Source organism: Loxodonta africana, chromosome 22 (genome assembly GCF_030014295.1).
Source record: "Loxodonta africana isolate mLoxAfr1 chromosome 22, mLoxAfr1.hap2, whole genome shotgun sequence".
In the NCBI taxonomy this organism is placed as follows: Eukaryota; Metazoa; Chordata; class Mammalia; order Proboscidea; family Elephantidae; genus Loxodonta; species Loxodonta africana.
The window spans coordinates 3576816-3648904 of NC_087363.1; the positions used below are offsets into that span (position 1 = coordinate 3576816).

At 36.7% G+C, this 72089-nt stretch overlaps 2 protein-coding genes and 3 pseudogenes across 2 annotated transcripts; all 5 read left to right on the forward strand.

Moving 5' to 3' along the window:
- Positions 1–3546: 3546 nt before the first annotated feature.
- LOC135227222 (olfactory receptor 5D13-like) lies at positions 3547–8294 on the forward strand (annotated as a pseudogene).
- A 7778-nt stretch (positions 8295–16072) lies between these two features.
- Positions 16073–17021, forward strand: LOC135228440 (olfactory receptor 1165-like; annotated as a pseudogene).
- Positions 17022–36672: 19651 nt separating this feature from the next.
- Positions 36673–37620, forward strand: LOC100663585 (olfactory receptor 5D13-like). The gene has a single exon (XM_003423652.3). It carries the CDS (start codon positions 36673–36675, stop codon positions 37618–37620), a length of 948 nt encoding a protein of 315 aa, XP_003423700.2.
- A 2758-nt stretch (positions 37621–40378) lies between these two features.
- On the forward strand, positions 40379–41001 carry LOC135228534 (olfactory receptor 5D13-like; annotated as a pseudogene).
- Positions 41002–41836: 835 nt separating this feature from the next.
- On the forward strand, positions 41837–46029 carry LOC135228535 (olfactory receptor 5D14-like). The gene is made up of 3 exons (XM_064275173.1): positions 41837–41990; positions 43480–43482; positions 45044–46029. Exons 1-3 carry the CDS (start codon positions 41837–41839, stop codon positions 46027–46029), a joined length of 1143 nt encoding a protein of 380 aa, XP_064131243.1.
- The last annotated feature ends 26060 nt before the right edge of the window (positions 46030–72089 follow it).

The window sequence follows — 72089 nt, forward strand, 5'->3', positions numbered from 1 at the left end:
ACTCATTTTTGTCAAAAAATTTTCAATAGCTAACTGGTCAAACTACTGGAAGAGATCTCTATTTGTGTCCATTCCAAACAAAGGCAACGTAACATAAATAAAAAATTATCAAATGATATTATTCTTATCACATGTTGGCAAAATTTTGCTGAAGATAATTCAAAAGCAACTGCAGCCATACAGTGAAAGGGAACTACCAGAAGTTGAAGCTAGATTTAGAAGAGGATGATCAGGAAAAAGGCCATCATTGCTGTTGTCAGATGGATCTTGGCTGAAAGCAGAGAATACAAAAAAGATTTTATCAATTGTGTAAAGGCACTTGTCTGTGTGGATTGCAACAAATAGTGGATAACACTGAAAGAAAGTGGTATTTTAGAATACTTAATTTTGCTTCTGTGGAACCTGTACATGGATCAAGATGCAGTTGTTCAAATATAACAAGATAGTTTGTGGTTTAAATTTGGAAAAAAAATATGTTGCATGGTTGTATACTTTTACCTCATTTATTCAATCTTATGCTGAACAAATGATAAGAGACATTGGACTGTATATAAAAGAATGAGTCATCAGGTTTGAAGGCAGACTCCATAACCTGCAGTATACTGATGACACAACCTTACTTGCAAGAAATGAGGATGACTTGAAGCCCTTACTGAAGAAGGTCAAAGACTTCCGTCTTAAGTATGGATTGCACCTGAACCTGAGGAAACTAAAATCCTCATAATTGGACCAATAAGCAACATCATGAAAGATGGAGAAGAAGTTGTCAACAACTTTATTCTACTTGGACCAACAATCAGTGTCTGTGGAGGCAAAAATCAAGAAAGCAAATGGCTTATTGTATTAAGCAAATCTATTACAAAAGACCTCTTTAAAGCTTTAAAAAGCAAAGATGTCACTTTAGTGACTAAGGTGCCTCTGACACACGTGATGTTTTTTCAATTGTTTTGTATGCATGTGGAATTTGAATAATGGAAAAAGAAGACAGAAAAATGGATACATATGAGCTGTGGTGTTGGCAAAGACTGCCAAAAGAATGGAATGTCTTAGAAGAAACGCAACCAGAGCGCTCCTTGGAAGGGAGAATGATGAGACCAGCTTTCTTACTTAGACATGTCATCAGGAAAGAGCAATTGTGAGAAAAAGTCACCATGTTTGGTAAAGTAGAGAGTCCATGGAAGCTAGAGAAATCCTCAGTGAGCTTTATTGATACAGTGGTTGCCACAATGGACTCAAACATACCAAGAATCATGAAGATGGGGAAGAATTGGGTAGTATTTTCTTCTAGTGTACATAAGGTTGCCATGAGTTGGAGATGACTTAATAACAACAAATTAATAACTAATTTGAATACCATTTCATATGATCTTTTGAAGGCTGTTTATTTTCTTTGGTAAAGCGTCTGTTTATACCCTTTAATCAATTTTGGTAGCATTTATTTTATTGTTATTGGATTTTGGGGGGTTATTTTTATATTTTTAGATCATATATATATACATATACATACATATATACAAAATGTGTTATTTCCACATTTTTCTACTATCCTGTGGCTTGTCTTTTATTTTTCTACAATGCCTTTCACTGAGCAGAAATTCCCAATACAGATGAACTCCTGTTTCAATTATTTAGAAAATTTTTGAATTGTGTCTTTGGCACAGGGATATAAAAATCCTTTGCAATCCTCAAGGTGACAAAGATTTTATTCTTTTTTCCTAGACATTTTATAATTTTTGGATATACATCTTTATGGCCCATTTTTAGTTAATTTTTTATGGTGTAAGTTCTTGATTCAAGTTCTTTGTTTTTGTTTGTTTGCATCTGGATATGCGATTGTTTCAGTACCATTTTTTTTTAATTACCACTCTTTCTCCGTTGAATTGTATTTGTACTGTTGTCAAACATCATTTTGCTATATACTTTCAGAATCATTTTTAGATTATAGCCCAGGAATTTTAGAATTAGACTGACAATGGATACAAAAAGCCTGTTGGAATTATTGTGATTACATGAAATTTATATATTGATTAGGAGAGAACTGACATCTTAACAATATTGAGTTTTCCACATCATGGATGTAATGTATCTCTTCATTGATTTTGACCTTCTTTAATGTTTTGTTGCTTTGTCTGAACAGATCCTGTACATTTTTGTCAGATTCATTTGTAAATGTTGAATTTTTATGAGGTTTTATTGAAACTATATTTTAATATATAAAAACAAAATTGAATTTTGTTTGTCTAGGTTCATTCTAAAGTTGAGTTCTAATAATTTTTGTATGTAGATTACATTGGATTTTATTTGTAAATGATTATGTTTATTTGCATTGTTGCATTGTTTAGAACCTCAAGTACAATGCTAAGTGGAACTAGTGACAGTTGACACATTTTCCTGATATTAGGAAGAAAACATACAGTCTTCTATAATAAATATGATATTACCTATAATATTTTTGATAGATTCCTCAGATTGATGAGGTTTCCTTTTATTCCTAATTTGTAGATTCTTTTCATAAAAAATGGATGCTATATTTTGTGACATGTTTTTTCTGCACCTATTGAGAAGATTGTATCCTTTTTCCTCTTTAGTGCATAATATTGTGCTAAAACTAGTAATCGAGTCTTCTTAAAACTGAAAAAGAGTTTCTATAAAAATGCCTATGTCTGACATAGCACTGTAAGGTGAGATATTGAATTCTTTTCCCTTAAAATTGAGAGTAAGGCAAAGAGGCCCACTCCCATAATTTCTATTCCACATATTTATTGGCAGTCTCAGCAACCGCAATTTAAACAAGGAAAATATAGCCCAGATGCTTGGAAGAAAAACATGAAAATTGTTTCTATTCACAGACATCATGATAACTTGCATAAAATCTGAAGTTGTCTATAAAAATACTATAATTTATAACTTTAAAGTCAATTACATTTATGCACATACTTGTAATACAGTGAATTATGGAATTAAAAATATAAATTTTATAATAGCAAATAAAAAAAAGATTACCAATAAAGCAAATAAACAAATAACTTCATGGTTGTTTTATAGCAGAATTTTGCCGTGCACATTTCCATAATTTACATGTGTATAAAATCAAGATGTATTCAGTCTGGTTCATTTTTTTTTTCAAGGTGAATGGTATAAAGCTAGTGGTACAACTGTCCCTAGAGCATTAAAAAAATAATCCACAATAAGATATCACGTGGGACAGTGTTTCATCTAATTGTTCAAACTGTGGTCTCCAAGGCTTTGCTTCCCTGATAGGCTCTTTGGCCCACATCCCAGTGGCCAGGATAACATATATTTGACACATTTGATGCCAGAAATTAGCTGTTTGACCTGCCTTTCTCTATGCTTACACTGGATTTACTTAAATGGTTGGAGAAAAGTTGTTTATATGAAATACTGTATATTATTTATATTAAATATTAAAAGGTATGTTTATGTAGAATGGACTCCTGCTACTATTTTAGGTTGATTTGTATTCTGATAGAATAAATAAGGAGAATCCTTGGAGTTCATCAACCTTAGCAAAGGAATCTCCAGTCAATGAATCACTCAAGTGCTTCCGTGCTCAGGTAAGTTTATTTGATACTTATTTTATTTAACTTTAGAAATAAAACATAATTTCATTATAAAATAGAAATTGTATAAAATATTGAGTTAGGATAATCTTTGCAGGAAACGAACACATGTGCCACTTGAATGGACAAAACACATGTGTCCATTAAAATCGAGTCAGTTGGCTTGGAAAGGCCTCCAGGTGTTATGCCATTACACATTCTTACTTTCAAATGATTTTGTTGGCTTTCTCATCAGGTATCTACCACTGTAATAGGTATTTGGTTAATAGATAATAATCAAATGTGAGCATTTTTCTCAAAATTTCTATAATGGCTAAGAAGGTAACAGTAACTAACATATTTATAAAATATAGAATAAAGCATATGGTAATCGTGAGCTATAAACCTTAAAGTCTGTGTGTATACAGAGGATAAGAAAAAATACATAATATCTGTAATAGTAGAGGGAAAACTAAAGCATTACCAGAGAGAGGATAAAACTGGAAAATACACTTTATGCAAATGAGCATGTGCTGCTTAACACAGAGTTGGATAAATTCACCATAGTTAGAAAAGTAGGTGTCAGTGGTAACGAAGCTAAGGCTGAATACACAAACCTTGGACAGTTTTGGAAAAGGCAGCCTGATAACATGCATTCACTAAATAAAAACATTTAGATCTTAAAAGACATTGACTGTTAGGATAAAGTGATCATGCAAAATTATTTTGACATGTTGCATGGAATTATTGAGAATAACCCTTAAAATAAAATTGAGAAGTTTCGTTGAAAATATGTGGCCATAATCTAGGTAACTAGTGCTTTACAAAGAATGGCAGTCACCTTATATAGAATAAGAATGGTTGAGAAATTAGCCTTTGAGAGATATTTTTACTACATGCCCAAACCTGATAAAACTAGGGAGATATAAAGTGATGGTAATTCATAAAGGAGAATGAAGAAAATGTAATTACACATCTTAGACTTAAAAAACAAACAAACAAAAAAACCGTTGCCATTGAGTCAATTCCAACTCATAGAGACCCTGTAGGACAGAGTAGAATTGTCCCATACAGTTTCCAAGGAGCAAATAGTGGGTTAGAACTCCCGACCTTTTGGTTAGCAGCCATAGTTCTTAACCACTAAGCCGCGAGGGTTTCCACATCTTAGACTGGGAGAGATTAAATAAAGTCCAGCCGTATTTCTGTCAGTCATGTTCAGATAGTACAGAAGCCAGTGCCTAAGGGAAAATAATGAAATTGCCAGCGACTGTTTCCTTATCCAAATCAACACTTTCAACGCCATTACGAGAATGATTATGAGGAGCAAAAAATGATGGTAGTCATCAATATCATGCATTTATTTAGCTCCTGCTTCATTTTTTTTTTTCATGGACAACATTAGACCTGTTGATACCTTTACAAATAATCAATCTTCAACCTGTGAAAGATATAAATAAGGAAGCATTTCTATTATCCTCCTTACTTTGTAGTTGTTCTTGTTAAATGCCATCCGTTCAGTTCCTTTTCATAAAAACCCTGTGTACAACAGAATGAAACACTGCCCAGTCCCGTGGTATGCTCCCAATTGTTGTTATGCTTGAGCCCATTGCTGCAGCCACTTTGTCAGTCTATCTTGTTGAGAGTCTTCCTGTATTGCACTGATCCTCTGTTTTACCAAGTACGATGTCCTTCTCCAGGGACTGATCCCTCCTGATATCATGTCCAAAGTATGTGAGGTGTATTCTCGCCATTCTTGCTTCTGAGGAACATTCTGGTTGTGCTTCATCTAAGATAGATTTGTGCGTTCCTTTGGCAGTCCATGGTATATTCAATATTCTTCACCAACACCGCAATTCAGAGGCGTTCATTCTCCTTTGGTCTTCCTCATTCAGTGTCACTGCTTTTGCATGCATATGAGGCGATTGAGAACACCATGGATTGGGTCAGGTGCACCTTAGTCTTCAAGGTGACATCTTTGCTTTTCAACACTTTAAAGAGGTCTTTTGTAACAGATTTGCCTAGTAAAATGTCTTTTGATGTCTTGATTGATGCTTCCATGGGTGTTAATTTTGGATTCAAGTAAAAGAAAATCCTCGGCAAATTCAATCTTTTCTCCATTTATCATGATGTTGCTTACTGGTCCAGTTGTGAGAATTTTTGTTTTTTTTTTATGTTGAGGTGTAATCCATACTGAAGGTTGTGGTCTTTGATCTTCATCAGTAAGTGCTTCAAGTCCTTACTTGATAACTGGTATATCTTTTCTTTCCAGAGAGCATGATGGAATGATATCAGTGGATGGGAAGTGATGGGCAAGGTGTCAGAAAGCATGAGGAGCAGATTCATATGAAGATTAGAAAGAGAGATGAGCGATGTCCTCTGTACATCTGGGCATCAGTAAATAGCTATCAGATAGATATTAAGGGTATAATAGGATTAATTATTATTTTTCCAATGCTATAGGGAAGAGGCTGGTAGTACTGAGGGGAGGAAAATTTTGAGGATTATGCTGCTAGGTTCAAAAAGAGTTCAAGTTTTCCTCGTGTTACTGTCGTGGAGCCCGGGAGTGCAGGACTTCTCTGAGAATACAGGGACTCACTTGACTTCTGCTTTAGAGTGGCCTGCAGGAATTTCTCATACTCAAAGTCTATTTAGGTATGGCCCAACTCCATATGTGTAGATATTTGACATCCATGTAAAAAGAAAACTACTGAGTGGCATCATGAACAACAAGGGAAATAAAAATGAACTTAATCACCTGTACTTGATACTGAATACCAATTTTTCATGTCTGAAGTTTGGTACCAGTAATATCAACCATACCCTTGTATGCTGTTTCAGGTGGGTTTCTAGCCTGACATTTGTCCATTCCATAGCTGAAAACTTGATGTAGCAAACTTATTTTTGCTGCAGGATAACATTTAATACCACTGTCTGTTGCTTTCACAGTTTTTAATATTTATCATTTACCCATCTTCCCCAAATCTGCCATGTTGGAAAGGAAGAAATTTATATGAATTATTGCTTCAACTATTTTTATCAAAGATTACACAGTGCATATTTTATGGTGAGCACCTGCTGAAGAATATGATATGAATTGAAAAATAACATTAAAAAACAGCATTATTTTGGGATAAGGAAAAAAAAATCCAGTAGTGTTCCACTGTAGAACTATAGAATATGTTGAGAGTACTGGGTTAGGAGAGTAATGAAGATTTTGAAAAGGAAAAGAGCCCAACCAAAAAAATTTTATCTTGTCCATTTTCCTGTGTTGTTAACGTTAAAAAAAAATTCAAAATTTCTAGTTAATTGCTCATGGATGAAGAAGAGAGACTGGAAGAGAATATAGAAATTCTTTATATGTATTTGCTATAAAATAAGTATTTTCAAGAAATTTAGATTCATGTTAAGAGACAAAGTGGCCTTTCTCATGAAGTCAGCTGCCTCTGAGGATACCAATTTTGATTTTTTGAAATATATCAGGGTCTGTTCTCTTTTTATTACTCTTCCAATTTTGTTCCTAAATATTTCACTTGCACAAAGTTAATAGTCACTGTGTAAATGTGATATCAGTATAATTATTCAAATTAGTTGGAATCCACTCTATGGCAAGGGGTTTGGGTTTTACTAATATTTTTTAATTATTCAAATACAGCAACAGGGACAAACAAGTATTTCTCCACAAAATCTTTATAGATACTCAATAAGCCTGACATATTTTTTTTTTTTTAATTTTCTACTGCTTAATTCAAGTTTTGTTTCTCAGGATAATTAGATTTCTTATTTTCTCAACAGGAACCAAGAAAATTGGAGTGCTAGAGCCACATTCATCCTCTTGGGCTTCTCAGAATACCCAGACCTCCAGGTGCCCCTCTTCATGGTCTTCCTGACCATCTACATGGTCACTGTTGTTGGGAATCTGGGCATGACTTTAATCATCAGGATCAACCCCAAACTCCACACCCCCATGTACTTTTTCCTCAGCCACTTGTTATTTGTTGATTTCTGTTACTCTTCAGTAGTTACACCCAAACTGTTAGAAAACCTGGTTGTGGAAGACAGAACCATCTCCTTCACAGGGTGCATCATGCAATTCTTCTTGGCTTGTATATTTGTGGTGTCAGAAACATTCATGTTGGCAGTGATGGCTTATGATCGATTTGTGGCAGTTGTAACCCCTTGCTCTATACAGTTGCAATGTCCCCGAAGCTTTGTTACTTTTTGGTGGCTGTCTCCTACTCTTGGAGTATAGTATGTTTCTTGACTGTCACCTACTTTCTGTTGACACTGTCTTTCTGTGGGACCAATTTCATAAACAACTTTGTCTGTGAGCTTGCTGCCATTATTGCTGTGTCCTGTTCTGACCCCTACATTAGTCAGGAGATCATTTTAGTATCAGCCACATTCAATGAAATAAGCAGCCTCGTGATCATTCTTACTTCCTATGCTTTCCTATTCTTCACTGTCATGAAGATACTTTCCACTGGAGGACACCACAAAGCCTTCTCCATCTGTGCCTCCCACCTAACCGCTATTACCATTTTCCACGGAACCATCCTTTTTCTCTACTGTGTACTTAATTCCAAAGCTTCATGGCTCATGGTCAAGGTGGCCTCTGTGTTTTACACTGTGGTCATCCCCATGCTGAACCCCCTGATTTACAGCCTTAGGAATAAAGATGTGAAGGAGACAGTTAGGAAGTTAATCAATACCAAATTCTTCTGTTTTAAAATCTAAATCTCTAAATATTTAGGTTTTTCTTAACGAGAGTACTGGTGAGAATTAACCAATAGCAAATCAGAACCTGAATCTATGATAACCTTTCAGGTCACATTTCAATATCTTTTCAAATTTAATGGTTTGTAATATAACGTTAACATTACAAATATCATTAGAAAGTAAAATTCAGACCAATTAAACTGTCTTTTACTCAGAAATTGCCATACAATGTTTCTTTGTTATTCTACATGACTGTGTGCTTGACCAAGCAAACCTTCAACTCACTTTAAGTTACTTGACATATGGAATATTTTTAGATGATCAGAAAAGTATAGCTTACAATGAGGAACTTTTGTATGGTAAGAGCTCTTTTGCGTAAGACTCTAAATATATATTAAAAATATTAATTTAATTCCAAATGGACTATCTTGTCATTGAAAGACTCCCAGGGTAATGAAAATAAATAATAATAATAAGTCTCTCTTTCCCTCAATGACTACAATCTGGTGCATTTAAATTATATTTGGTAATATAAATTTTATTTTCCCTCAATGTAATAATAACATCACCAGAAAACAATACACATTTTAGAAATATATACCCATGACGCTACCTTTGTAATTTATGTTAACATGGTTGTGATTTATTTATTCATTTTTTTACTTGAAAATATTACTATACTTATGTTAATTTTCTGTTGTAAGAAATAATATAAAGGTATACCATATGTCTTTTATCTCTTTTACTCCATAATAGAAAAATATAACATCTAGGATATTGGCAAGGATACAATCCAGAGATGTACTTGGCATCAGTTCTTTATTAATGTAGAACAAACAATCATAAACTCTCAGTGGTATGCAACAATATGCATAATTCACTCTGTATCACTGGCTTGATTGAAGTAGCTTTGCTGACGCTTACGTGTCAAAAGGGGGCTTCTTGATTAGCTAAACTGCACTTTACAAATCTGTATATATGTCACTTCCTTGGTCCAGTTGGCTAATGGTCTGTGTTGAATACAGTGCCACAACAGAGTATGCTCACCAACAAAAACATATTTCAAGTCCTTGTTTGGGTCTCAACAGTTAACATTCTGTCACTGAAAGAAAATCACATGACTAAAACCAAAGTAGGGGCCTTGGGTGCTGCAAACTGTTTGCACTTGACTACTAACCTAAAGGTTGGCAGATTGAACTCCAAGAGCCCTAAGGAAGGAAGGTCTGGTGATTTGCTTCTATAAAGATTACAGCCATGAAAACCCAATGGAGCAGTTCTACTCTGTAACAAAAGGGGTCACTGTGAGTTGCATTCAACTCAATGAAAAAGAGTTAAATTCAAAGTTAAAGGTGAGGAATTCTTATAGATTATTTGATTCAGAGTGTTTAGCATCTACTTTTTAAATATAGTTTTAACATTTGAACTTGTAATACCTGTTGAAATGCTTTGGTACTTTAATCGAAGATGATGTCATGTCACCCTTAATGACTATCCCCATTTCTTTTATATCTTTGCTTACATATGTATATGCCTATCTACTGAAACCTTGTACCCTTCTGTTGGAGAACCCTCAATCTGGGTTTCTGATCTAAATCCATGTTTAGAGCTTATGAAATCAACAATTTGAAATTATAAGGAAACCACAAATTGGAGGATGAAAACAAGTTAGCCCCTTTCCTTGACCAAAACCTATACAGAACCCCAAACAAATTGGACTACTAGAATTTAAAATTGCAACATAGTAATGTCTTTAAGGAATAATTAAAAAAAAATAGAACTTGTTATACAAAGCTATTGGACTCATATGAACCTGAGCTATATATATCCTTTAAATTTTGGCTTATGAACCAAACTAAGAAACCTGAAAAAAGGGAGCAAAAAAGGTTTTGCCTCTCAGTGGTCTGTTTTAAGGTAGTCCTTTGCTTAGATTTTAAATGTCTGTTTTCAGTGATTTAATTCCTGGCTTGACTTCAACAGATACTCTAGGGTAGCTGAGCTAATGTGGGTCATTCGTCAAAATTGATATAACTTACACACTTAAGACCAGTGGGAAATTTTTTGCTGGTCATTCTTTATTAAAAATAACTTACAAATGCACACTCACTATCTGTTTTTCAGTTGTGGCTTATGTGTTACTCTGATGTTGACCAAGTTTCAGTTGAGCTCCCAGATTAAAATGATCTATGAAGAAAGACTTGGAAATATGCTTCTCATATTCAGCTAGTGAAAACCCTGTGGATCACAACAGAACATTGTCTGCTCTGCAGCTGATCATGCAGAAGGTCCCAAACCAAGAAGCATTTTGTTCAATTGTACCTGGGTCACCATGAATTGGGGCCTACTGGGTGGCAGCCAACAACACTTGTAAACATGAGCCTGAATTAGCTATTTATATTTAGACCACTAATTTGGCTACATCCACCAATATTAGCTGCACTAGAATCTCCAATGCCTTTGAATAATTTTGATATATGTTTTCAAATGCCACTGCATATGCCCATATCTTAAGATTTTCTGATCAAGGAATATAGTGACATTTTATTGGGTCAATATTTAATACCGCTTTCTTTATTCCCTGCTTTTTTTTTCCCCTTTGAGGGGTAAATAAGAAATCACTTAGAAGGATTTAAACTATCATCACTGTGAAATTTATGACTGTACTGAAAAATGCAGCTAGATCTATATCCACAATCAAGATACGTAACAGATCTCTGCTGTCCTAGACCCTATGAAAGCATATTCAGGATATAATACGGCCGGGTAGAATGTAAAACTATTTATCTTGTAATGTGAAGTGTGTCTCTGCATAAATACTGTACAAAAATATAAACTCAGTGTATAAAGAACGAAAAATTAAGTATAAAACTATAATTATATTGGGGTTATTGAGGTTGACATTACTGTGGTTTTCTTTTGGGAATTTTCAGAAGTATAGCCTCTGTACCCAGATCAACTACTATTTTTTAAGACATGAAAATCAGTATTGACTATTTAGAAGAAATTATAACTTCATTTATGGAAGAGAAAATTTCTTCTAATTATTTGGTTTCTCATGAAAATAAGCCCTGTCATGACCCTCTTGGGTCTGTGTCCCTGAGGTTGAGAAGTTCAGTGTAAAACAAACAACATGATCCTGGCATTTAGTTTCCAGATCTCTTTCGTGCTCCAAAAACGTCTCTATATTCCCTTCAAATTGTCTTTACAATTGGAAAAAAAAAAAAAAAGTCATTAATTGGATGTTTTAAGGAGGCATTCACTGCCTGTAAAGGAATGAAAATATATAGGAAAATTTCAGTTTTGAGAAAGAATGAGCGTGCAGCTTGTTAATAATTGCAAGGAAGCCTTCAATAAAAGATACATCAGGAAAATCTATCTTTTGGTGAGCTGATTCAACATTGGGTTATCTCTCCTGTGTCATGTGAAGAATACTGAAATATAACAAATATCTGGCAGGGAAAACCTATTTGAGTTAAGTTAGAGTCATTTCAACTTAGTTCAGTTGATGGGGTGTATTCAAGGTGCAGAATTCTACTTTCACCATCCCTAGGACCATTGTACTGAATTTGAAACAATGTCCCTAATTTCCACCTTAAATACACTAGGGATTATAGAAGAAATGTTAAGTGTAACTCTTGTCCTTAAGAAATGTAAAGACTTCAGGGAAAAAATAAGTAAAACACACACACACACACACACAAATAACAAAATATGCCAAGTATCACATATAGTTTAAAGGTATTGGTGGAAAGAAAACACAGCAAGAGAAAAAAAAAAGAGAGAGAGAGAGATCTGGTTTAATCAGTAAATTGTTGTTGCAAGAGTAATGTAGGGAGCTCATCATTGAAAGATGACGAGGTATAAATATTAAAGAAGGAAAAGAGCCATTTCAAAGGAAAAGACAGTGGAAGCTTAGAAGGTATTAATAACTTGTTTTTGAACAATAAAGTTCTAAAATATTTGTATGAATACAGTAACAAAAGCATTTGGTTAAGTGGTTTGTGGAGGCGTTACAGAAATTTAGTCCAAATAGTTTTAATTTTGATGCATTTTCATAATAAAGCATATACCTAAAACACTCTATTTAATCCCAGGCTGAGAGTTCTTGAACTGCACTTAGATAGGCTAGCCTGGGGAATCTTGTATCTAGATGAGTAGACGTCGATAGTGGGAATAAAGAAGGAGGGACATGTTGAAGCTTTCTCTTTGTTCATTTTTTCCCTGTCTGCCTTTTCAACATCCACAATCCTGAGACAACAAAAGGATAATCAAGGACCAGACAGTGACTGGAAAGCAATGCAAAAAATGAAGATTATATATTGATGGGTTGAAGAGTGGATGGACGTTTGAATATAAGACTGAGTGAAAAATCTAAAATCCTTTTGTTAAAGGGAGTCCAGTAGACAAAACTTCTTTTAAAAAGTTTTTCCAAATTTGCACTGCTATGCCATTTTTACATCAGAGAACTGTTGATATATTCTTGGAGGCAAATAGCATTAGAAATTTAAGATGGAAGGGAGATAATATTGGCAGGGGAAGAAGTAGGATTTGTTAGATATTTTAAAGTCATCACCTTATTTAAGAATCTTATGCTGAGTATTAAAGGAACTTGTGTAATATTGTTATCCATGTTTCATATATGATGAAATTGAGGCTCATATAAGTGAAAGGATTTGATAAAGTTTGAATTTGAACTAGTTAAATATGCTTCCTAAGCCCATGTTTTCTACAAATGGCTGCCTGTTCTCCATCCAACCAAATCAACCCTTTTCCTGAATAAGAAGATTAAACTGTTGAGAGTAGAGTTTCTAATAAGATACTTTCCTGGACTGTAATTTCTTACTCTTATTTTTAATGCCATAAGCAAAGATGTAGTTGATCCAATCGACCCCATTAATCCTCCCAGATACTTAAACTAATTTAAGGTAACACAATGATTACTTTCACAAAATTATCCGTATAATATTATTGTAACTATTGTTGTATTTTTTATGCATTCTTCTGTAACTTGTAAACTAGTAAATATACAATGTGGACCTCGCCCTCAAGATGATTGTGAAATGAGTGAGGAAGCATCACATTTATTTTAAATCCTTCTGAACTCTTCTAGGTTGCTATGACTCCCTGCATTTATTTAATTTAAAGCATATGTTGACTAAGACGTGTATTCCCCAGGAGTCGAGATGAGAGAATATTTCTCAAAGGTTTAACAAATTGCCCCAATCATATAAAAATGGAATGGGCACTGACGATTGCTAATATTAATGGAAACTGAAGTTACAGTGAAGGCATTCCAAGCAAGACTAAGTGGCCTGAATAAAGGCAGGGCTCAGCATGGTCAGGGGTTGACACGATTACAATGAAGAGTCATGGTTACAATGAAGAGTCGTGGAGACAGCAATGGATAACGAGGATAAGAGTCAAGCAGTACGTGAGATGTAATGATGAACTCACCATCCTCAACGTTGTCCAAAAATTCCAAATACTTAGTAAGTACAGGATTTGTGGCTTAGCAATAAACCATGGACAAAGATTTGCAGCCAAATATTTGACTACAAGTGCTCAGTTAGGTGTTATAATTAGATGTATAGCTAATAAAAGCAGGTTACCGAGTGTATTCTGTCCTGACCTGGCAAAATTTCCCAGGAAGTTTACGCTTAGTTCTTAGTGCCGATACCAAATCAGGAGGATTAACGCTATATCAAGAATATTGAACAGATCCTCTGAAACATTTAATAACCAGTATGAGGGAGTAAATGGAAAAACAAACAACCCTAAGGATGTTTACCTAGAAAAGTGAAGAGCATAAAGGGCCTACAGAAGTTGTCTTCAAATATTTGAAGATATATGATGTGAAAGAGGAATTAGTCTTAATTTCTGTGAGCCCAGAGATAGAGTTAGATCCATTAGGATTTAGAACATACCAGAAATTACAAAAAAAAAAAAAAGACTACTTAAGAGAAATATTTAAATATGTATTTGACCATTATGGTTAATTCTTGGTAAGTGTCACTGACAGAGTCTGAAAAGGGATCATTAATTGTGAGGACAGGTGCTTTAATGTACGGAAGGGCAGTAGAAGTATTGATGAAGACAGGAAACAATGTATGTAAAAATATCCAGGACTTTTCCATTTTTAATCTTCCTTGACTTTAATCTTGGCATAAAATCTTTAATAAATGTCACTTTATTCCTGTTCAGCAAAGTATGTTCTAACTTTGGTTTCTTACTCCAGTCCAAGCTCTATTACTGGTTTAGTGCTTTGATATACGTGCCATGAAGTCATAGCAGATTGCACCTCCAAATTCTTAACCTGTGTGGATGTGACCCAATAAAGCAATCAAAGATCCTGAATTTAAAGAGTGACTTTTGTTTTTGTGAACATATGAGACGAAATACATAGAGTTCAAAAAAAAGTCATACCAGTCTTCTATGTAATAGAAAGTACAATTCTATAGCTGATGCTGTTCCTGGGATTCAAAAAGCCAAACCAAACTCAGTGCCATCAAGTCAATTCCTACTCATAGTGACCCTATAGGACAGAGTAGAACTGCCTCATACAGTTTCCAAGGAGCACCTGGCGTATTCAAACTGCCGACCCTTTGGTTTGCAGCCGTAGCACTTAACCACTACACCACCGGGTTTTCCATGTCTGTAGAATTGATGGCAGTTGTTGATTTACAGGCAAGGCTAAAACTGTTGCCAGCTCCCTGATGGGTTCAAAGTGGCAACATCTTACCTTCTGTGTCTCCAAGTCCATTTCTAGATTAAGTCTTTAGTTTTAGCTTTAATCATATAAAATTTCCAATGTTTAACCTTCTTTTCCTTCTGAAATGAAGAAGTTCACATTTCTTAATCTTACATACTCTTTCACTTCTTTTGCCACATCAGGAAAGGATTTTTTTTAGTTTTCATTGATAACTGACAAATGGATTTTTTTTTTAATTGTACATATTTGTGCTTTATGATTGATGATAAAAAAGTGTTTTTTTATTCAAATTTTTTTTTATTCTTAAATATGATATACACTGTAAACAGACTACATAACTAGAGGAAGATAATCAAAGTGAATCGTTTAAGAATATCTCCAAAACACTTCCTCAGGAAATAGTTAGCTTTAAATCATTGACCATTTTGAGCCCATATAATGAGGATAAAACTGAGTGAACACAGTTAACAGTAGATGGTTTTGACCAGACCACTTAAAGAAAGATTCTTTGAAGTAGATGTTTTATGACTCCTTAATAATTGTATATACCTATCGAAGTCAAAAGTTCAGTATATCAATACAGAATTGTGGATGGCCAAAATGATATTTTCACTGAAAAAAATTTACTACTTACTTATGTGATTTTCTTCTCATATTGAAACAGTTTAATCTTCCCGTGGCCACCTTTGATACGATCATATGACTCATGTACCTTCTAAGAGATTTCCCTGATTTTGTTATGTCTTTACTTTTTCCTCATATAATTGTATTTTACCACAGGTATAAAACGTTCTAAACATCATATACATGTATAGATAATTACATCAAATAATTATGTTAAGTACTATTTTGCTTGTTTTACAAATGAAGACACTAAAGTATTGAAAGATAAAGCTAATTTCCCAAAATAATAATAATAAAAATCAACAGGTAGGTAAGTAAAAATCCAAAGTGGACCAGAAAAGTTTAACTTTGTCTGCAGTAGTTCATATCTGTCCTCTCCAGAGTTGTTCCTATGCCTGACTTCTCAAGTTCGCCACTCAGAGTCAAATTTCTGTCTTTTGTTGGTTTGTTTGTTACCACAAGAACCATGGTACTGGATGGGGAAAACAAGAGCTACGTGACCACATTCATCCTTCTGGGTTTCTCAGAATACCCACAACTCCAGGTACCACTCTTTCTGGCATACTTGACCACCTACACAGTCACTCTGGTGGGAAACCTGGGCATAATAGTGGTCATAAGGATCAATCCTAAAGTCCACACACCTATCTACTTTTTCCTCAGCCATCTATCCTTTTTGGATATTTGTTATTTCAGTGTATTTACACCCAAACTGCTAGAAATCTTGGTTGTTGAAGCCAGAAGTATCACTTTCAGAGGCTGCATGGTACTATTTTTCTTTGGCTGCACATTTGTGATTACAGAAATGTTCATGTTAGCGGTGATGGCCTATGACCGATTTGTGGCTGTTCGTAACCCCTTGCTCTACACAGTTGCTAGGTCTCCTAAGCTGTGCCCTCCTGGTAGCTGGGTCCTACACATGGGGTGGGATCTGTCCCCTGACACTCACATATTCTCTTGTGGAACTATCCTTCTGTGGCTCAAACATGATAAATCACTTTGGCTGTGAGTATTCTGCTATCCTATCTCTCTCCTGCTCTGACACTCACTTCAGCCAGATGGCCTGTTTAATCATTTCTACGTTCAATGAGACTAGTAACCTCGTGATTATCCTCACTTCCTACATTTTCATTGTTGTCACTATCATTAGGATGCCTTCTCCTGGTGGACTCCATAAAGCCTTCTCCACCTGTGCCTCCCACCTGACTGCCATCACCATCTTCCATGGGACCATCCTTCTGCTCTACTGTGTGCCCAACTCCAGAAGCTCCTGGCTCCTGGTCAAAGTGGACACTGTGTTTTTCACAGTCATGATCCCCATGCTGAACCCCTTAATCTACAGTCTTAGAAACAAAGACATGAAGGAGACAGTCAGGAAGTTAATCATCACCAAACAACTTTCTCATTCAATATAGTTCATATATATACTTCTTAACTTAAAAAAAAAAAAAATTTGTATATATAAATATGATGCTAATTCAATTGTGTCTTAAATAAATATATAATTATGTTCTCAATTGATTTAATATTACATAATCCACAGTTTACAATCCTCAGCAGGCCTCACAAGTTTCTCTGAGTTAATATTGAAATAATACATTTTGATTCAGTTGTTGTCAAGTGGTGTCAAAAGACCATTGGACCCTACAGTGTGTGGGGGAAGAGGTCTATATATATATAGACTCACTACTCATACTGTTTGAAGTCGTGCTTAAAAAAAGATCAGACTTATTAAAAAGAGCTGAAAACCTAGATCACAACAACTTTTTGGACCCGTACTCTGATTCTCAAAACCAACTCTTTTGACTCACATAATCATATAAACATAATTTTCTGATTCCTCTTAATAACTTTATTTTATTTTAGAAAATGAGAATGAAGATAGTATTGAGTTTTAATTATGTTCCTAGGAGCTACGTACATTGGAAGTCGGTCATTAAATACCCTTATTTAGGCTGAGTGAGACCTCAAGTTGTTTTTCATAATTCTTCCTTTCTTTCCAAGTACATCTCTGAAGAACAAGCTGACAAAAACAAGCACATTTGAAAATCGTTGGATACAGCATGATAACTATATTTTTAAACATTAATATTTGTATGTAGACAAAGGAAGAATTCTAGCCTTTATAATAGGTGGAAAAATAAAGCATTACAAGATAGAGACAAATGGAAAAATAAACCATGTCAAAAGACCATGTGCTATTCAGTGGAGTTGGATAAATTGACCGTGACTGGAAAGTGGTTAAGCCTTTGGCTGCTAACCAAAAGTTGGCAGTTTGAATCCAATAGCCACTCCTTGGAAACTCTATGGAGCAGCTCTACACTGTTCTATAGGGTTGCTATGAGTCAGAATCGACTAGATGACTACGGGCTTGGTTTTGGTTGGACAACATAATGCAGCTGAATATATAGACCTGGGACAGTTTAGGAGGATCTGCAGAAAAATGTAGGTTTCATGTATTCAATAATAAAAGCCTCAGCTTAAGAGTTATTAACTGTATAAAGAGATGATAAGAATTTGTTCTGCCAGTGTTGCATAGAATACTTTAAAGGTGAGGTGTTTGGCTTGAACATGTGGCCATAATCTAGCTGAGTAATACTAAGGACTTATATAGTATAGTAGTAGAGGAATTGCTGAGAAATTCATCTCTGGAAAATATTTTTCCTACAGGCACAAACTTGTAATAATAATCAGGGCCAGGGTCAGTTGTGGGAAAGCATAAAGGAGAATGGAGAAAATTATCTATGTACCTGAGACTAAAAGTACCTCTGAGAAACCCATTGGTATTTTTATTGCGCAGGTTTAGAGAGCAGATGTTTTCTACACTGAATTTCCACTATATGCCCAATGTCAGTGGCTGTAAAGGTTGAGTCTGATTTTCAAAATCCATATAAGATTTTAGATATCACATAATTTACGCGTAGTTCTAAAAACTAAAGAAGATGAACATCTATTAGGTGTCAGACCGTGTCATATTTTTTGTACTCATTACAAAAAAGTTACTTCCATTCTGCCAATTTTAGTTTTATATTATTAGCCATCTCATTTTACTGATGAGGAGATCAAGGCACAGAATAATTAAAAATTCTCCAGGATTATCTGAGTTAATAAATAGCAACAACAAGAAAAATCGAAACCTATTACATTCCAGTCAATTCTGACTTATGACAAAGCTATGTTTTACAGAGTAGAACATCTCCAGAGGGTTTTCTTGGCTGTAACCTTTATAGAAGCAGATCACTTGGCTTTTCCTCATCAGCCCCTTTGTGTGGGTACGAACTACCAACCTTATGTTTAGTCGTTGAGTGCAAACTTTTTGTTCCACCCAGGGATCTAATAAATAAAAATGATGTGACTTTTTAAAAATAAATGTACTATCATTATCCTATCCTATCATGCTAGCTTATTTAGGTGATTGGCTATGCCCTTTCTCAAAAACAGTGAATACAACTTAAAAAAAAAAACAAACTATTTCTTGCTATAAATTGTAGATTGTAAGGCAATTATTTCCTTTTCTGAGGGAATAACTTAGAAGCTAGTGATTAGAGAAAGAATAGAATTACCAATAAATTCTTCTGTGTCTAATTCACTACTTTTAACCGCATTACAAAAATTATTACCAAAAACAACAAAATAAGTATTGTCATCAACATCATGTTTTTTTAAATTTTATTTTAGTTCTTTTTTATGTACATTAAATAGATGATAACTTTATATATATATATATATATACTCTCTTCAAACTATTAAAAGTATAAATAGGGAAGGAAAGCATTTATATTATAATAAAATGGTCTTTACTGGGTCACTGATATTTTCAATCCCAGAGAGCATGGTGGGATTATATCAGTGGACGGAAAGAGGTAAGAGATATGTCAGAAACCATGAGCAACAGAATTATACAGAGATTAGCAAATGGGTGATAAGGGATGTCCCAAGCATTTCTCAGCTTCAGTGAACAACCAGCCTCATAGATATAAAGGGTATAATGAGGTTAACTTTTAAGAACCCAATATTATTGAGAACAATCTGTGAATACTGAGGGGAGGATGAGTTTCAGGGCTGTCTTGTCAGATTTAGAAAGATACTGGCGTTCCCCTGTCTGTTCCTATCCTGGAGTTTAGGGTTAGGGGTCTTCTCTGAGTAGTAGACACTCACTTGAATTCAGCCTGGTTGTAACCTGCAGGAGTTCCTAATAATCCAAGTACACTTAGATGTTGTCCAACTTTACGTGAGTAAAAATTTGACCCCATCTAAAGAGAAAACTATTCAGTAAGGTTTGCAAAAAACAGGAACTACAAAATAATTCCAGGCACTGAAATAGCTCTGAATACTGAAAATTGGACCCTGTGTCTGATGTTCTTGTATTGGCATAAAGGAATGTTATAGTGTCCTGTTTGAGACATGTCTCAAACTCATGTTCTTGGCAAAGCTTGAAATTTGATTAAGGATAGGAAATTGTATTTACTAAAATGGCTTACTTATTAAAATTGTCATTTTTGTTTGCTACTTATACAAAGACATGAGTGATTTTTTATATTTACTTTGGTAATTTTGCAAAACTGTCAATTTAGTCTCCCCCAGTGTCTGTCAGTTTGTCGTACTCTGGGGGCTGTGTGTTGCTGTGATTCTGGAAGCTTTACCAGCAGGGTCACCCATGGAGGACAGGTTTCAGCTGAGCTTCCAGACTAAGACAGACTAAGAAGAAGCACCTGGCAGTCAACTTCTGAAAAGCATTACCCAGTGAAAACCTTACGAATAGCAGCAAAACATTGTCTGATATAGCACAAGAAGATGAGCCCCCCGGTTAGAAGGCACTCAAAAGACGACTGGAGAAGAGCTACCTTCTCAAAGTAGAGTCGACCTTAATGATCTGGATGGAGTAAAGCTTTTGGGACCTTCATTCGCTGATGTGGCACGACTCAAAAGGAGAAGAAACAGCTGCAAACATCCATTAATAATCAGAACCTGAAATGTAGGAAGTATGAATCTAGGAAAATTGGAAATCATCAAAAATGAAATGGAATGCATAAACATCAATATCCTAGGCATTAGTGAGCTGAAATGAACTGGTATTGGTCATTCTGAATTGGACAATCATATAGTCTACTATGCTGGGAATGACTACGGTGGGAACTTGAAGAGGAATGGTGTTGCATCATTGTCAAAAAGAACATTTGAAGATCTCTCCTGAAGCACAACCCTGTCAGTGATAGGATAATATCCATACACCTACAAGGAAGACCAGTTAATACGACTATTATTCAAATTAACACAGCAACAACTAAGGCCAAAGATGAAGAAATAGAAGATTTTTATCAGCTGCTCCGGTCAGAAACTGATCGAACATGGAATCAGGATGCATTGATAATTACTGGTGATTGGGATGCAAAAGTTGGAAACAAAGAAGGATCAGTAGTTAGAAAATATGACCATAGTGATAGAAACAATGCTGGAGGTCGAATGGTAGAATTTTGCAAGACCAGTAACTTCTTTACTGCAAATAACTTCTTTTCTAGGTTTTCAAATTTGTTAGAGTACAATTTTTCATAATAATCTGAAATGATTCTTTTAATTTCATTTGGTTCTGTTGTGATGTGGTCCTTCTCATTTCTTATTCGGGTTATTTGTTTCCTTTCCTGTATTTCTTTAGTCAGTCTAGCCAATGGTTTATCAATTTTGTTAATTTTTTCAAAGAACCAGCTTTTGGCTTTGTTAAGTCTTTCGATTGTTTTTCTGTTCTCTAATTCATTTAGTTCAGCTCTAATTTTTATTATTTGTTTTCTTCTGGTGCCTGATGGATTCTTTTGTTGCTCACTTTCTATTTGTTCAAGTTGTAGGGACAGTTCTCTGATTTTGGCTCTTTCTTCTTTTTGTATGTGTGCATTTATTGATATAAATTGGCCTCTGAGCACTGCTTTTGCTGTGTCCCAGAGGTTTTGATCGGAAGTATTTTCATTCTCGTTGCTTTCTATGAATTTCCTTATTCCCTCCTTGATGTCTTCTATAACCCAGTCTTTTTTCAGGAGGGTATTGTTCATTTTCCAAGTATTTGATTTCTTTTCCCTAGTTTTTCTGTTATTGATCTCTAGTTTTATTGCCTTGTGGTCTGAGAAGATGCTTTGTAATATTTCGATGTTTTGGACTCTGCAAAGGTTTGTTTTATGACCTAATATGTGGTCTATTCTAGAGAATGTTCCATGTGCGCTAGAAAAAAAAGTATACTTTGCAGCAGTTGGGTGGAGAGTTCTGTATAAGTCAATGAGGTCAAGTTCGTTGATTGTTGTAATTAGATCTTCCGTGTCTCTGTTGAGCTTCTTACTGGATGTCCTGTCCTTCTCCGAAAGTGGTGTGTTGAAGTTTCCTACTATAATTGTGGAGGTATCTATCTCGCTTTTCAATTCTGTTAAAATTTGATTTATGTATCTTGCAGCCCTGTCATTGGGTGCATAAATATTTAATATGGTTATGTCTTCCTGATCAATTGTCCCTTTTATCATTATATAGTGTCCTTCTTTATCCTTTGTGGTGGATTTAAGTCTAAAGTCTATTTTGTCAGAAATTAATATTGCTACTCCTCTTCTTTTTTGCTTATTGTTTGCTTGATATACTTTTTTCCATCCTTTGAGTTTTAGTTTGTTTGTGTCTCTAAGTCTAAGGTGTGTCTCTTGTAGGCAGCATATAGATGGATCGTGTTTCTTTATCCAGTCTGTGACTCTCTGTCTCTTTATTGGTGCATTTAGTCCATTTACATTCAGGGTAATTATAGATAAATAAGTTTTTAGTGCTGTCATTTTGATGCCTTTTTATGTGTGTTGTTGACAATTTCATTTTTCCACATACTTTTTTGTGCTGAGGCGTTTTTCTTAGTAAATTGTGAGATCCTCATTTTCATAGTGCTTGACTTTATGTTAGTTGAGTCGTTACGTTTTTCTTGGTTTTTATCTTGAGTTATAGAGTTGTTATACCTTTTTGTGGTTACCTTATTATTTACCCCTATTTTTCTAAGTAAAAACCTAACTTGTATTGTTCTATATCGCCTTGTATCACTCTCCATATGGCAGTTCAGTGTCTCCTGTATTTAGTCCCTCTTTTTGATTATTGTGATCTTTTACCTTTTGACTTCCATGATTCCCTGTTATGTGTATTTTTTTTTTAATTAATCTTAATTTGTTTTTGTGATTTCCCTATTTGAGTTGATATCAGGACGTTCTGTTTTGTGACCTTGTGTTGTGCTGGTATCTGATATTATTGGTTCTCTGACCAAACAATATCCTTTAGTATTTCTTGTAGCTTTGGTTTGGTTTTTGCAAATTCTCTAAACTTGTGTTTGTCTGTAAATATCTTAATTTCGCCTTCATATTTCAGAGAGAGTTTTGCTGGATATATGATCCTTGGCTGGCAGTTTTTCTCCTTCAGTGTTCTGTATATGTCGTCCCATTCCCTTCTTGCCTGCGTGGTTTCTGCTGAGTAGTCAGAACATATTCTTATTGATTCTCCCTTGAAGGAAACCTTTCTTTTCTCCCTGGCTGCTTTTAAAATTTTCTCTTTATCTTTGGTTTTGGTGAGTTTGATGATAATATGTCTTGGTGTTTTTCTTTTTGGATCAATCTTAAATGGGGTTCGATGAGCATCTTGGATAGCTATCCTTTCGTCTTTCATGATGTCAGGGAAGTTTTCTGTCAGGAGTTCTTCAACTATTTTCTCTGTGTTTTCTGTCCCCCCTCCCTGTTCTGGGACTCCAATCACCCGATAGAGGCCCACATAATTCTTAGGGTTTCTTCATTTTTTTTAATTCTTTTATCTGATTTTTTTTCAGCTATGTTGGTGTTGATTCCCTGGTCCTCCAGATGTCCCAGTCTGCATTCTAATTGCTCGAGTCTGCTCCTCTGACTTCCTAGTGCGTTGTCTAATTCTCTAATTTTATTGTTAATCTTTTGGATTTCTACATGTTGTCTCCCTATGGATTCTTGCAACTTATTAATTTTTCCAGTATGTTGTTGAATAATCTTTTTGAGTTCTTCAACAGTTTTATCAGTGTGTTCCTTGGCTTTTTCTGCAGTTATCCTAATTTCATTTGTGATATCATTAAGCATTCTGTAAATTAGTTTTTTATATTCTGTATCTGATAATTCCAAGATTGTATCTTCATTTGGGAAAGGTTTTGATTCTTTTGTTTGGGGGGTTGGAGAAGCTGTCACGGTCTGCTTCTTTAAGTGGTTTGATATGGATTGTTGTCTCCGAGCCATCCCTGGGAAACTAGTTTTTCCAGAAAATCCGCTAAAAAAAAAATGCAGTCAGATCCCTATCAGAGTTCTCCCTCTGGCTCAGGCTATTCAGATGTTAATGAAGCCGCCCGCGTCCAGTCCAAATCCCTGCGGGATGGTTCCCCGGCTCGGATGCTGCTCTTTCTGCTCCAAGACCAGTCACTGCCTCCTGGGGACTTCTCCTACCGGCTGCGTCCCACGCCGCCCGTGGAACCGGCTGGTCCCCCTCCCGGGGTTAGTTCAGGAGGGTGGAGGAGGTCTCTGTGCTTGTGCCGTACCTGACTGGTACGCTGGCTCCAGGCTCTGGAAACAATCACTGCTTCCCCGTATTAGTTCATTTTCCGTCTCTAAATCTGTGTTTGTTGTTCAGGGTTCGTAGATTGTTATGTATGTGATCAATTCACTTGTTTTTCCATGTCTTTGTTGTAAGAGGGATCCGAGGTAGCGTCTGCCTAGTCCGCCATCTTGGCTCCGCCCTCCAAATAACTTCTTTTACCAACATAAACAGCAACTATACACATGGACCTTGCCAAATAGAACACACAGGAATCAAACTGACTATATCTGTGGAAAGAGATGATGGAAAAGCTCAATATCATCAGTCAGAACAGGGCCAGGGGCCAACTGTGGAACAGACCATCAATTGCTCATATGCAAGTTCAAGCTAAAACTGAAGAAAATCAGAGCAAGTCCACGAGAGCCAAAATATGACCTTGAGTATATCCCACATGAATTTAGAGACCATCTCAAGAACAGATTTGCCCCATTGAACACTAGTGATCGAAGACCAGATGAGCTGTGAAGTAACATCAAGGACATCATCCACGAAGAAAGCAAGAGGTCACTGAAAAGACAGGAAAGAAAGAAAAGACCAAGATGGATGTCAGAAGAGACTCTGAAACTTGCTCATGAAAGTCAAGCAGCTAAAGCAAAAGAAATAAATGATGAAGTAAAAGAACTGAACAGAAGATTTCAACGGGCATCTCAAGAAGACAAAGTAAAGTATTTCAATGACATGTGTGAAGAGATGGAGATAGAAAACCAAAAGGGAAGAACATGCTCAGCTTTTCTCAAGCTGAAAGAACTGAAGAAAAAATTCAAGCCTTGAGTTGCAATAGTGAAGAATTCTCTGAGGAAAATATTAAATTATTCAGGAAGCATCCAAAGAAGGTGGAAGGAATATACAGAGTTGTTAAACCAAAAAGAATTAGTTGATGTTCAACCATTCCAAGAGGCACCATATGATCAGGAACTGATAGTACTGAAGGAAGGAAGAAGTCCAAGCTGCTCTGAAGGCATTGGCGAAAAACAAGGCTCCAGGATTTGATGGAATATCAATTGAGATGTTTCAGCAAACAGATGCAGCACTGGAAGTGCTCACTCATCTATGCCAAGAAATATGGAAGACAGCTTCCTGGCCAACTGACTGGAAGAGATCCATATTTATGCCTTTTCCCAAGAAAGGTGATCCAACTGAATGTGGAAATTATAGAACAATATCATTAATATCACATGCAAGCAAAATTTTGCTGAAGAGCATTCAAAAATGGCTGTAGCAATATATTGACAGGGAACTGCCAGAAATTCAGGCTGGTTTCAGAAGAGGACGTGGAACCAGGGATATCATTGCTGATGTCAGATGGATCCTGGCTGAAAGCAGAGGATGCCAGAAGGATGTTTACCTGTGTTTTATTGACTATGCAAAGACATTTGACTGTGTGGATCATAACAAATTATGGATAACATTTTGAAGAATTGGAAATCCAGAACACTTAATTGTGCTCCTGAGGAACCTGTACATAGATCAAGAGGCAGTTGTTCCAACAGAACAAGGGGATACTAATTGGTTTAAAATCAGGAAAGGTGTGTACCAGGGTTGTATCCTATCACCATACCTACTTGATATACTTAGTGAATAATCCGAGAAATTGGACTATATGAAGAAAAACAGGGCATCAGGTTTGGAGGAAGTCTCATTAACAACCTGCATTATGCAGATGACACAACCTTGCTTGCTGAAAGTGAAGGGGACTTGAAGCACTTACTAATAAAAATCGAAGACCACAGCCTTCAGTATGGATTAGAGCTCAACGTAAAGAAAACAAAAACCCTCACAACTGGACCAATGCGCAACATCATGATAAATGGAGAAAAGATTGCAGTTGTCAAGGATTTCATTTTACTTGGATCCACAATCCAAACCCATGGAAGCAGCAGTCAAGAAATCAAAGGCGCATTGCGTAGGGTAAATCTGCTGTAAAGGACCTCTTTGAAGTGCTGAAAAGCAGGGATGTCATCTTGAAGACTAACATGCGCCTGATCCAAGCCATGGTGTTTTCAGTCGCATCATTTGCATGTGAAAGCTGGACAGTGACTAAGGAAAACTGAAGAAGAATTGACACCTTTGAATTGTGGTTTTGGTAAAGAATATTGAATATACCAAAAAAAAAAAAAAAACCCAAAACCAAACCCAGTGCCGTCGAGTCGATTCCGACTCATAGAGACGGTATAGGGTAGAGTAGAACTGCCCCATAGAATTTCCAAGGAGCGCTTGGCAGATTTGAACTGCCGACTCTTTGGTTAGCGGCTGTAGCACTTAACCACTACGTCACCAGGGGTGTTCCTTCTTTTGGAAGCCCATGATGAAGTAATATATCATGGGCTTCCAAAAGAAGGAACAAATCTGTGTTGGAAGAAGTACAGCAAGAATGCTCCTTAGAAGCAAGGATGGCTAGGCTGTGTCTTACATACTTTGGACATGTTGTCAGGAGGGATCAGTCCCTGGAGAAAGACATCATGCTTGACAAAGTCTAGGGTCAGCGGAAAAGAGGGAGACCCTCAAAGAGGTGGATAGACATAGTGGCGGCAGCAATGAGCTCAAGCATAACAACAATTGTATTGAGTAGGGCATGGCAGTGTTTTGTTCTGTTGTGCATGGGATCCCTATGAGTCAGAACTGACTCGACGGCACCTAACAACAACTTCAATTTAGTCTATATATTTTTTTTGTATTTGTTTCAAGGCATGTGTTATTAAAAGAGACATTTGTTTTTATTTACCATTATTATTTGTTCGTGTATTTATGCATTAGTTTATACTTTCATATAGTTACTTACTACACAACTTTGGTAGCTAAAATTTACAGTGCAGTGATTGACAAAAATAAGGACAGCCTGCAATATTACGTTTTTTGCGATTTCTAGTATGTAAATATATACGTGTACATGTTTTTTGGTATTAAAATCACATATCTTTATCAAACTGTAATTGTACCAATTACAGTTATTGGGTAGATTCTTTTTTAAAAGTTTTATTGGGTTTTAGGTGAAAATTTACAGCACAAATTAATTTTTCATTCAAAAAATTTTACACAAATTGATTTGTGACATTGGTTGCAATACCCACAATGTGTCATCACTTTCCCCATTTCCCTTTCTACCCTGGGTTCTCTGTGTCCATTCATCCAGTTTTCATGTCCCTTCCTGCCTTCTAGTCTTTGCTTTGGGCAGGTATTGCCCATTTGGTCTTGTGTACTTTATTGAACTATGAAGCACATTCCTGACAAGTGATATTGTGTGCACAGTGATTAAGATTGGTAATCAAATATTGGCACTTCAAGTCCACCAGCTGTTCCTTGGAAATTTAATTTTTTTTTATTAGGTAGGTGATTTTTTTTTTATAAGCCCTCTTCAAACTATTAAAAGTATAAATAAGAAAGGAAAGCATTTATAATGTTCTTTACAGGGTAACTGATATTTTGAATCCCAGAGAGCATGGTGGAATGTTATCAGTGCATAGAAAGAGGTAGGAGATACATCAGAAACCATGAGCAACAAAATTATATGAAGATTAGCAAATGGGTGAAGAGGGATGTCCCAAGCATTTCTGGGCTTCAGTGAACAACTAGCCTCATAGATATAAAGGGTATAATGAGATTAATTTTTAAAAGCCCAATATTATTGAGAAGTGTCTGTAAATATTGAGGGGGGTGGTGAGTTTCAGGGCTGTGTTGTCAGATTCAGAAAGATTCTGGAGTTCCCCTGTCTGTTCTACTCTGTCCTACAGGTTTGCTTTGAGTCGTAATCCACTTGATGACTATGAGTTTTAATCTTTGGCTGCAATGATAGACTCAAGCATAACAATGATTGTAAGGATAGCATAGGACCCTGCAATGTTTTCTTCTGTTGTACACAGGGTCACTATGAGTTGGAACTGACTAGACAGCACCTAACAACAACAACTATCTTTGACTGAAAGGTAGATTTCGGGAGTGGTTTCAGTTCTGAGTTAGCAGGGTGTCTGCAGGCTACAGTCTTGGAGGTTCCCCCACTCTGTCAGACCAGTAAGTCTGGTCTTTGTGTGTGTGTGTGTGGGTGGGTGGGTGGATGGGTTTGAATTGTGTTCTGCATTTTTCTCCTGCTCTCAGAGACCCTCTATTGTGATCCCTGTGAGAGCAGTAAGTTGTGGTAGCCAGGCATCATCTAGTTTTTCAGGGCTAGACTGGTGGAGGCTGTGGTTCATGCTTGGTTCATTAGTCCTTTCATCTAATATTGTCCTTGTGTCTTTGGCTTTCTTCATACTGTTTAGGCCAATAGATATATCTTAGATGACAAGTGGCCAGCTTTTAAGATCTCAGATGCTACTTCACCAAAGTAGGATGTAGAACATTTTATGAACTATGTTATGCCAATTGAGTTAGATGTCCCCTGTGATCATGGTCCCCAGCCCTCAGCCCCAGTAGCTTGGTGTTTAGATGTGTCTAGGAAGTTTCTATGACTTTGCTTAGGTCAAGTTGTGCAGACTTTCCTTGTATAGTGTGTTGCCTTTCTCTTCCCCAGAGTTAACCGGCCTACTATTTAGTTAGTGATTTCCCATCCCCACCCCTTCCCCATTCATAACCATCAAAGATTTTTTTTGTCCTGTGTGTAAACCTGTTTTACGTTTTTATAACATGGTCTCGTAGAATATTTGTCCTTTCATGATTGACTCATTTCACTCCACATAATGCCTCCAAATTCATCCATAATGTGAGATGTTTCATTTATCATTTCATAGTATTTCGTTTGTGTGTACATACCATAATTTGTATATCCATTCATCTGTCGTGGACATTTAGGTCGTTTCCATCTTTTTGATATCGTGAATAACGCTGCAATAACATGGGTCTATTTGCATGTGTCTATTTGTGTGATGGCTCTTACTTCTCTAGGTTATATTCCTAAGAATGAGATTGCTGGATGGTATGGTATTTCTGTTTCTCACTTTTCAAGGAGGTGCCATATTGTGTGTGTGTTTTTTTTTTTTCTTCCATAGTGGTTGTACCATTTTATATTCCCACCAACAATGCATAAGAGTTCCAATCTCTTTGAGAGCTCTCCAACATTTTTTTTTTTTATCTTTGATTAGTGCCAGTAATGCTAGGGGTAGTTTTGATTTGCATTTCTCTAATGGCTAATAATTACGAGCATATCCTTATGTGTCTGTTAGCTGCCTGAAGTTTTTTCTTTGCTGAAGTGTCTGTTTATATCCTTTGTCCATTTTTTTAACTGGACTATTTGCCTGTTTGGTGTTGAGGTGTTGAAGTATTTTATACTTTTTTTTCCCCCCAGTCTGTAGGTTCTCTTTTTACTGTTTTGGTAAAGTATTTTAGAGAGCATAATTGTTTAATTTTTAGGAGCTCCCAGTTATCTAGTTTATCTTCTGGTGCATTGTACAATGTTGGTTATGGTTTGTATTGTATTTATGCCGTGTATAAGGGCCCCTAGCTTTGTCTCTGTTTTTTCTTCCATGATCTTTATTGTTTTAGGTCTTATATTTAGGTCTTTGATCCATTTTGAGTTAGTTTTTGTGTATGATGTGAGGTATGTGTCCTGTTTTATTTTTTTTACACATGGACATCCAGTTTTGCCTGCACCATTTGATAAAAAGACTATTTTCCCAATTTAATGGACTTTGGTCATTTGTCAAAGATCGGCAGACTGTAGGTGGATAAATTTATATCTGGGTGCTCAATTCTGTTCCACTGACCTGAGCAAACACAAGGATTTACATGTTCAGTCAACAGTCCAATTCCACAGAACCAATTAAAAGAAGAATTTGTGCCGAAAGAAGTGAGATATAAACTTGAACAGATGAGACGATTCAAATAGGACTTTGAATGTAATAGGAATAAACATAAAATGAAAACCTTTGTCAAAAAACCTAAATGTATAAACACTGGGGTTGTAGCTTACCAGCAACACAGCAAAAAGACTTAGAGGTGTCAGGTAACTAAACTCTATCTGCTTCTAATATTTGCTTACAAGTTGTAATTTTACAGGGAAGAGTATGTTTTGTTCTCAGTGCTACATTCATGCTCCGACAGGCCAGTGTAAACATAAATATTAAGAGTATACAGAAAAGGCAAGGCTAAAATTGTGCCAATTTTTCCAATATGCTCAAGGTGGCAGGGTCATTTCTATTGTGACTCCAGGCTGATTTCCAATGTTCAGTACTTTGAGATTATGTTTATGTCATTTTATTTTGTATTTATCCTCTGAGGAAAGGTAGCTTTTTGTTGTTGTATTCTTTATTTCTGTTTTCTTAATATTGCGTATTTTACAGTTCATAATTTCTGATAAGTATAATATTGTTTTTCCTTCTTAAATATAGAAAAGTAGATAAAATAAGCAGATGATATTTATTTTTATCATAGATACAGATGTAGATATAGATAGATGGTAGATAGAAATAGATAGGTAGATAGACTAATACCAGACTAATACACACACAGGAAAAAAAAAAAAAATTAAGAAAATCCCAACCATACTTCCTCAGGAGGCTGTTAGTTGAACTTTTGGAATCTTTAAAGATTGTCATAGGGGGACATTGAGGGGACACAGACTAGACAATTTGAACATTGATCTGTCCAAGTCAAGCATTTCATGAATTTTTGACTACAGGTATTCTCAGAAAAGTTAACACTTTAAAAATAGTCATACAGAATTAGGAATGACTTCGCAGAATCTCTTTTCTCTGAGGAAATTTACTGCTGCTATTTTCTCTTCATTATTTTAAAAATAAGAAACTCCAGGATGGAAACACGCTGTTAATAGTCACCATGGCAAGCTTTGTTGAGTGATTTCTGTTAAAAGCTGCTCTATTGCCTTGAACTAAGGTATATTTTCCTCTTACTCTTCTTTTCAATGTAATTGACTTTAAAAATGTAATTTACGGAAGTATAGTCATATCTTATAATTATTGATCATTAATAAGTGGGAGAAAATATAAGCATTTTGTATGCATATGTATGTGTGTATGCATATATATGTACAAATATTTAATTTTCAAGACATAAGATAAGAACTACATGCTTTGTTTAATAAATGAGGGAACTAAGATGTAAGGGTAAAGGGAATTATCCATGTTTAACCTATTTAAGGTCTAATTATTTTCTCCTTTAAATTTTTTGTTGATATTATGTGTTTTCACTAACGAAGGGATGTTGGTTAAAGGACCAATTCAGAATATTTTTTATGAGTTACAGATTTTGATATCCATTATCTTGAATCTCATATGTCCCACTGGCTTCTGGATGACATAAATCTTGCTGATATGAGTCAATGATAAAATCATTTTTTAAATTTTATTTCTTGAAAATTTGAAAAACAAGAGGTAAAACATGAAGATACCTGGCAGTGACTGCATATACATTTTATTCTAGTCTCCTTCTCAGCCTTTTTATTATTTTTCATGAAAATTTTCAAAACATGGTACAATGCATTTCTTACTGCAAAGGCAATACTTAACAGCCCAAATACATAAAACCAAGGGTTTTTTTTTTCTTTTTTTATCTCAGGAAAACTACCACTACAATGCATTCTTCATTAATACAAAAGTAGTACTTAGAGGCAAAATAAATAATGCTGTAGGAATTTGAATTTCAGGAAAATTACCACTACTATGTATTCTTCCCCATAGCAAAAGCATTACTAACAGATAAGCAGCAGAAACAACTGTCCTGGAATACTAAAATCTACTCCATCTGTTACATGTGGAAGCAATGATTGGGCCTTAGGATTGAATGTAGGGTAAGAATAACTTATAGGCATTCCAATCTCTTGAAAAGTACCACTGCAACGCATTATTATTTCTTGGAAAGTCATTATTTACTGTTCATAATGTAGAAAAGAAAGGAGCCAGTAGTACCTGGAAACAATGAATGGCATAAAGGAGAACATGACCACTATGACTGAAGTTTGTCAATAGCTTATTCTTGTGATAAGTACATTCTCACAAGAACATAGTAAATGGGAAACATGGTGAAGAGGCTTATTTCAAGGAAATAAATGCATACCTGTCAAAAGTTTAGAAAATTCACACATCCAGGAGGCATCACCGAAAACAATGCTCAATCTACACAAAAATAAAGCTCACACTCATATTGAGCTTTTCCTTCATCTCTTTCCATAGATGTAGTCAACTTGATTCCTGCGTACACCATCTAGCAAGGTGCATGTGTACAGTAGCTGTTTATGTTGGTGAAAAAAGGTATTTGCAACAAAAAAGTCATTTGTCTTGCAAAATTCTACCATGCGATCTCCAGGATCATTTCTCTCACCAAGGTCATATTTTCCAACCACCGATCCTTCTTTGTTTCCAACTTTTCGTTCCAATTACCAGTAAATTATCAACGCATCCTGATTCCATACGCGATCAATTTCAGACTGCAGAAGCTGGTAAAATTTTTCAGTTTCCTCATCTTTGGCCTTAGTGGTTGGTGCATAAATTTGAATAACAGTGGTATAAACTGGCCTTCATTGTAGGTTTATGGGTATTATCCTATCACTGACAACACTTCAGGATAGATCTTGAAATGTTCTTTTTGATGATGAACGCAAAGCCATTCCTCTTCAAGTTGTCCTTCCTGGCATAGTAGACCATATGATTGTTTGCTTCAAAATGTCCCATATCTGTCCATTTCAGCTCACTCATGCTTAGGATATTGATGTTTATGTTTTCCATTTCATTTTTGACAATTTCCAATTTTCCTAGATTCATACTTCATGCATCCCATACTCCAATTATTAATGGATGTTTGCACCTGTTTTTCTCATTTTGAGTCAGGCCACATCAGTAAATGAAGGTCCCAAAGGTTTGACTCCATCTACATCATTATGGTTGACTCTACTTTGAGTGAGCAGTTGTTTCCCAGTCGTATTTTGAGTACCTTCCAACCTGGGGGGCTCATCTACGGGCACTATATCAGAAAATGTTTCACTGCTATTCATAAGGTTTTCACTGGCTAAATCTTTTCAGAAGTAGACTGCTTTGTCCTTGTTCCTAGTCTGTCTTAGTCTGGAAGCTCAGCTGAAACCTGTCAGCCATGAGTGACCCTGCTGGTATTCGAATACCGGTGGCATAGCTTCCAGCAACAGAGCAACAGGCAACCCCCACAGTATGACAAACGACAGACACATGGAATATATGCATATGAATAGATTGAAAATAGAATGGCTTGATTCAATTGTACCTTAGTCATCAAAGTGATGTGTTTGCTTTTTAAACTTTAAAGAGATAGTTTGCCACAGATTTTCCCAATACAACGTCATTTCATTTCTTGAGTGCTGCTTCCATGGGTATTGATTGTTGGTGTGTTAGTATTACTAAACTCCAGACTGTTTAAATCTCACAAGTTTTTCCATCAATGTCCTCTCTCTGTTTCATGATCCAGTTCAGTGTATCACATGGCATTTAGCTATAGTCTCTCCGGTGTCATCTGGTCTGTGACAGTTTCTAACTTTTTTCTCGTTTTTCTTGACTTTGAAAATCCTAAAGAGCACTGGCTAGATATCTTATAGAATGTCCCCAAATCTAAGTTTGTCTGATGGCTTTCTGTGATTAAGTTGGGATTTTGAGTTTTGAGTAAGATTTTCACAGAGGTTAAGTGCCTTTATCATCACATCATATCAGGGAGTGCATGATATGCTCATGGCATCACTCATGATGGTAACCTTCATCATTTGGTTAAGGTTGTTTTGCCACATTTCTCCACTATAAACTTAAATGTAGAATTTCAAATGCAATACAGTTAATAGCAGCTATTTATTTTTTATATGTTCTTTACTCAAACTCTGTAGTTCATGTTTTCTTAAGGAAATATGAATTCTTTTAATAATTTAATTTCTAAAAGAAGACTAATGGAATAGATTCAGTAATTATCCTTAATTATTTTAAAGAAAATACATCCACCACAATGACACAAGAGAGAATTTCAACTAATTGCTTGGTTTGTGGCTCACTGAGTAATGTTTTAGTTATCATTCTCTAGGGTCTATATCTCCAAGGTCATGGCAACCCAAACCCCCCGTGCCATCGAGTCAATTCCGACTCATAGTGACCCACGGTCATGGCAGCAGATATAAATCCCAGAGACTGGGAAGTTTTGGACTGTGGATTTGGGTTCAGTTTTTTTTTTTTTTCTTTTTAATCTCTGATATTTCTTATATCTGGGAAATAAAATGCCGTTTTCCTGGCACACTCATTTAAATGTACTGTCACTTGTATTACAAACCTCAGGTCTGTTAGTTTTTTAAAGAATGTTCGATTACTAAGAAGAAAAATGCCTGAAATTCATTAATCTTAAAAGGAAATCCTCATTAACATGATTAATCAAAAGCTCCTGGTTTCAGGTCAGTTCAGTTCTCTTCTGGTATTTTTCTGTTAAGGTAGAAAACATGGAACTCCAGCTCATACAGATTAAAAAATGTAATAGATCCCTTTTTGTGGTTGGACCTGATTGAATTTTCACTAACAGGGCATGAAATGGTCCTGAGAATTATACTGTGTGTTGCAGAAACTGGCAGTGGTGACACTATTGAGAATTAATAGAGAAAAGTGGCAGAAGACTTTGGAGATGTTTGCTGATTTTGAACTCCCCTCGTCCTCGTTTCAATTTGAATAAAATCCTAATTCTAATCCATGGGTTTTCAACAAGTTTATTTGACATTGCTAGGGCACAATGTCAAAGTTTTCTCTGTGTATCTTTTTGTTATGGACCTAATAAGTGTTTTAAGTAGTAGCAGAGATAGTAGCCATCTCCCTAACTTGCCAGGGTTTTGCCTAGTTAAAATAGGGTATATGTTCAAATGTTGAGGGAGAGCGTAATTATTAAAATAGCAAGAACAATAATGGATGTTTAAAATGTATCTGCCCAGTCCCTTTTGTTATTGGGAAGAATATGCTCACGACAAATACTCTGTGTCGGGGCTACTTGTAGTACATGTAAAGTAGGCACTCCTGGGGCTGAGTCCAGGCAAAGCTATAAAGCTGAGACAGATCACTCATGCGCTTTTGGTGCAGCCTCATGTCTATATCCTGGGGACAGTCATTTTGTGATGTTACTGTTCTCATTGCCAAGTTTATCTCATCATAAATGAGGGCTTGCTTCTTATTGGTTAAGAAAATATATAATTTGCAGTGTAGAATGTTTTTTTAATGGAATTATTATTGGTGAATATAAGATAAATATGCTTTCTTGAAACTATATATGTATATATGTGTGTGTATACACACATATGCATATGCATAAGAAAGAAATTCCTTTAATTAATTTTTACTACTCATAAAATTTTAATTAATTAAATTTAATTAATAATAAAAGTTAAGCACAACAATCAATAGAAACCCCATAAAATATTCAGGAGTCAGTGTACCACTGATGGAGGTTTTGATGACAGAGACTACATGAGCATCTCAGGGATGAGATTATGTGTAGAAATCTGAACTATTAAGTGAAAAGTTGGGCTAGATACATTTTAAGGTATATTTCAACTCAAAAATTCTATAAGTATTTAATTCCATGCTATGCCTAGACAAGGTGGAAAATTTAAAAGTAAATAATTCTAAAATTTATAAAGGTTCTTTGTGCTTTTGTTATACCACCCTTGATTCTGATTTCTTTAATTTTCTTATATGCCGTATATGTATATGTTAGTTTCATATTAATAATACTAACAAATACTAGCTTTTAAATAGTTATATGTATATGTAATATATGTAGTAGCATATAATAAAGAGTAATATATTAAAAACCCACTGCCGTCGAGTCAATTCCAACTCATAGTGACCCTGTAGGACAGAGTAGAACTTCCCCATAGAGCTTCCAAGGAGCGCATGGTGGATTCGAACTGCCTACCTCTCGGTTAGCAGCTGTAGCACTTAACCACTACACCACCAGTGCTTCCAAAGTTATATAGAGAGAGAGAGAGCCCTGTTGTTGTAGTGGAAACTTTGGTGGTCTAATGGTTGACCTTAGAAACTCTCCTTGGAAATTCTATGTGGCAGTTCTACTCTGTCCTATAGGGTCGCTATGAGTTGGAATCTATTCAATGGCAGAGGGTTTGGTTTTGGATTTCGTTGGTGTCGTGGTTGAGAGATCGGCTGCTAAACCCTAAGGGGCAGTTCTACTCCGTCCTATATTGTCACTATGAATCTGAATCAACTTAATGGCAACAGGTTTTTTTCATTTATGTATTTTTCACACGAGTGTTTTTCACACTTGAGCATGCAACAAAATCACCTGGAGGCCTGATTTCACCCCAAATTATGAGCCCCATCTCAGAGTTTTTATTTAGGAGGTTGGCAGTAGGGCTGAAGAATTTGCATTCCTAATAAGTTCCCAAATGATTCTGATGTTGCTGATTTGGGGGCCACAGTTTGAGACTCACTGTTTCATATCACTCCCCACAGAACCACATGAAACCTCTTTCCTCTCTCTGCTTCTTCCTAGTCAACTTGTGTTTTTTCTCCAACAGGAATCATGTTATCTGAAGGAAATCAAAGTATCATGCCCACTTTTATACTGTTGGGTTTTTCAGAATACCCAGAACTCCAGGTTCCACTCTTCCTGAGTTTCTTGTCCACCTACACAGTCACCGTGGTGGGGAATCTAGGCATGATAATAATTATCAGGATCAATCCAAAACTCCACATGATTATGTACTTTTTCCTCAGTCACTTGTCTTTTGTGGATTTCTGTTATTCCACTGTAGTTACACCCAAACTGCTGGAGAACTTGATTGTGGAAGACAAAACTATCTCTTTCTCTAGTTGCACCATGCAGTTTTGTCTTGCTTGCATATTTGGAGTGACAGAAACATTCATGTTAATGGCGATGGCTTATGACCGTTTTGTGGCAGTTTGTAACCCCTTGCTGTATACCACTACTATGTCTCAGAAGCTTTGTGTTCTGCTGGTTGCTGGGTCCTACACATGGGGTGTAGTGTGCTCTCTGACACTCAAATACTTTCTTCTCTCATTATCTTATTGTGAGTCTAGCGTTATAAACAATTTTATCTGTGACCACTCTGTAATTTTTTCCATCTCCTACTCAGACCCCTACATCAGTCAGATGCTGTGTTTTATTGTTGCCATATTCAATGAGGTGAGCAGCCTGATGATCATCTTTACTTCCTATGTATTCATTTTTATCACTGTCATGAAGATGCCTTCTACAAGTGGACGCCATAAAACCTTCTCTACCTGTGCCTCCCACCTGACTGCTGTCACCATCTTCCATGGGACCATCCTTTTCCTCTACTGTATCCCTAACCCCAAAACTTCCTGGCTCATAGTTAAAGTGGCTGCTGTGTTTTATGCTGTGGTGATTCCCACATTGAATCCCTTAATCTACAGCCTTAGGAACAAGGATGTGACCGACACATTCAGAAAATTAGTTAAAACAAAACTCCTTTTTCAATCACCATGATATTGTTAGGTTCAGTATTTTATATTCCAAAAATAATTTGATTCATTATGCTAAAGATTATTCAACTCGCATAGTATAATTTATTATTCAGATTATTTTACCCAGTAGCCTGTGAGTTAATACATCTACAGTAGTAGCATATGTACGATTTTATGATGACTGATGTTTCCATACATCAATGTTTAGTGAAATAGCTCTAAAGCACGTGTAAACCAAAAATTAAAAAAATAAAATAAAATTCTCAACTTGTTGCAATATACGTGAATTATTTTAAAATACTTTACCATATATGGTGTAATTTTTTATGTGTGTTCCCAAAGTAAATCAAATTCCTAGTTTATCAAATATGCACAAATCCAGGATATTCCCCTAGAATTCTAAACAGAAATTCTGTCCTCTAAAGGTGGCTTTAACAAGTGCTTCAGCTTATGGTGTCTTGTACACAAGGCAACGTTTTGATAGTTATTACACTGAATAGCAGAATTCATCTTTATTAAATAAAAAATATGGACTGCTCACTAGGAAACCCTATTTAATTAAAGTATTGTTTTACCAGCCTAATATTCATTTTATCATTTTTTTTCTAAAGAAAGTATTTGAATAATTAAAAGAATAGGCTAATGGAGTAAGGAGATACCTATAGATCAATGGAATAGAATAGTGTCCAAATATACTCATACATTTTTTTCTCATTTAAATTTCAACGGAGAAAGGATACTTTTTCAACAAAATAATTTGGGAACAATGAGATACTCCTATTGAAAAATTAACCTTAAGCCTTACCTCACACCATACACAAATATTAATTTGAATTAAAAGTTATAGATCATAGACACAAAGATAAAAGCTAAAACTTAACAGAAATTAAAAAATGGCAGAAACATAGGAAAAATTTTGAACACTTGGCATAAGGACTTTTTTACATAGAACAAAAAGAATGAATTAAAAATTGATAAAATGAATTTTATCAACATGAAAAATGACTGCTCTTCAAAGACACCATTAAGAAAAGGGAAAGGTCAGCCACAAACTGTGAGAAAATACTTGCAATATATACGCCTGACAATTGATGTATATGTAGAACATATACAGAAGTTATCCAACCAGCCAATGAGCACTTGAAAAGCTACTCGGCATTATTAGTCATCAGTGCAATGCACATTAAATCTAAAATGAGACACCCCTACTTGCCCAATAGGATGGCTAAATTTAAAAAGATTGAAATGTCAAATAATCCTGTGAACACAGATGAGGTGGAATATTCATGTACTTGAGATGGAAATGTAGCAGGTAAAATGTATTTGAAAAACAGTTTAGCGGTATCTTATGAACTTACACAGGAACTTTATATAAAATTGAGCAGTTTATTCCCTAGGTGCTTATTTACCCAAGAGAAATGAAATCAAATATTTTAACTTAGGAGAAAATGGTTCTTGTTAATGTATGCAACTATATAGTGGAGGAAAAAAAATACAGTGGTGTGTGTTTGTGGGGGTGTGTGTGTGTTTTCCTTTTATGAATATTTTTTGCTCTTTTCTTAAGTGATATTTCAACAAGAGGTACATTTTCTTTCATGATGAGTTATCAAGCATAAACAGGAGAAGGCAGGAAGGATAGGACAACCTCTAGTCCTTTTAATCCAGGGAAAACGAAATAAAGTGACTGGACGGCACACAACAACAATGCCTCCAAAACCAAACCCACTGCCGTCGAGTCAATTCCAACTCATAGCGACCCTGCGGGACAGAGTAGAACTGCCCCATAGCGTTTCCAAGGAGCACCTGGTGGATTCAAACTACTGACCTCTTGGTTAGTAGCCGTAGTACTTAATCACTATTGCACCAGGGTTTTCACACACATAAATAAACTATATGTCTATAATAGGTAAATCTGCACCTGGGTTGTGCCTTTGCTGACCTTGATCTCCTCATAATTCAAATTCATCTAAGTTAAGAAGTTTTGGGAACTGTACTGATGAGGTATAATTCCCCTCTGATGTAAGTGTCTTGTTGAGATCAAAGGTGGAGCTGTGGTTTGTCTAAAAAGGGATGGCTTTTCAATTGCAATTACTTCTGATATAGGACAGAACACCTATATAACTCAATGTTTGGATCAGGACAAGAAAAACAATTCTTGCTTTTAAACAGACAGAATTTAGAACAGCAATTTCTCATAAAAGTATTACAAGGTTCACTGGAGTAAAAAAGATGCCTGAAAAGAAGAGAAAAAAAAATCAGATCAGTTCATTTTTGTGGTGATACTAGTTTCTTATGACCCACTTTTTCTTCTGATCCTAACCACTCAGAGTTAGGTCAGGTCTCAAAAATAAAGAGCACAGTCCTCCAGAGTCCATGTCTCCTCAAGACCTCAGATATCAGCTGCAAGTTAGGGGGTCTGCAGGCCCCTCACATCTGACCTGTTAACTCCCACAGCTCCCTGAGGTTCGAGAATTTGCTAAAATGACACACAGGAATCAATTCCAATTTCATTACAGCAAAAAAGGATCAAAATGAAGAGGCATATAAGGAAAGATCTGGACTTGTCATTGACTGCTAAACTAAGGGATGGCAGTTTAAACCTACCTAGCAGCTCATGGAAGAAAGGCCTGGCAAACTGCTTCCATAAACATCACAGTCAACAAAACCATACGGAGTAGTTTTACTCTGTAAGACATGGAGTTGCCATGAGTTAGAGTCAAATGGATGGTTTTTTGAGGGGAGGTTCAAAACTCTTTTTTTTCAAAACTCAGTTTGCCTACATGGTCACTGTAGTGGGGAACCTGGGCATAATTGTGATCGTCAGGATCAACCCCAAATGCCACACCCCCATGTACTTTTTCCTCAGTCACTTGTCTTTTGTTGATTTCTGCTACTCCACTATAGTTACACCTAAACTATTAGAAAACTTGGTTGTGGGAGACAGAACCATCTCCTTCACGGGGTGCATCATGCAGGTCTTCTTGGCTTGTGTATTTGCAGTTGCAGAAACATTCATGTTGGCAGTGATGACCTATGACCATTTTGTGGCAGTTTGTAACCCCCTGCTTTACACTGTCGTCATGTCCCAAAAGCTCTGGGCATCATTAGTCGGTGGGCCCTATGCATGGGATACAGTTGCTTCCCTGACACTCACTTATTTTCTCCTGACATTATCCTTTTGTGGCTCTACCATCATAAATAACTTTGTGAGCACTCAGTTATTGTTTCTGTCTCCTGCTCTGATCCCTATATCATCCAGGTGCTTTGTTTTCTCTTTGCCATAGTCAATGAGGTCAGCAACCTGGTGATTATCCTCGCTACACCTTTCATTTCTGTAACTGTCATAAAAATGCCTTCCAATGGGGGCGCCAAAAAATCTTCTCCGCCTATGCCTCCCACTTGACCGCCATCGCCATTTTCCATGAGACTGTCCTGTTCCTCTATTGTGTACCCCACTCCAAAACCTCATGGCTCATAGTCAAAGTAGAATCTGTGTTTTATACAGTGGTCATCCCCATGCCGAACCCCCTGATCTACAAACAAAGATGTGAAGGAGACTGTCAGAAAGTTCATGAGCCACCTAACACAATCTCGAAGACGTATTTATTTTTCTGGAAAGAGTTTGCTTTATGATGTTAAAAATCATTCAATGTTTCTAGAAGAGATGGTAATTCAAATTATTTAGTCAATTTACCCATCTGATTTTTAAATCTATTGCAGCATACCAGTTATCTGATAATTTGATTTTTAGTCATTTCAATCTTTAGTAAAATAGCTTTGAATCATACGTGAAGTGAATCAAGCATAGTGGATTGAATAGCGTCTCCCCCCAAAATACTCATACCCACCTAGAACTTCAGAATACAACCTTTTTGGAGATAGATTCTTTGCAGACGTAGTTAAGGATTAACATAAATTCATATTTTCTTAACACTAAAACCCATTGCCTCAAATTAATTTCCACTCAAAGAGACCTTATAGGACAGAGTAGAGCTACCCCATAGGAATTCCAAGGCTGTTTTTTTTTAATCTTTATGGAAGCTGACTGCCACATCTTTTTCCTGTGGAGCAGCTGGTGGGTTTGAACTGCCACCTTTAGGTTAGCAGCAAAATTCTTAACCACTGAACCACCAGGACTCCTACATAATCTCTTAGGGCAGGCTATAAATCCAGTAAGAGTCTCATTATAAGAGCCAGACAAGGACACAGAGTCACACAGGGAAGAAAGCCATGTAGAGATGAAGGCAGGACTTGGAGTTACGCTACTACAAGCCCAGGAATACAAGGACCCATGGGAAGCTGGAAGAGTCAAGGAAGGATTTCCTTCTAGGGTCTTTAGAGGGAGCATGTCCCTGCCATTACCTTCATTTCAAACATTTGGCCCCCAGAACTGTAAGCAAATAAATTTCTGTTCTTTTAAGCCACCAAGTTTGTGGTAATTTCTTGTGGTAGCCCTAAGAATCTAATATTTAGCAAGTAAACATTGAATCATAAAACTCAAATTGTTTGACACACATATTAGCATGGTACATGATTAAAAAACAAACAGCAACAACAACAGCAGCAAAATTCTTCAATCCTCTTTAAACAATGTGCATGTCAAAGTTACAGAAAATTCTGAAAAATTATAGCTGACTAGGATTTTGGAGCCCTGGTGACACAGTGGTTAAGAGCTACAGCTGCTAACCTAAAGGTCAGCAGTTTGCATCCACCAACTGCTCCTTGGAGACCCTATGGGGCAGTTTTACTCTGTCCTATAGGGCTGCTGAGTCAGAATCAACTTGACACCAAGGGTTTGGTTTGGTTTATGGAGGAGTATGCATGTAGGAGAATTACCACTAAGAGCCTGGAGGCACTATCTCTAAACTCCAACCAAGTTCTTTATTTCTTTCTTCCTAAGGCCTCATATATGTTTGTTATTGTACAGGAAGTGATGGTAAACATGATACCACCGAGTGTGAAGAAAAAATGTTGATTTCTATGTGAAGGTCCTGATGGGTAACCAAGGGAACAAAAGTGAAAAAAAAGTCATAGTTAAGAATCTCACAAATCTCAGTCTGATATGTCAAACAGTCTCCTTCCTCATGCCAATAGCCTCTTAGTAACAACATTTTAGAGAAAATGATCTGCGGCTAAACAACACGGGATCTTACATTGATATCAATCCTCCATGTATCATACCAAGGAGCACATAGAAAGAGACAGAAGAGCAGAAAACGGACAGGTAGAAGCAAACGTAAAATGATCAGCATGATAGACGCTAAAAAATGTGTTGAATTAATGGATGAATGAGTTCAATCTACTATTCTATTCTCGTTTCTAGCATCCTGTTAAGTATACAGAAGACAGGGGAAAAAAAAAATACTGGATCTTACCATCTTACCAACATGATTTTAGCACTTAGCAGTGGTTTTTACACTTTAATGTTCCTATGTGTCACCCAAGTTCCTTCTTAAATGTGGATACTGTTGAGTCCCATTCCTAGGAATTCTGATCTCAGAAGTTTTCAGGGCCTAGAAGACAAGAATCCTAGGCAATTTTATCACAGATGTGGTAAGAACCTTTGATGTGAGAAATCCTGCTTTAGCTTAAAAAACAACCAAAACCCAGTGCCGTCGAGTCTTAATTCCATAGGACATTTACTAATGTGCAAATAAAGGCTGGTAGTCAACTTCGTGCTACAACTTTTCTATGTGATTACAAGGAAATTCCAGTCTTTGACGATGGTACAAAGAACCTGGCTCTTGTCTTAGTTAATTGGTTTGAGGCATAGTTGCTAGTGATTCCAAAGAGTTGGAGTCCCAAGGGCTGTAGAGGTAGATGTAATCGCTGTGGTGCTCCCGAAATACTCAGCTTACAGTGGTGGCCTGTTTCTCTGCAGCAGGTGAGTTGCCTCAGGTTTTTTTTTTTTTTTAATGAAATAGTGAAAATATTATTTCCCTGATATGATAATAGGACGTTCTTTGATTTTTTTTCCAATGTTAAGTCACTACAACTGTTAAGTCTATGCCCAATCATATTAAGGAAAGAACTTAATAATCATGGACATATTTGGCTTTATTATCCATTGACAGGCATTTCACAAAGAATAGAATAAATTTTTTACTTGAAAATGGATATTTTCCAATATCCTCTTTATATGCACCTTAAATTGGTATATAAACTTTTTATAAGAAATAATTGACTAAGCAAGCTGCAATTCATATGCAAACATAACTTTCTGGTTAGTCCTGTTGTAACTCTAATTTGATAAATCTCGGAACCTCTAAAATATATACATATACACATGTACACATGTGTGCATATGTGCATGTATGCATGTGTGTATTATGAATGCATATGCATACTTACACATATATGTATCTGTTGTCATCAAGTCGATTGCAACTCTTAGCGACCCTATGGTAGAGAGCAGAACTCCCCATATGGTTTCCAAGGTTGTAAATCCTTATGGAAGCTGACTACAACACCTTTCTCCCTCCAGAAGCTGGGGGTTTGAACTGCCAGCCTTTCAGCTTTAACCACTACTCCACCCAAACCAAAACCAAACCCGTTCGCATCAAGTTGGTTTGGACTAATATTGACCCAATAGGACAGAGTACAACTGTCCCATAGGTTTCTAAGGAGTAGCTACTGGGTTTGTACTGCTGATCTTTTTGGTTAGCAGCCAAACTCCTAACCACTACTCCACCAAGGCTCCTCATGTATGTATCATGCCTGGGCTATGATAGAAGCTAAGCTTTAACTGATAAATTAAGCCATAAACCCTAATAGAGTGGGTATACCTCTCAGGTCAAAAGGAAGTCATTGCCCTCTTTAGCCTCAACCACTGGGCAACTAAGCAATTCAACGGAAGTAGTAGCCTTCATGGATTAAAAAGTGCTAATGAGATCTCGATGGCAGTGGGTTTTGGTTTTGGAATGAGATCACTCTGCTTTCTTCTTAGGTTGTCTGGTATCTTATTTTAAACTTAGAAGTATATTCCTTTAAATATATTATTTAATTTGAGTATATAGGCAAAAAAATGCAGCAGCATATTTTGTTTCTCGAGGCAAAAATTTTACATTTTTTTCACAGAATCTCACTAGTTTATGTGCTGTAGGTATGTGAAAAAGTTTGCTCAGTACCAGTTATGTGTGTTTGATGCTACTATCTACTGTGCGCATCCAAGGATAAAGTTAACTTGTGTGTAAATATAACTCCTATACACTCAATATCATAAGTACTTATAGGAAACCCATACTCCAATATCCCAAAAGACAATGGAAATGCTTTGACATTTTAGACATCAGCTTGGTTTGGTATACACATTGCAGTTATTTCGGTGAGGCATTTTCTACATGGAGAGAACTGGTTCCAATAACTGTTTCTTCATGTTATCTTTTCTCTACAGAACAAATCATAACACATTTGTCATTCACTCCACACATCTTCTCTTTTGGCAGGAACAACTCTCTCTTCCCATCTCTTTCCATTGAAAGGAAGTGTGACAATGGCTGAAAGAAACCTGAATGTGGAGACAACCTTTGCCCTCTTGGGATTCACAGATTACCCAGAGCTTCAGATTCCTCTTTTCCTTGTGTTTCTGATCATGTACAGTGTCACCGTGGTAGGGAATCTTGGGATGATAGTGATCATCAAGATTAATCCCAAATTTCAAACCCCCGTGTACTTTTTCCTTAGTCACCTTTCTTTTGTTGATTTTTGTTACTCCTCTATCGTTACTCCAAAGCTGCTTGAAAACTTGGTCATGGCAGACAAAAGCATCTTCTACTTTAGGTGCATGCTCCAGTTCTTCTTGTCCTGCAGTGCAGTGGTGACTGAGTCCTTCCTGCTGGCAGTGATGGCCTGTGACCACTTTGTGGCCATCTGCAATCCTCTGCTCTATACAGTGGCCATGTCACAAAGACTCTGTGCCCTGCTGGTGGCTGGCTCATATCTGGGGGGGATGTTTGGCTCCTTGGTACTCCTTTGCTATGCTCTCCTTCTAGACTTCTCTGGACACAATGTAATCAACCACTTTTTCTGTGAGTATACTGCTCTCATAGCTGTCTCTAGTTCTGATATACGCATTCCCCAACGTCTGCTTTTTGGGTTTGCCACCTTCAATGAGGTGAGTACACTACTAATCATTCTCACTTCGTATGTTTTTATTTTTGTGAGTGTACTAAAAATCCAATCTGCCAGTGGACGTCGCAAAGCCTTCTCCACCTGTGCCTCCCACCTGACTGCCATCACCATCTTCCGCGGGACCATCCTTTCCCTCTACTGTGTGCCTAACTCCAAAAACTCTCGGCAGACAGTCAAAGTGGCCTCTGTATTCTACACAGTGGTTAACCCCATGCTGAACCCCCTCATCTATAGCCTGAGGAACAAAGATGTGAAAGTTGCCTTCTGGAAATTAATGGACATAAAAGTCCTCTTTCACTGACCCAATCACAAAACATGAACTTTGGTATGATACAGTAAGTGGGTATGACTAGTTGCAATCTCTGAACAAAGTGTTTCAAGAAGTAGGCTACTCGGCGAGCTACTTTTTATAAAATTAACAATTTTACTGCATGTTTTAACACACCCATGAGTTTCTGTAGAATTTCTCTGGATCCCAAAGCTCCTTGATGCTTAAAACAATGATTCCACATAGCATCATTATTAGTAGATTTTAACAGTTATTTAATGACTGTGCTATGTTTTCCAATTCCATATGCTCTTCCTTCACTTGTGATTCCTTTACAGGTTTTCCAGATTAATTTATATTGACCAACAATGCACGTTTCTAATTCCGTAAAAATATCTAAGCAACTTGAGTGTGAAGTTAAATTTAAACAACACAAAAAGTCGTCCATCAAATCATCTTGCCATGCATGTCTGACATAAATTAAAAGTGTTCTGCCGCTTTCAATATCAGTGTTTATTACATTGAATTCTCAAGATGTGCCCAATGTCCATGGCTGTCAATATTGAGTCTGATTTTCAAAATCCAAGGTGGTTTAAGATGTTGTTGTTGTTGTTAGGTGCCGTCGAGTGGGTTCCAACTCATAGCAAAGCTGTGCACAACAGAACAAAGCACTGCCCAGTCCTGCACCATCCTTACAGTCTTTGTTATGCTTGAGCCCACTCTTGCACCCACTGTGTCAATCCACCTCGTTGATGGTGTTCCTCTTTTCCACTGACCCTGTACTTTTTTTTTTTTTTTTTTTTTTTTACCAAGCATGATGTCCTTCTCCAGGGACTGATCCCTCCTGGCAACATGTCCAAAGTGTGTAAGACCCAGTCTCTCCATCCTTGCTTCTAAGGAGCATTCTGATTTTACTACTTCCAAGACAGATTTGTTCATTCTTTTGGCAGTCCATGGTATATTCAATATTCTCCCCCAACAACACAATTCCAAGGCTTTAATTTTTCTCCCATCTTCCTTATTCATTATCCAGCTTTCACATGCATATGATGAAAATACCATGGCTTGGGTCAGACACACCTTAATCTTTGAGGGGAGGTCTTTGCTTTTCAACATTTTTAAGAGGTCCTTTGCAGCAGATTTGCCCAGTGCAATATAACTTTTGATTTCTTGACTGCTGCTTCCATGGGTGTTGATTGCGGATCCAAGTAAAATGAAATCCTTGACAACTTCAATCTTTTCTCTATTTATCATGATGTTGTTTTTTGGTTTAGTTGTGAGGATTTTTGTTTTCTTTATGTTGAGGTGCAATCCATACTGAAGGCTGTGGTCTTTGATCTTCCTCAGTAAGTGCTTCAAGTCCTCTTCACTTTCAGGAAACAAGGTTGTGTCATCTGCATAAGGCAGGTCGTTAATGAGTCTTCCTCCAATCCTGATGCCTTATTCTTCTTCCTATAGTCCAATTTTTCAGATTATTTGCTCAGCATACAGATTAAGTAGGTATGGTGATAGGATACAACCCTGACACACACCTTTTCTGACTTTAAACCACACAGTATCCCCTTGTTCTTTTGGGACAACTGCCTCTTGATCTATGTTCAGGTTCCTCATGGGCACAATTAAGTGTTCTGGAATTCCCATTATTTGCAATGTTGTCCATAATTTGTCATGATCCACACAGTCGAATGCCTTTGCATAATCAATAAAACACAGGTAAACATCCTTCTGGTATTCTCTGCTTTCAGCCAAAATTCTTCTGACATCAGCAATGATATCCCTGGTTCCATGTCCTCTTCTGAATCCGTCCTGAATTTCTGGCGGTTCCCTGTCAATATACTGCTGCAGCCAGTTTTGAATGATTGTCAGGAAAATTTTGCTTGCATATGATATTCATGGTATTGTTCTATAATTTCTGCATTCAGTTGGGTCACCTTTCTTGGGAATAGGCATAAATATGGATCTCCTCCAGTCAGTTGGCCAGGAAATTGTCTTCCATATTTCTTGGCATAGACGAGTGAGCACTTCCAGTGCTGCATCCGTTTGTTGAAACATCTCAGCTGATATTCCATCAATTTTTGGAGCCTTGTTTGTCACTAATGCCTTCAGAGCAGCTTGGGCTTCTTCCTTCAGCACCATCGGTTCCTGATTTTATGCTACCTCTTGTAATTTTTTTTTTTTGGTTGAACATCATTGACTAATTCTCTTTGTTATAGTGACTCTATATTCCTTCCATCTTTTTTTGATGCTTCCTGTGTTGTCTAATATTCTCCCCATAGAATCCTTCACTATTGCAACTCCAGGCTTCAATTTTTTCTTCAGTTCTTTCAGCTTGAGAAATGCCAAGCGTGTCCTCTCATTTTGGTTTTCTATCTCTAGTTCTTTGCACGTGTTGTTATAATACTTTGTCTTCTTGAGCCTTCCTTTGAAATCTTCCATGAGATTCTTTTAATTCATCATTTTCCTTTTGCTTTAGCTGCTTGACATTCGAGAGCAAGTTTCAGAGTCTCCTCTGACATCCATCTTGGTCTTTTCTTTCTTTTGTGTCTTTTCAATGACCTCTTGCTTCTTTCATGTATGATGTCCTTCCACAACTCGTCTAATTTTTGGTCATTAGTGTTCAACACGTCTACTCTATTTTTTAGATGGTCTCTGAACTCAGGTGGAACATACTCAAGGTCATATTTTGGCTCTTGTGGACTTGCTCTGATTCTCTACTATTTCAGCTTAAACTTGCACATGAGTCATTGATGTTCTGTTCCACGGTCGGCCCCTGGCCTTGTTATGACTGATGATATTGAGCCCTTTCCATAGTCTCTTTCCACAGATATAGTCGATTTGATTCCTGTGTGTTCTATCTTAAGAGGTCTGCGTGTATAGTCCCTGTTTATGTTGGTGATAAAAGGTATTTGCAATGAAGAAGTCGTTGGTGTTGCAAAATTCTATCATTTGACCTCCGGCATTGTTTCTATCACCAAGGCCATTTTTCCATCTACTGATCCTTCTTCTTTGTTTCATATTCCAATCACCAGTAAATATCAATGCATCCTGATTGCATGTTCAATTTCAGACTGCAGAAACTGATAAAAACCTTCAGTTTCTTCATCTTTGGCCTTAGTGGTTGGTGCGTAAAACTTGAATAATAATCATATTAACTGGTCTTCCTTGTAGGCATATGGATATTATCCTATCACTGACAGTGTTATACTTCAAGATAGATCTTGAAAATTTCTTTTTGACAATGAATGCAACACCATTCTTCTTCATGTTGTCATTCCTGGCATAGTAGCCTATATGATTGTCCAATTCAAAATGGCCAATACCAGTCCATTTTAGCTCATTAATGTCTAGGATATTGATGTTTATGCATTCCTTTTCTTTTTTGACCATTTCCAATTTTCCTAGATTCATACTTCCTACATTTCAGGTTCTGATTATTAATGGATGTTTGCAGCTGTTTCTTCTCATTTGGAGTCATGTCACATCAGAAAATGAAGGTCCTGAAAGCTTTATTCCAACCAGGTCATTAAGGTCGATTCTACTTTGAGGAGGTAGCTCTTCTCCAGTCACCTTTCCAGTGACTTGCAAACCTGGAGGGCTCATCTTCCAGCACTATATCAGACAATGTTCCACTGCTATTCATAAGGCTTTCACTGGCTAATTCTTTTCAGAAGTAGACTGCCAGTTCCTTTTTCCTAGTCTGTCTTAGTCCGGAAGCTCAGCTGAAACCTGTCTGTCACGGGTAACCCTGCTGGTATCTGAATACTGGTAGCATAGCTTCCAGCATCACAGCAACGCACAAGCCCCCACTGTATGGCAAACTGACATGTGCGTGGGAGTGGTTTAGGATATTACATACTTTACACATTTTTTTTTATAATGAGTGTAAAAGCTATAGCACACAGTCTGATGTATAATAGATATTCATCTTCATGATTTTTTAGAATTATGGTTTAGGATATCACATACTTTGCCCATAATTCTAAAATATCATGAAGATGAATATCTATTATATGTCAGACTGTGTCCTATATTTTCTGCACTCACTATAAAAAAATTACTTCCATTCTACTAATTTAAATTTTATATTATCAGTCATCTCATTTTACTGATGAGGAAGTCAAGGCTCAGAAATATTTAAAGTTTGCCAAGATTATCTGGGTTAATAAATAACAACAAAACCCAAAACCTCTTACTTTCCAGTCATTTCAGGCTCATGGGAAAGCTGTGTTACAGAGTAGAACATCTCCAGAGGGATTTATTGGCTGTAATCTTTATAGAAGCAGACCGCTAAGCTTTTCTTCATCAGCCCCTCCGTGTGGGTTCGAACCACCAACCTTATGTTTAGTAGTAGAGTGCAAACTGCTTGTGCCACCCAGAGACCTAATAAATAACAATGATGTGACTTTTTAAAAATAATTGTACCATCAGTATCCTATCCTGCCATGCTTGCTTCTTTAGGTTATTGACTATACTCTTTCTCAAAAACAGTAAATATGATTTTTTTTAAATAGTTCTTTCTATAAATTATAGATTTTTAAGACAATTATTTCCTGTTTTGTCGGAGTAATTTAGAAGCTAGTGATTAAGTGAAACAATTGAATCACCTATAAATTTCCCATGTCTAATTCACTACTTTCAATGTCATTACAAAAATTATTATGATAAGCAACAAAATAACTATCATCATCAACATTGTCATGGGTTGAGTTCTGTCCCCCAAAATATACGTCAACTTAGTTAGGCCATGATTCGCAGTATTGTGTGGTTGTCCTCCATTTTGTGTTAGCAATTTTCCTGTGTGTTGTAAATCCTAATCTCTGCCTGTGGTTAATGAGGCAAGATTAGATTATGTTGAAGAGGATAAGGGTAGGATTGTAACACCATTACTAAGATCATGTTCCTGATCCAAGGTCAAAGGAGTTTCCCTGGGGCATGGCCTGCACCACCTTTTGTTTTGCATGAGATAAAAGGAAAGGGAAGAAGCAGGGAGTGGGATTTTATACCACCAAGAAAGCAGAGTCCAGATTGAAGCTCCTAACGCAGGGAAAGATTGCGGACCAGGGCCTCCTTCCAGAGCCAACAGAGAGAGAAAGCCTTCCCCTGGAGCTGATGTCCTGAATTTGGACTTGTAGCCTACTACACTGTGAGAGAATAAATTTTTGTGTTAAAGCCATCCACTCGTGGTATTTCTGTTATAAGCAGCACTAGATAACAAAGACAGACATCATGTGTTTGTTGTTTTTTTTTCCAATTATTTTCTATATACAACATTATGTAGGTGATAGATTTTTTATATACCCATTTTTTAAACTATTAAACATATAAATAGGAAAGGAAAGCATTTATATTACAGTAAAATGGTCCTTACTCAGTAACTGATATTTTGAATCCCAGAGATCGTGGTGGAATGATATAAGTGGTTGGAAAGAAGTAGGAGATGTGTCAGAAACCATGAGAAACAGATTCATATGGGGATTGGCAAATGGGTGATGAGGGAGGTCTCAATCATTTCTGGGCTTCAGTGAACAACTAACTTCATAGATATAAAAGGTATAATGAGAATAATCTTTATGAGCCTAACATTATTGAGAAGAGTCTGTGAATATTGAGAGGAAGATGGGTTTGAGGGTTGTTATTAGATTCGGAAATATTCTGGAGATCCCCTGTCTCTTCCTATCCTGGGCTTTAGGAGTAGAAGCCTCCTCTGAGTAGTCAGGCACTCACTTGAATTCTGTTCTGTTGCAACCTGCAGGAGTTTCTCATACTCCACGTCTATTTAGGTATGGCCCAACTTTATAGGAGTAGACATTTGAACCTCACTTAAAGAGAAAAGTATTGAATAAACACTGTGAAAAACAGGGACTACCTGAAATTGCCCTGGATATGAAAATCAATTGCTCATGCCTGTTGTGTTGGCATCAAGGAATGTTATGGTGTTCGGTTTGAGATGTATCTTAAACACTTGTTCTCAGAAAAGCTGGAAATTTGATTCAGGAGGGCAAATTCTATTTATGAAAATGGCTTACTTATTAAAACTGTCATTTTTTTGCTACTTGTATGAAGACATATGAGTGATTTTTGTATATTTATGTATCTAGTAATTTTGCAAAACTATCAATTTAGTATACATATTCTTTTGTAATATATATATATTTTTATTTTCAAGGCATATAGTATTAAACATGGCACATTTCTGTTTCTATTTACTATAATTATTTGTTTGTTTATTTATATATTTGTTCATGTTGCATAGTTACTTGCTACTCCACTATGCTAGGTAAAAGTTACAGTTCAGTGACCAACAAAAATAAGGACTGCCTGCAATACTATGTTTTTTGTGATTTCTAAAATATATATTTGTCTATATCTACATGATTTTTTTGATATTAAAATCACATATCTTTGTCAAATGCCTCTTTAATTCTATCAATTACGTTCACTGGGTTGACTTTTTTTAAAGATTTAATTGTGTTTTAGGTGAAAGTTTTTAGGGCAAATTAGTTTTTCATTCAAAAATTTATACACAATTTGTTTTGTGACATTGGTTGCAATTGCTCAATGTGTCAGCACTCTCCCCCTTTCCCTGTCCACCTTAGGCTCTTGGTGTCCATTCGTCCAGTTTTCATGCCCATCCTGCCTTCCCATCTTTGCTTTGGGCAGGTGTTGCCCATTTTATCTTGTATACTTGATTGAACTAAGAAGCACATTCCTCACAAGAGATATTGTGTATGCAGAGGTTAAGAGCCTGGCTGCTAAAAGATTGGTAGTTCTAATCCACCAGCCTCTCCTCAGAAACCCTATGGGGGCAGCTCTACTCTGTCCTATAGGGCCACTATGAGTCAGAATCAAACTGATGGCAGTGGTTTTAATCTTTGGCTGCAACAATGGGCTCAAGCATAACAATGATTGTGAGGATGGCACAGGACTCTGCAATGTCTTGTTCTGTTGTATACAGAGTCGCTATGAGTTGGAACTAACTTAACAGCAGCGATCAACAACAACGATAATCTTTGGCTGAAGGGTAGACTTCGGGAGTGGCTTCAGTTCTGAGTTAGCAGGGTGTCTGTGGGCCACAGTCTCAGGGGTTCCTCCACTCTCTGTCAGGCCAGTAAGTATGGTCTTTTTTTGTGAATTTGAATTGTGTTCTACTTTTTTTTCCTGCTGTAAGGGACCCTGTGTTGTGATTCCTGTCAGAGCAGTCAATGTTGGTAATAGGGTACCATCTAGTTCTTCAAGGCTCATGCTGATGGAGGCTGTGGTTCATGTGGTCCATTAGTCCTTTGGACTAATATTTTATTTGTGTTTTTGGTTTTCCTCCTTTTTTGCTCCAAAAGTGATGAGACCAATGGACGTACCTTAGATGGCTACTTGCAAGCTTTTAAGATCCCAGATGCTACTCACCAAAGTAGGATGTAGAACATTTTATTCATGAACTATGTTATGTCAGTTGACTTAGATGTCCCATGAGACCATGGTCTTCAGTCTTCAGCCCAAGTAACTTGGTCCCTCCAGGTGTTTGGATGTGTCAAGGAAACTTCTATGACTTTGCCTTGGTCAAGTTGTGTTGAATTTCCCTATATTGCATATTCTCGTCCCCTTCACCAAAATTGCCTTGTCTACTATTTAGTTAGTGATTTACCCTCCCCACTCCAACCCTCCCTAGTAACCACCAAAGGCAGATTTTTTTTTCTGTGTGTAAACCTTTTTTTGGGTTTTAGAATGTAGTCTCATATGATATTTTTCCTTTTGCTGAGCATCAGAATATTTAAGAACTCTCCACTATGTAATAATGTAAAAGAATCTTGTATTCAAATGGAAATACACTGTATCACAAAATAATCACAAGGCTGATATTTATGAAAATAGCAGCAAATATGGATTACCATTAAACATAGAAGTGTTACCACTTAAACCCTTAAAACCATGACTGTGACTCAGACCTTGAATAAAAACTGATAAACTGCATTTTAACAAGTTTCTGTCACCTAATCTTCCAAATTATGATCATGCTACATATTTCTGTTTATTTAATTTACTTTAATTTTTGTAGTAAAAGTTTTATATATATATATATTTTTTTTTTCTGCACAAGTCTTGGACATCTTGCACATCCTTCGATACTCGATATTTTTTGGGTTATATTTTTTCATGTCAGTTGCAAAATATGTGTTGCTTTTAGACTAGAATACAATTTAATTTTACATTAATTTTCCTTCTTGTCACTCTAAGATTTCCTTAAAGCTTTACACTTTACCTGTAGATTATTTTAGATTTTCCACATGCATATAATTAAATATTTTGGGTTAAATATATTGTGATTTTCTTGTTTCCAATCTTATCTTTTAATTGTTTTTCTTGCATTATTTGACTTCGGTATAATTCAGCAACATCACGAATAATGAAGAAAAGACTGAAATTGTCAAGGACTTCATTTTGCTTGGATCTTGAATCAATGCTTATGGAAGCAGCACTCAAGAAATCAATGCATTGCATTAGGCAAATCCGCTGCAAAAGGCCTCTTTAAAGTGTTAAAAAAGAAAGATGTCATTTTGAGGACGAAGGTGTGCCTGAACCAAGCCATAGTGTTTTCAATTGCCTAATATGCATACGAAGGCTGGATAATGAATAAAGAAGAAGTGATGCTGTTGGTGCTGGCAAAGAATATTCTTCTGGACTGGCAAAAGAATGAGCAGACCTGTCTTGGAAGAAGTACAACCAGAATGATCTTTAGAAGTGAGAAAGGCAAGTCTCGTTATCAGGATGAACCAATCCCTGGAGAAGGACCTCATACTCAGTAAAGTGGAAGATCAGAGAAAAAGGAAGCACCTAAGAAATGGATTGACACAGTGGCTGCAGCAATGAGTTCAAGCATAACAATTGTGAGGGTGGTGCAGGACTAGGCAGTGTTTCATTCTGTTGTACATAGGGTTGCTATAGGTCAGAACTGACTCAATGGTACCTAACAACAACAAAAACAATGTTGAATAAAAATGATAAAAGTGTGCTTCCCTGACTTCCTGATCTCACAGAGAAATTATTTAATATTTCATATTTAAGAATGTGTTTTGGTGTAGGTTATTTGAGATTCTTTTCCAGATTATTAAGCCATGTGCTGTTGTATGTGTATGTGTTTTTTGCTTTTTTTTTGTTTGTGAGTAGATTGTTTAATTTTGTCAACTACTTTTCTTCATAAGACAACTTATGCGATTTAGCTCTTTTAATGTTTTAAAAAGGCCACTTCAATTCCTTGATTTTTTAATATTGAACCAAATTTTCCTTCTTGCTGTTGTTATCGTTAAGTGCCGTCCATTGGTTCCAACTCATAGTGACCCTATGTACAACAAAAGGAAAAACTGCCCAATCCTGACCCATTCTCACAATTGTTGTTATGCTTAAGGCCATTGTTGCAGCCACTGTGTCTTTCCATCTCCTTGAGGGTCTTCTTCTTTTTCACTGCATGTTTAATTTACCAAGCATGATGCCCTTCTCCAGGGACTAATGCCTCCTAACAACCTCCCCAAGGTATATGAGATGCAATTTCGCCATCCTTGCTTCTAAGGAGCATTCTGGTTGTACTTCTTCCAAGACAGATTTGTTTGTTCTTTTGGCAGTCCGTGGTATACTAAGTATTCTTCTCCAACACCACAATTCAAAGGCATCAGTTCTTTTGTTTTCCTTATTCATTCTCCAGCTTTCACATGCATATGAGGTAATTGAAAACACCATGGCTTGGGTCAGGCCCACCTTAATCTCCGAAGTGATATCTTTACTTTTAATACTTTAAGACGATCTTTTGCAGTAGATTTGCCCAATGCAACGCATCTTTTGATTTCTTGACTGCTGCTCTCAGGGGTGTTGATTGTGGATCCAAGTAAAATGAAATCCTTGACAACTTCAACTTTTTCCCCATTTATCATGATATTGCTTATTGGCCCATTTGTTAGGATTTTTGTTTTCTTTATGTTGAGGTGTAATCCATACTTCAGGCTGTGGTCTTTGATCTTCATCAGTAAGTGCTTCAAGTCCACTTCACTTTCAGTAAGCAAGGTTGTGTCATCTGTGTAATACAGGTTATTAGTGAGTGTCCTCCAATCCTGATGCCCATTCATCTTCACGTAGTCCAGCTTCTTAGATTATTTGCTCAACACACAGACTGAATCTATATGTTGAAAGGATGTAACCTTAAGGCACACCTTTCCTGACTTTAAACCACACAGGATCCCCTTGTTCTGTTGGAACAACTGCCTCTTGATCTATGTACAGGTCCTTCACAAGCACCATTAAGAGTTTTGGCATTTCCATTCTTCAGTTTTATCCATAATTTGTTATGATCTACACAGTTGAATGCTTTTGCATAGTCAATAAAACACAGGTAAACATCTTTCTGGTATTCTCTGCTTTCAGCCGGGATCCATCTGACATCAGCAATGATATCCCTTGTTCCATGGCTTCTTCTGAATCTGGCTTGAATTCTGGTAACTTGCTGCAGAGATACTGCTGTAGCTACTTTTGAATGATCTTCAGCAAAATTTTACTTGCATGTGACTAATGATATTTTTTCAATTATTTCCCCATTCAACTGGATCACCTTTCTTGAGAATGGGCATAAATATGGATCTCTTCCAGTTGGTTGACCAGGTAATTACCTTCCAAATTTCTTGGCATAGACGAGTGAGCACTTCCAGTGCTGCATCCTTTGTCGAAACATCTCATTTGGTATTCAGTCAATTCCTGGGGTCCTGCTTTTTGCTAATACCTTTAGTTCAGCTTGGACTTCTTCTTTCAGTACCATTGTATCCTGCTCATATGCTATCTCCAGAAATGGTTGAATGTTAACAAATTATTTTTGGCATAGTGACTCTGAGTATTCCTTCTATCTTCTTATAATATTCCTGAAATTTTTAATATTTTTCCCCATAGAATACTTCAATAGTGCAACTCAAGACTTGACTTTTTAATTCAGTTCTTTCAGCTGGAATAATGCCGATTGTCTTCTTCCCTTTTGGGTTTCCATCTCCAGGTTGTTTCACAAGTCAATTATAATATTTTACTTTGTCTTCTTGAGCCACCCTTTGAATCCTTCTGTCCAGCTCTTTTAATTAATCACTATTCCTTTCACTTTAGCTACTCTATGTTCAAGAGCAAGTTTCAGGGTCCCTTCTGACACCTGTTTTGGTCTTTTCTTTCATTCTTGTCTTTCTAATGACCTTTTGCTTTCTCCATGTATGATGTCCTTGATGTCATTCCACAACTCATCTGATTTTTGGTCATTAGTGTTCAACACATCAAATCTATTCTATATTCAGATGCGATATACTCAAGAAAGTGCTTCGGCTCTTGTGACTTGTTCCAATTTTCTTCAGTTTCAACTTAAATTTGCATAGGAGCAATCGAAGGTCTGGTCTGCAGTCAGCCCATGGCCTTGTTCAGACTGATGATATTGAGAAGCTGCCTCCTCGAAGTGGAGTTGACCTTATTGATGTGGATGGAGTCAAGCTTTCAAGAGTTTCATTTGCTGATGTGGCACAAACCACAATGAGAAGAAACAGTTGCAAACATCCATTAAAAATTGGAATGTGGAATGTATGAAGTATGAATCTAGGAAAGATGGACTTAACCATACCAAAGCCATTGCCATGGAGTCAATTCCAACTCATAGCGACCCTATAGGACAGAGTAGACTGCCCCATAGAGTCTCCAAGAAGCACCTTGTGGTTTCAAACTGGAAAACTGAAAGTCATTAAAAATGAAATGAAATACATAAACATCAATATCCTAGGCATTAGTGAGCTTCAGTGGACTGGTATTGGCCATTTGGAATCAGACAATCATAAGGTCTACTATGCCCAGAATGATAACTTGAAGAGGAATGGTATTGCATTCACCATCAAAAAGAACATTTCAAGATCTACCCTGAAGTGCAATGCTGTCAGTGATAGGATAATATCCATATACCTACTAGGAAGATCAGTTAATATGACTAATATTCACATTTATGCAGCAACCACTAAGGCCAAAGGAGAAGAAATTGAAGATTTTTACCAACTTTTTCAGTCTGAAATTGATCGAATATGCAGTTATGATATATTGATAGTTACTGGTGATTGGAAGGCAAAAGTTGGAAACAAAGAAGGGTCAGTAGTTGGAAAATATGACTTTGGTGATAGAAACAATGCCAGAGATCACATGAGAGAATTTTGCAAGACCAATGACTTCTTCATAGCAAATACCTTTTTTCACCAACATGAATGGCAACTCTACACTTGGACCTCACCAGATGGAAAACAGAAGAATCAAATCAACTACGTCTGTAGAAAGAGATGACGAAAAGCTCAATTTTGCTTCTAAGGTGATTTATATGTGACATATTACCCTTTTTATTTATTGATTATTTTAATGCATCAATATTTTGTTTAGAATTTTAAAATCATGTTTATGAGTGAAATTGTTCTGTAATTTATTATATTGTAGTGTCATTGTTAGTTTTGGGCATCGAAATTATATTAGCTTCTCAAAACAAATTGCAAATTCTATCTTCAGTGGAAAAAAAACTTAAAGATTAGAATTCACTGGGGAATAGGAAAGTATTCAATTGCATTTTTTTTTTTAATTATGGATTTGCTTTCTTTGATAATGGTCAGAATATTATTAACTCAATTTCTTCTCCTTCATTTTTATTAAATTTTGTCTTTCCTGTAATTCATCCATGATAACTAAGTTTTCAAATTTAATGGTACAAGTTTTTTTTTTTTTTTAAATAAAAATCTCTTTGTAAACATGGCAGAATCCACAGGGATGATCATTTCCCATGGGTGGTATTAGTGAGTTTTGACTTCTTTTTTTTTTTTTCCTCCTGATTAGTCTTATGAGTGTCTAATACATTTTATTAGTTTTCTCAAAGAAACAATTTTTTTGTTTGTTGAATCCACCTATTTTGTTTGCTATCTGCTAATTTCTTTTCTTCTTTTAATTTTCCCTTTGAGTAGTTTTTTTTTTTTTTAATTGTAAATACCCATGAATCTCTGCTTGAAGGCTTTTATTCTTCCTTTTTTTTTTTTTTTACTGAGTGAAGGAGTGTCATCTGTTCACGCACAGGGAGCTTGAAAGTGCCAGAGTGTGAATACCTCCAGGAATGTCTCTCAAACAACAGTAGATGGTAGTTGGTGGATGAAAACACCAGCTTTCTCACCCCTTGTGTGGGATGATTCTAAAACTGGTCCTATAGAGTCTTCCAGAGATCCCTAGTGGAACTGAGCACCAATTTTTCACAAAAAATACTCTGTTCATTACTGCATTTTCTATTGTCTGTCTTTCCTTCCCTGTCTCATTATAAAACTTTCCTACAGGTACTTGGTACCATAGTTATATATATATATATTTGTTGTTGTTTTTAGGTGATGTTAAGTTGGCTCTGACTCATAGGGAGCCTATGGATAACATCATGAAGAATGGGAATTCCAGGACACTTAATTGTGCTCATGGGGAACCTTTTTGTAGATCAAGAGGCAGTTATTTGGAAAGAACAAGGGAAAACTGATTGGCTTAAAGTCAGGAAAGGTGTGCGTCAGGGTTGTATTCTTTCACCATACCTCTTCAGTCCATATGCTGAGAAAATAATCTGAGAAGCTGGACCATATGAAGAAGAACGGGACATCAGGATTGGAGGAAGACTCATTAACAACCTGCATCATGCAGATGACACAACCTTGCTTGCTGAAAGTGAAAAGGACTTAAAGCACTTACTTATGAAGATAAAGGGCCACAGCCTTCAGTATGGATTGCACCTCAACGTAAAGAAAACAAAAGTCCTCACAATTGGACCAATGAGCTACATCATGATAGATGGAGAAAAGAATGCAGTTGTCAAGGATTTCATTTTACTTGGATCCACAATCAACGGACATGGAAGCAGCAGTCAAGAAATCTAAAGACTCATTGAATTGGGTAAATCTGCTGCAATGGACCTCTTTAAAGTGTTGAAAAGCAAAAATGTCACCTTGAAGACTAAGATGCGCCTGACCCAAGCCATGGTATTTTCATATGGATGTGAAAGCTGGACAGTGAATAAGGAAGACCGAAGAAGACTTGATGCCTTTGAATATTGGTGTTGGCGAAGAATATTGAATATACCATGGACTGCCAAGAGAATGAACAAGTCTGTCTTAGAAGAAGTACAACCACAAAGGTCCTTAGAAGCAAGGGTGGTGAGGCTGTGTTTTGTATACTTTGGACGTGTTGTCAGGAGGGATTAGTCCCTGGAGAAGGACATCATGCTTGACAAAGTACAGGGTGAGAGGAAAAATGGAAGACTCTCAACCAGGTGGATTGACACAGTGGCTGCAACAATGAGCTCAAGCATTATAACGATTGTAAGGATGGCACAGGGCCAGACAGTATTTCGTTCTGCTTTGCATAGGGTCACTACGAGTTGGAACTGACTCGTCAGCTCCTAACAGCAACAACAGCATGTACAGCAGTACAAAATATTGCCCCATACTGCCCATTCCTCACAATTCTTGTTATGTTTGAGTCATTGCTACATGCACTGTGTCAGTCCATCTCATGAAGCAGCTAGTTCTTCTTCAGTCACCCTCTACTTTACCAAGCAAGATGTCCTTCTCCAGCCATCAGTCCTTCCTGATGATGTGTCCAAAGTAAGTAACACAAAGTCTCACCATCCTCACTTCTAAGGAACTTTCTGGCTGTACTGCCTCCAAGACTGATTTGTCCTTTCTTCTGCCAGTCCGTGGTGTATTCAATATTCTTCACCAACATCACAATTCAAATGCATCAATTCTTCTTTGGTATTCGTTTTTCATTGTCCAACTTTCACATGTGTATGAGGCCATTGAGAATACATCTTGCTTGGGACAAGTGCACCTTAGTAATCAAAGTGAAATATTTGATTTAAATTTTAAATAGATCTTTTGTCACAGATTTTCCCAATGCAATACATTATTTCATTTCTTGAGTGCTGCTTCCATGGGTATTGATTGTTGGTACGTTAGTATTCCTAAACTCCAGACTGTGTTTGAATCTTGCAAGTTTTTCTAGAAATGTCTTCTGTTTCAGGATCCAATCCAGGGTATCATATTGCACTTAGTTATGGAGTTTCTCTAGTGCCATTTGCTCTGTGACGGTTTCTAACTTTTTTCTTGTTTTTCATGACTTTGACAATCTTAGAGAGCACTGGCTAGGTACCCTATAGAATGTCCCCCAAATCTAGGTATGTCTGATGATTTTCTGCAATTAAACTGGGATTATGAGTTTTGGAGAGGTCTATCGCAGAAGTGAGGTGCCTTTATCATCACATCATATCAGGGAGTGCATGATATTCACATGGCATCACTCATGATGGTAACCTTCATCTTTTGGTTAAGGTAGTCTTTGCCAAATTTCTTCACTATAAACATGAATGTGGAATTTGTAATGCAATTGAGTTAATAGTACCTATTTCTTTTCTATTTTTTATATGTTCTTTTTCAAAAAAAGTCTGTAGTTCATGCTTTCTTTCGTAGGTGTGAATTTTTTTTAAATAATTCAATTTCTAAAAGAAGGCTGATGGAATACACCTAGTAATTATCCCTAACAATTTTAAAGAAAATACATCCATACCATGACACAAGAAACAGTGTTTCAACTAATTTCTTGGTTTGTGGATCACTGAGCAATATTTTAGCTATGATCCTCTAGGGTCTATAGGGTCTATATCTCCACGATCATTGAAAAAAAAGCAGATATATATTCCAGAGATTAGGAGGATATGGACTGTGGGTTTGGGTTCAGTTTTTTTTTTTTTTAATCTCTGATATTTCTTGTATCCAGGAAATAAAATGCCATTTTCCTGGCACACTCGGTTAAATGCACTGTTACTTGTGCTAGAAACCTCAGGTCTGTTAATTTTTTAAAGGATGTTCAATTTCTGAGAAGAAAAGCTCTGAAGTTCATTAATAATAAAAGGAAATCCTCATTAAATTAATTAATCAAAAGCTCTTGGTTTCAGGTCAGTTCAGTTCTTTTCTGGTATTTTTCAATTAAGGTGGAAAACATGGAGCTCCAGCTCATACGGATTAGTGGATTAGTTAAAGGATGTAACAGAGCCCTTTTTATGATTGGACATGTTTGAATTTTCACTAATAGGCATGAAATGTTCCTGAGAATTAAATTGTATGTTGCAGGAACTGGCAGTGGTGATACTATTGAGGATGGATAGAGAAAATGGCAGAAGACTTTGGAGATGTTTGTTGATTTTGAACTCCCCTTGTCCTAGTTTCAATTTGAATAAAACCCTAATTCTAACCCATGGATTTTCAACACATTTATTTGAAACTGCTAGGGGGCAATATCAAAGCTTTCTCTGTGTATCTTTTTGTTGTTGACATAATAAGTGTTTTAATTAATGACAGCAATAGTAGCAATTTCCCTTACCTGCCAAGGTTTTGCCTAATTAAGATAAGGTATGTATTCAAATATTGAAGGAGAATTTAATTATAAAAATAGCATGAACAGTAACGGATGTTCAAAATGGATCCTTCCAGTCCCATTTGTTATTGGGAAGGATATGCTCAGGCCAAAGGCTTTATGTTGGGGCTACCTGTAGTACATGAGAAGTAGGCACTCCTGGGGCTGAGTCTAGGACCTTGCACTCATACCAGGTAAAGCTATAAAGATGGAACAGATCATGGATGCATTTCTACTACAACCTCATGTCTGTGTCTTGGGAACAGTCATTTTATGATGTTACTGTTCTCATTTTCAAGTTTGCCTCATCATAAAAGAGAGCTTACTTCTTTTGGTTAAGAAAATACATAATTTGCAGTGTAGAGTATTTTTTTAAGGAATTATTGTTGGTGAACGTAAAATATATATGCTTTCTTGAAACTATATATGTATATATACACATATGTGTATATACACATAGGTATATATATTAAGAAGTGACTTCAATTAATTTTTACTACTCATCAAGGTTTAATTAATTGAGTTTAAATAATAATAAAAGTTAAGCACAACAATCAATAGAAACCCCATAAAATATTCCAGGAGACAGTGTACCAGTGTCAGACATTTTGGTGATGGAAGCTACATGACCATCTCATGGATAAGATTAAGATTAAGTGTAGAAGTCTCAAATATTAAGTAGAAATTTTGGCTAGATTTTAAGGTATATTTCAGCTCAAGAATTCTGGGAGTATTTAATTGCATACTATGCCTAGAAAAGGTGAAAAATTTAAAAACAAGTCATTGTAAAATTTAGAAAGGTTCTTTGTGCTTTTGATATGCTGTGTTTGATTCTGGTTTCTATAATTTTCTTTCATGCCCTATATGTATGCTTTAGTTTTATATGAATAATATTAACAAGTACAGCCATTTAAATAGTAAAATATCTATACCTATATAGATTTTTTTTTTCTTTTCTTTTTTTTTTTTTTTGAGCCCTGGTGGTGTAATGGTTAAGAGATTGGCTTCTAACCAGAAGGTTGGTAGTTTGAATCCACCAGCCAGTCCTTGGAAACCCTAAGGGGCAGTTCTTGTTGTTGTTGTTAGGTGCCGTTGAGTCAGTTCCGACTCATAGCGAGCCCGTGCACAACAGAATGAAACACTGCCCGGTTCTGTGCCATCCTTACAATCGTTGTTATGCTTGAGCTCATTGTTGCAGCCACTGTGTCAATCCACCCCGTTGAGGGTCTTCCTCTTTTCTGCTAACCCTGTACTCTGCCGAGCATATTGTCCTTCTCCAGGGACAGATCCCTCTTGACAACATGTCCAAAGTATGTAAGACACAGTCTTGCCACGCTTGCTTCTAAGGAGCATTCTGGTTATGCTTCTTCTAAGACAGATTTGTTCGTTCTTTTGATGGTCCATGGCATATTCAATATTCTTCACCAAAACCACAATTTAAAGGCGTCAACTCTTCTTCGGTATTCCTTATTCATTGTCCAGCTTTCACATCCATATGATGCAATTGAAAATACCATGGCTTGGGTCAGGCGCACCTTAGTCTTCAGGGTGACATCTTTGACTTTCAACACTTAGAAGAGGTCCTCTACAGCAGATTTGCCCAGTGCAATACGTCTTTTGATTTCTTGACTGCTGCTTCCATGAGTGTTGATTGTGGAACCAAGTAAAATGAAATCCTTGACACCTTCAATCTTTTCTCCGTTTATCATGATGTTGTTCATTGGTCCAGTTGTGAGGATTTTTGTTTTTTCTTTATGCTGAGGTGTAATCCATGCTGAAGGCTGTGGTCTTTGATCTTCATGAGTAAGTGCTTCAAGTTCTCTTCACTTTCAGCAGGCAAGGTTATGTCATCTGTATAATAGAGGTTGTTAGTGAGTCTTTCTCCAATTTTGATGTCCCTTTCTTCTTCATATAGCCCACCTTCTTGGATTATTTGTTCAACATACAGATTAAATAGGTATGGAGAAAGAATACAACCCTGACGCACACCTTTCCTGACTTTAAAACAATTGGTATCCCTTTGTTCTGTCCGAACAACTTCCTCTTGATCTATGTGAAGATTCCTCATGAGCACAATTAAGTGTTCTGGAATTCCCATTCTTCGCAGTGTTATCCATAGTTTGTTATGATCCACACAGTCAAACACCTTTGCACAATCAATAAAACACAGGTAAACATCCCTCTGGTATTCTCTGCTTTCAGCCAGGATCCATCTGACATCAGAATAATATCCCTGGTTCCACGTCCTCTTCTGAAACCAGCCTGAATTTCTGACAGTTCCCTGTCCATGTACTGCTGCAGCCGTTTTTTAATGATCTTGAGCAGAATTTTGCTTGCGTGTGAAGTTAATGATTTTGTTCTATAATTTCCACATTTGGTTGGATCACCTGTCTTGGTAATAGGCATAGATATGGATCTCTTCCAATCAGTTGGCCAGGAAGCTGTCTTCCATATTTCTTGGCATAGATGACTGAGCACCTCCAGCGATTCATCTGTTTGTTGAAACATCTCAATTGATATTCCATCAATTCCTGGAGCCTTGTTTTTTGCCAATGCCTTCAGAGCAGCTTGGACTTCTTCCTTCAGTACCATCGATTCCTGATCATATGCCACCTCTTGAAGTGGTTGAATATTGACTAATTCTTTTTGGTATAATGACACTGTGTATTCCTTCCATCTTCTTTTGATGCTTCCTGCATCATTTAATACTTTCCCCATGGAATCCTTCACTATTACAACTCGAGACTTGAACTTCTTCTTCAGTTCTTTCAGCTTGAGAAACACCGAGCGTGTTCTTCCCTTTTGGTTTTCCATCTCCAGCTCTTTGCACATGTCATTATAGTACTTTATTTTGTCTTCTCGAGAGGCCCTTTGAAATCTTCTGTTCAGTTCTTTTACTCCATGAATTCTTCCTTTTGCTTTAGTTGCTCGACGCTCAAGAGCAAGTTTCAGGTTCTCCTCTGACATCCACCTTGGTCTTTTCTTTCTTTTCTGTCTTTTCTGTGACCACTTGCTTTCTTCATGGATGATGTCCTTGATATCATTCCACAACTCCTCTGGTCTTCGGTAACTAGTGTTCAATGTGTCAAATCTATTCTTCAGATGGTCTCTAAATTCAGGTGGGATATACTCAAGGTCATATTTTGGCTCTTGTGGACTTGCTCTGATTTTCTTCAGTTTCAGCTTGAACTTGCATATGAGCAATTGATGGTCTGTTCCACAGTCGGCCCCTGGCCTTGTTCTGACTGATGATATTGAGCTTTTCCATTGTCTCTTTCCACAAAAGTAGTCAATTTGATTTCTGTGTGTTCCATCAGGTGAGGTCGATGTGTGTAGTCGCCATTTATGTTGGTGAAAGAAGGTATTTGCAATGAAGAAGTCGTTGGTCTTGCAAAATTCTATCATTCTATCTCTGGCATTGTTTCTATCACCAAGGCCATATTTTCCAATGACTGATCCTTCTTCTTTGTTTCCAGCTTTCTGATTCCAATCACCAGTAATTATCAACGCATCTTGATTGCAAGTTCGATCAATTTCAGACTGCAGCAGCTGATAAAAATCTTCTATTTCTTCAACTTTGGCCATAGTGGTTGGTGTGTAAATTTGAATAATAGTCATATTAACTGGTCTTCCTTGTAGGCGTATGGATATTATCCTATCACTTACAGCATTGTACTTCAGGATAGATCTTGAAACGTTCTTTTTGACGATGAATGCAACACCATTCCTCTTCAAGTTGTCATTCCCAGCATAGTAGACTATATGATTGTCTGATTCAAAATGGCCAATACCAGTCCATTTCAGCTCACTAATGCCTAGGATATCGATGTTTATGTGTTCCATTTCATTTTTGATGATTTCCAATTTTCCTAGATTCATACTTTGTACATTCCAGGTTCTGATTATTAATGGATGTTTGCAGCTGTTTCTTCTCCTTTTGAGTCGTGCCATATCAGCAAATGAAGGTCTCGAAAGCTTTACTCCATCCATGTCATTAAGGTTGACTCTACTTTGAGGAGGCAGCTCTTCCCCAGTCATCTTTTGCATGCCTTCCAACCTGGGGGGCTCATCTTCCAGCAGTATATCAGACAATGTTCCACTGCTATTCATAACATTTTCACTGGCTAATGTTTTTCAGAAGTAGACTGCTGGGTCCTTCTTGCTAGTCTGTCTTAGTCTGGAAGCTCAGTTGAAACCTGGTGGTTTCAAACTGCTGACCTCTTGGTTAGCAGCCGTAGTACTTAACCATTATCCCATCAGGGTTTCCACACACATAAATAAAACATATGTCTATAATAGGTAAATCTGCACCTCTGTCGTGCCTTTGCTGACCTCGATCTTCTCATAATTCAAATTCATCTAAGAAGTTTTGGGAACTGTACTGATAAGGTATAATTCCCCTCTGATATAAGTGTCTTGTCGAGATCAAAGGTGGAGCTGTGGTTTGTCTAAAAAGGGATGGCTTTTCTATGCAATCACTTCTGATATAGGACAGAACACCTATATAACTCAATGTTTGGATCAGGACAAGAAAAACATTTCTTGCTTTTAAACAGACAGAATTTAGAACAGCAATTGCTTTTCATAAAAGTATTACAAGGTCCACTGGAGTAAAAAAAAAATGCCTGAAAAGAAAAGAGAAAAAAAATCATATCAGGTCATTTTTGTTGTGATACCAGTTTCTTATGACCCACTTTTTCTTCTGACCCTAACCACTCAGAGTTAGGTCAGGTATCAAAAATAAAGAGCACAGTCCTCCAGACTCCATATCTTCTCAAGACCTCAGATATCAGCTGCAAGCTAGGGGGTCTGCAGGCCCCTCACATCTAACATGTTAACTCCCACAGCTCCCTGAGGTTTGAGAATTTGCTAAAATGACACACAGGACTCAATTGCAGTTTCATTACAGCAAAAAGAATCAAAATGAAGATGCATATAAGGAAATGTCTGGATTTGCCATTGACTGCTAAACTAAAGGATGGCAGTTTAAACCTACCTAGCAGCTCATGGAAGAAAGGCCTGGCAAACTGCTTCCATAAACATCACAGTCAACAAAACCCTATAGAGTAGTTTTACTTTGTAAGACATGGAGTTGCCATGAGTTAAAGTCAAATGGACGGTTTTTTGAGGGGAGGAGAGTTCTTAACACCTGCATTGTAGGTTGTTAAGGAAGAAAACCCAGCTAAGTTGTGCACGAACATCTGCCCTACAGAAACTATACAGTCATAAATATGTGTTGATTGAAACCATTAAGTTTGTGTAAATTTGTTATGCAGCATAGAAAACTAATACATCCATTGACACAGAAGGCTGTCAGCTTTCAGTGGGACCCAGTATAGGAAAGTGCTCCATGGCTGGTCTAGGTTGTAGAAGTGTCAGTGGTGAGATGAGTCACCGTGTGGAGCTAATGTTAATCCTAGTGGGAGAATAACAGTGCAGGTTCCTAGGATTCTGGAGCAAGCCCATGCTATCTACAATAAAGAATTTCATGCCCTTTGAAAAATAATTCCTGTCATCTTAATGGGTTGTGGTAGAGACTCTGGCAAGAGTTAGTCTGAGTGTCAGGAGCCCACAGAAAGCATAATTTGTTCTAACTGGGGTGACATTTGGGAGCAGTGGAACTAAGTACAGACAGAACGCTCCTTAGGACTGAGGATGGTGAGACTTTGTCTCACTTACAAGAGGGACAGATCCCCGGAGAATGACATCATGCTTGGTAAAATAGAGGGTCAGCAAAAAAAAGAGAGAGACCCTCAATGAGATGGATTGACACAGTGTCTGCAACAATGGGCTCAAACATACCTATTATTGTGAGCACAGCAGAGGACAAAGCAACATTTTTTTCTGTTCACTATGAGCCAGAAGCAAATTGAGGGCAACTAACAACAACAACAGAATTAATTAAGCTACTTTTTTTTTTTTGAAATGTAAGAAGGTATGGACATCAAGAGATTTTATGATTCCATTATACCACTATAATCTTGGAAAATGTAAGCCCATGTTTTGAAGAGACACAAATTAATTTCAATTGAGTGGATCAAGGGTTTACAAGGATAATGATGATTATTTGATGTTAAATTGAAAAGCTAGAATGCAGTTTCCTTTGTCTCTACATCCCAACATACATACAAACACACACACACACACAGAAAAGTCACTCAACAAACATCAACATCAGTTATCTGAATTGTTGTATTTCAGCTGATTTTTATTTTCTTTTGTGTTTTACTGTAGTTACCATGTATTCTAAGTCAACTGGCATATTTTATTTAATTGATTTTTTTAAAGAAATTCATGAAGCACTTTTGATGCGGCATTGTTTCCAGTGATTTCGAGGAAATTATATTCTTCCAGAATGGCTCATGGGAGAGTATTTCATCTAATTGATGGGTTTATGTTCTGAAAATAAACATTTCAGTAAATATTCTCTAGTGTCTAAATTCCCAAGGCTCTGGAAGCATACGTAAGCCTTACATTTTGTTCACAGAGGTTAGATTCTAATCCTCTCTCTCTCTTTTTCTGTGCTCTCTTAAGTTTTTCTGGGTATTAAGAAAGGAAAATCATATTCCTGGAAAATTCATTGAAATCTATCGTGGACTCCTGCTGTATTTACCTACTTAATATTTTTAAGAATGCTTGAATTCTGAGTGGGAGCTGTCCTGCAGAGTATTAGTAATAGGACCTGGATCTTCAGATGAACTGTCTTCAGGTTGTGTGATGTATCCTGTGTTATCTTTCAGAAGTGCATGGGGGGCTTTGAGGTTCTGCAACCTTTGAAACAAAGAACTCTCTGTGTTATTCTAAATGCCATATTATCTACCAGGTCCATGTACCTGCAGGTTCAGGTTGCTAAGCTCTACTTCCTTCCTCTTTCCCTGGGGTGTCATTCTGAATTCTGCTTTGAAACTATCCACCATATGCCTGACATAATACAAGCACACTGAAAATATAGTTAAAACCAAAAAAATCAAAATGTGGATATGTTCTCAAAACCTCACTATATTGTAAAGAAAATAATACTGTGCATAAAAGAATCATGAACATAATATATCATAAAATTTTGCATTCCTAAAGGTAATGTCTGGAGGTATGTAGAGAACGTGGAAAATATTTCTGGATTAAAGAGAGAACGTTTCCTTGTGCTATTCATTTTGATATAATGTTTTATCTGTTACAAATGCTGCAGTAGTAGACCAGAAAAGAGACTATTCAAAGTAAAAAGAATAATAAAATAAGCAAATGAATGCATGAGTATGTGTTGTTGATGAGGGCCTGAGACTATCGGTATGACTGCAGATGGACGAATAGTGGGGAATAGCTAGAGTAAGGCTTTAGGTAAATAGAGCAGAGAAAGTCAGATTTGTTGTGATGGGTAGTAAGGAACAAGTGAGGTCTTCCGAACCATAGACTGTCATAATAACCACAGTAATCCAGGGCCAGAGAAACTGATGATGTCACATTGTTGGGTAAGATCACCACAGAAAGTTGGACTGTGCATCAGCTACCACAGTGCATCAGATGAGTGGTTGACGTTTGATATCCCTGCTGTAGGAACCAACCTGAGATGAGAAAAGGAGGACCAGAGAGAGCCAGATGGTGATATGACATCAAAGGGGAGAGTAGGGAAAATGTATTGAAGGGTAGGAATTGGTGACTTAAGACTAAAGAGGCCAAAAGTCCACATTGTACCCTCATGTCTATTGCTAGAAACTTTGACCTTTCCTCTATTTCTAATCAGTTTTATAATAATATAAAAGTTTAAAAATCAAATCAGTTCATAACAACACTAAAAATTAAAAAATGAGAAAGTGGGGAGACTAGATTTATTGAATTCCACAATTATTACACTGAGTTAAGTATTTACCACCATTTTCCGATTTAATACTCTCACTCTTATGAGCTATGGATTATTTTATCTTTTTTTTTTTTTTTAATATTACTGGTAAAGAAACCGAGGCTCAGAAAATTTGAGTAATTCATAAAAGATCACATAGCTGATGGCAATTCTGAACCTGAAATTAATTTTTTTCCAAAGCCCATCCTTTTTCCATTATGCTGACTCAGGGGCTCTTTGTCAATCTCCAGCCTATTCCTCTTCCTCATATAGGAATACATTTTTTTTCTTTTTTGAGTCAGAAATAATCTTTTAACTCTAAAGGATATAATAATCCCTTTCAACCTTGAGCAATGCAAAAACGCTGGCATGCTGTCTTCATTTATGGAATTCACATTAAGAATCTTTTATTAATCTGGAAATTTCAGAAGTGTGTTTCTTCTTGGTTACTTTTTTTTTTTTTTTTTTTTTTTGGCCTATTCTATATTTTGATTATAAACTGCGGTTACAAGATACTTCATTTTCTTTCAAAATAACACATACAAAGATTGCCTAAAAAAAGATTATCACAAATATAGCTTTAGTCCAAACCCCTGAAAAATAACTAAAAAAGTAGTATTCCTGTGAGTCGGAATGGACTGGTTGGCAATGAGCATGTAACTATTGGTAAACGTGCTCTGGAAAATATGGGGAAATACATTGTAACTTCCCCTCTGATTCACGGAATCTATAAGCTTTGAGGTAAACCTGGTGGCGTAGTGGTTAAGTGCTATGGCTGCTAACCAAAGGGTAGGCAGTTGGAATCCACCAGGCACTCCTTGGAAAGTCCATGTGGCAGTTCTACTCTGTCCTATAGGTCTCTATGAGTCGGAATCGACTCGACAGCACTGGGTTTGGTTTGGGTTTGGGTATGAGCATTGAATGAGATCATATTCCCGGTATTTTTGTCAGTTAAAAATAAAAATATATAAATAATGAAGAGTTAAAAATAATGATGAAGTGGACTACATGAGTATTCGAAGGGCATCAGATGACTAAATAAGAAAGGACTAAAATGAGAATGAAAACACAGGACTAAAAGAGCAATATGTCAAAAAAAATGTAAGCTCATTGTTTTTACCAGGGTGTTACATTAATTTTAGGACCCTAAAGTAATTGTACATTCAGGAAAGAATCAAAGAATAACTTGTAGATATACAAGGTTATGTCTCCTTTAAGCAGGTCTGGTGAAGCAGTGGCTAAGTGCTTGGGTGCTAACTGAGAAGTGAGTGTTTCGAACTCACAAACCTAACAGCAGGAAGAGATAGGACAGTTTGTTTCCTTAAAGATTACAGCCTTGGAAAACCTGTGCCAGCCTTTCTACTATGTCCTTTAGGGTCACTATGAATAGGACTCGACAGCAATATGCAATCTGCATATCCCCTTAAACACCCATGTATTTTTTGCAAAATTCAAACAATATTGTGGGCATTTACAAATGCCGTTTTCCTGAGCCAGGCTATCTCTCATGATTCTCAGTCTCAGTATTCTAATGATGGTGGTCTTATGTCTCCTACCTCTCCTGATCTTACCTTTATAATTTTTCCTTTAGCGCTAAATTTACATTCTTTGTTTTCTTAGTGCTATTAATAAACATGAACTTTTAGAATGACAGAATGGTGAAATGCACATGTTTTCTGAAACTGCTATCCTGAAGAAAACTACTTAAGTTCTGTCACTCAAGAACAATTTCCTGGGTTCAAAATCCAGCTCATCACTGACTATACTGTGTAATCTCAAACAAGCTCCTTCACTTACA

What these genes read in the sequence shown, in the direction of transcription:
- LOC100663585 (XM_003423652.3), top strand. Translation starts at nt 36,673, where the DNA reads ATGTTATCTGAAGGAAATCAAAGTATCATGCCCACTTTTATACTGTTG.
- LOC135228535 (XM_064275173.1), top strand. Translation starts at nt 41,837, where the DNA reads ATGAAGGCAGGACTTGGAGTTACGCTACTACAAGCCCAGGAATACAAG.